At 30.6% G+C, this 72089-nt stretch overlaps 2 protein-coding genes across 5 annotated transcripts; both read left to right on the forward strand.

The window, feature by feature from the left end:
- Positions 1–587: 587 nt before the first annotated feature.
- On the forward strand, positions 588–22007 carry LOC142331775 (transmembrane protein 218-like). Of its 4 annotated transcripts, none has more exons than XM_075377862.1 (4): positions 596–719; positions 10157–10421; positions 19766–19980; positions 21867–22007. In XM_075377862.1, exons 2-4 carry the CDS (start codon positions 10385–10387, stop codon positions 22005–22007), a joined length of 393 nt encoding a protein of 130 aa, XP_075233977.1. In that variant the 5' UTR covers positions 596–719; positions 10157–10384. The 4 variants fall into 4 exon arrangements, with proteins under 4 accessions (XP_075233979.1, XP_075233977.1, XP_075233978.1 ...); XM_075377863.1 differs by having other exon boundaries at positions 19811–19980; XM_075377864.1 differs by lacking the exon at positions 10157–10421 and having other exon boundaries at positions 588–719.
- A 76-nt stretch (positions 22008–22083) lies between these two features.
- LOC142331774 (thioredoxin, mitochondrial) lies at positions 22084–32061 on the forward strand. The gene has a single exon (XM_075377861.1). The coding sequence runs from the start codon at positions 22084–22086 to the stop codon at positions 22477–22479; it is 396 nt and encodes a 131-aa protein (XP_075233976.1). The 3' UTR covers positions 22480–32061.
- Positions 32062–72089: the final 40028 nt, after the last annotated feature.

Here is a 72089-nt window from a genome sequence, read left to right on the forward strand (position 1 = left end):
AACTTATGAAAGGGTAAAAACATGAGTATATGAGATATTTGTTCTTCACAGAACATGTCATTTACCTTTTTTTTGGCTCTCAGTATTTTTCTTTATCTTCCTATTCACCTCTTTTATTTAGCAAAGACTCAATCATATAATAATTTCATCATATTACACTGGATGACTTGCTTTTGACTTCTGTTTTAGGAAGAGCACTTTTAGAGGTGGCATTTGAGTCAAATTCTGCTCTCTAAGCTACCATATCAAGAACCAAATTAAGGGTTATTAAGTTTATTTATTTATATTGGTACATTTGTTACAGGATGACAAACAATTACAATAGTAATGTTTACTTTTTTAAATAAGAAATGAAGTTGCTTGTTTTTAATCTGAAGCTTCAAAAAGCCATAATTTAAAGTAGAATTGAAAAGCAAAGTGAATTTTTAATGTTTTTCTGACGTCAGTTTTATTAATCTTTGAAGGGGGTCCTTATTAATCTGCTTAAAATAAACAGAAGAACAGCTGTTCAAAAGCCAGGTGATGGCGGGGACGTAACATAATAGTACAGCCAGTTTCCGCTAGATTGAGCAGAAGGACGTTCGGAAATTTTCACGGTAGGAATAATTTACGGTCGTTTGCGGATCGGTTTCTGTACATAGTCACGCACAATAATTTTATTATGTGTTCTCGTTCAGTATTGTGTACATCGTCCGTGAGCTTTTTTCTTGTTACATGAGGTATTATTTTTTCTTTCAATATAATAATATTTTTTATTATATCTATTTTATAATATTTAACTAGGATGTTATCCTTATGCATAAAAAAATTATAGTGCAATGACCTTTCCGTTAAGCATATTTTGAAATGTTATATTTTTGAAACGGGCTAAATTGATATCGTGATTTAATTCTATTCTGACTCTGTTATTAATTCTATGCACTGAGGTAAATGCATTTTACCTTTTATTGTAAACTTCAGTTGAAAAAATTGTACAATTCAAGTTTGTTGTGGTCGGTGTATGAAACCGTGAGATAATATCTATAAATAACAGGTATGTATTTAAATGCCGTTATTTTGGTTTACAGCGGCAACACCATTTCACGATTTTAAGGAAAAAAATTCTAATTTAGTACTTTTTTTTATATTTGTTCAATTATTACGTATTCTATGTAAAGTAGATTATGATTAACTGATTGATTGATGGGCAAGTAGTATATTTTTAGGTTATGATTATTGATTTTTTTTTTAATATTATTTATTAGTAATCATAAATACAGGATTTGTAACTTCTTTTTGTCTTTCCCTTGAGTATAGACTTCATAATTTTTATATTATTTTTTCTTTTAAGGGTCATTTTATTGTTAGACTGTTATAATAAAAAAAGAATAAATAAATATGACTCATTCCCTAAGTGTATGGAAATATGGTATCAAATTATCTTTTCACAACAACTATGATGCAATTTCCTCATCCGTGGTGTTAGTGCTGTTTCTGATTTTTGTCGTCTTGAAATCTTAGCAGTTCTACTTTAGTAAATTATTGTTTTTGTCAAATTCATTATGTTTATAAATTTTATAACCATTACTTTGGCGAGTTCATGATGTTATCTGTGAGTAAGATTTTTTATGCTGTTATTAATATTTATATTTCTACGAGAGATTTGAAAAAGTTAGTTTCTGTTATTTTCTTTGGTTATCACTATTCTTTCTATTTGTGGGTTAATATTTGATCGTCCTGACCAGTATTATTGTACATCGCTATAATCTTACATCTATAAGGTAGTTTATTTATCTTTGCATGCTTTGTTGTATTTTGTGGGGTTTTGTTTTCTAGTATTTTTAATGTTTTGATTCTTTGGTCATTACCATCTAAAAAATAGTCATGACAAGCAGTAAGTGCATCCCCATCTTAACTTCTGTGATCTACAGGAACTGGTTCATGAATTTGGTTTTTTTCATTGGAAGTTTTACTTATTTAACAGCCCTTTCTTCTAGTATACTTTTCCCTTAGAATTTGCAGATGTTACAGAACCAGGAAATTAAAAGGGATGTGACGTAACATTCTAACTAGGATCCTTGTGAGTCCTTTGTAGTTTTGAAAGCAACTTGGTAACCTTCTTTGAAAGTATTAGCAATTTTATATAAATGTTATTTGATGTTGATCAGCAGTATGAATTGTGTCAAATTTCAAAGTGATTCAGGAAAAGTTAAAAATGGTTTCCTGTACATTTTGTAGCAAATTTAAGATGTTTCATTGATTTTTTAAAATAATAATATGTTCACCACTTTTTTCAGGTTATTAATGTATATCCCCTAATATTAAATTCAAAATACCGGAATGTGCATGATGCTTTAGAATGTGACTGGGAATAGATTCCCCTTCCACTTCTGCGATCTAGAGAAGGCATTTGTTAGGAGTGAATGCCACATACAACAGCCTAAATAAATAGCTCTTCAATCATAAATGAGGTGATCATTTTTCACAAAAATCCTTGTACTCCATTGACATCCCCGTATTAATTAATTTACAAAATAAATTATTTTGTAAATTAATAGATTGTAATTTGTCATATTGATCAGCATTTTTAATTGATGTTGATAGTTTTATTGACTGCCCATCTGACGATAGAATTTCTATTCTGTATAGTCAAAATGGAAATTTTGCTGATCAATATTCTGCCGGTTGCATTAAAAGAAGATAACATTAAGTCTAGCAGAGAATATTTAAAAAAGTTGATGAGAAAGGTTGGATTAAGATGGAAAAAATGTCAGTTTAAAAATTGACTTCTTATTGAACAGGCAAACATTGAAGTGTAGTTTAGAGAATGCACTATTTGTAGAATATTTTGAAAATTCAGACAAAAGAAGTGTATTTAGTTGTATTATATATATTTAAGAGGGGTATGGCTAAGTGCTGGTGTGGTGCGAGTGGTAGCATCTCATCTCGGCCTTTCATCCGGAGCTCCCGGGTTCGAATCCTGGACAGGCATGGCATTTTCACACATGCTACAAATAATTCATCCTCATCCTCTGAAGCAATACTTAAGGGTGATCCTGTAGCTGAAGAAAAAACTGGTTGACAGAAAAAAATCAAATGGGAAAGAAATTACACATAGAGGGTGTAATTGAAGATGCATTATTCATTTTTAGAGCAGTTGGAAACTACTTTGATTCCCTACTACTTTGACTACTATGATTCAATGAACTTCCATAATTCTTGTGTCTGGAAAATCCATGTGGTTGTATTGAACAATGCCAAATATAATTTTATAATAAAATACTAATCTGCTATTCTTAAAGGGATATAATAAAGTGGCTGGATGTCCATAAAGTTATGTATTATGTATCAAAGTCATAACTTCTGGAACTTGTTATAAAATTCAGAACAGAAAGAAAAAGGTTATTGTGGACAAAATTACAATGGAGCACAGTCACATTCCTTTATGGCTTTCTCTTTATCACTTTGATCTTATAGAGTTGGTTTAGGTTGAAATATAAATCAAGGTAATTAGAAAATAGTCTCAAGAAAGTATTCAGCTTTAGAAGAAGAAAGGCATTTTGAAAAATGAAAGAAACGTTGCCAATACAAAAAAAAATTAAACAAAAATAATGATAGTGTCTTTTTATCATAGATAGTGAAAATGTCAAATTAATTATAACAGATGAGAGCAAATGCTTAAATGATGGATCCCAATCATAGTTGATAGCTGACTATATGAGTTAGAAGAGGGGGACTTGACTAAGTAGGGTAAGAGCTACATATTAATTTCTTGACAAGTATAATTTAAAATGTTATTATTTAATTTATTTTTAATAATATTTTACATTGTAAATTGTAAAAAAATTGTATATTAGAATATTATTAAAAACTGGTTGTTTAAAAATTGCATTTTGAACAATTACAAAATCATACAAATAACTTCTTTTTTGTTACTTCAAAGGATGTTGTATTGGCACGTATCAAAATGTTTGAAGATAAGTAGATATTTTAACAATAATGTAGTTTGTATGGTAATTTTGGACAGTTAGTCATAAATTAAGTTACATTTACCACGTTCAAAATTTGAAGTACATTAGTTTTATTCACAATAATTTATGAAATATAAAAAAAAGTGCTTGTAACTCATGTATTTCTTTTTAAAAATAAATGAAGTTTTTTCTGTAGTTTCATCCTGATGTTTCTTAGTTGTGCTTAATGTGCACTGTTTCTTTGAGATACCTTAGTTAGTTCAATGCTATACATTTGAAGGATTATTAGAATAAACAGCATTTAGTGATTACCAGTAAATAAGATTTATTGGTAAACTGTACATATACAGTGGTGTCCCACTGCATAATATAGCGGTGACCCACTGTCTCCATTTCTTCGTGGTGTCCCACGAAAAAACTTTTTCTTTGGAATATCGCTGAACCTTTTTTCTTTATTAAAAACAATGAAAAAAGTTCAGGGATATTCTATTTTAATTCAACAAATTATCAGTGCGTCACTATTTTTGATTTTTATGGTATTTGGTACATGATAACTACCCACCTTGTAGTGGCCAAAAAATATTTTTTTATATTATAAAAAAAGGTTTTTCTTGAGTAGTAGACTATTTTATAACTTGCCAACAGGTGAAAACAGCCATTTTTGCCACTTTTTCCATGAGCTGAAGCTTTCTTATTTTACCTCATACAGAAATCAAAAAGGGCGTTTTTTGAAAGAGTAAAGATGGAATTTCATCGTAGTGTACTCAAAATTCATTTTGTTACATAACTAAATCACAGGATTTATTAATTAGTAACATTAAATATGATTTTACCATATATGGTAAGAACTGGATTAGTTAGATGTCTGCAAGTTAATGAATGGATTATATGTAATTGCATTAAAAATGTAAGAAAATAGGCAGGTTGCTTTTTCATGTAGTTTTCATTATATTTGAAATGTTTAGCATAAATGGTTTCAAAAAGTAAGTAATTCTGAACCAGATGTGTGAATTTAATGACACACACTATTTTGAGTGCATCTAAAGTATATTAGCTGTTTGGATGCCAAGTTTGATTGTTATTATATGACTGCCCAAAAAGGAGTGTAATGTATTTAGGATGTATGTTTGCTCCACCATAGCAGTTAAATGACTGAACCGATTTAGATATATGACTATCCTATATTGGAATTCTTACATTACCAGGAGTGTCGTAGGCCATATAAATATGTATGTATATATATGTTAAATAAATTTAAAAAATTAGAAAAAAAATTATACTACAAAGGCTGTCCAGAAAGTAACTTACATTTTGAAATAAAAAACCAACGAAATAAAAAAAAGAAATTTTATTATATATATATTTGAAAGGGACACTCTTAAACAACTTTTCTTTTCACTCTTAATCACCATTTAAATTGAGGCACATATCATAACGATGAACAAGTTTTTCAATTCCTTCTTTGTAGAAATGTGTCGCCTTAGATTTTTTACACCCATCTTGCACAAAACTTGGGATAACTAAGCTTCCCCAATACAGTTATGTGCAGTAAACTTCATGAAATTTGGGGGAAATGAAGCAAGAGTTCTGTAATCATAATGCGGCAATTTTTATGAATTTTATCGTTGATTTTCATCGTCAGTTCATCAGTCACAAGGCAATGCCGACCACTGTGGCCCTCATCATGAACATTGGTGCGGCCATTTTTAAACTGAATTAACCACTGGCTCAGTCCAGCTTCATTCATTATTCCGTCTCCATACACCTCACAAAGTTGCCAATGAATTTCAGTAGGTTTGAGGTTTTTTACTAATAAAAACCTAATCGCTGAATGCACTTCACAACTCATGGGATTTTCTATTGAAGCACATATTTCAATAATTCACAATGTACAAAGTAGAAAAATCACAGTCCACACGCTATGACAGCTTTATCCCCACCCATCTCCACGCTAGGCACAAACGTAAGCTACTTTCCTTACTGCCCTCGTATATGCAAATTACACTGCAAAATCAGTACATCTAATGAAATGAACAATTCCATTTCTAATTATAGGCAATGAGTATGTAGAGTACATGGATATTATAACGAAGTCATACTGGCATAAAGCCTTCGCAGATCTAATAACAATTTAGGAGCTCTGCACTTCTACATTATACTGCATATAATGATATGCACTGGCTGGTGGTTATCTTTTTTTCTTTTTTTTGTCAGTTTTGTTTTTTAATTTTTAACAGATTTAAAACTTGTTTTGTTGATTATTATGTGATTATTTTTAGTAGATTTCATTTATAAACAATGAAATTAGAGTTATATATATTCATTTAGCTTTCAGTGATTCATGAATCCTTTGTTACATACATATTATTTTTATTTCCGAGATATAAATGTGACAAGTAAATTTCAGATTGAACTAATACTTAAGTTACTTGTAACACTTACGTTGAATAATAATTTGGAAATTAATTTGTATTTTTGTGATTCTGTTTAAGAAAAAAAAAAGGTAAATTTTAGACATCCTTAATACATCTAATTTAGATACTTTTCAGCGAAGAAGTGTGAAAATTTACCCTTTTGTGTTTTCACCTTTCATAGCTGTTTAACATAAAAGTAAATTATATTTTAATAATAATTTGAAAAAAAATGTAAATTTTCCAAAGGAATTTGAAGTGGAGGGTCCTGCAGTATTATTCGTTTATTCTTGTGTTTGATGAATAAAGAGAATTCTTCGCTTTGGTTATTGTTATTAGTATGCTGATTAAACTGATATTGAAGAATAATAATAAAACAACTCATTTATTATATAAAATGTTTAGTTATTCATCTAATGACCGTTTAGAACAAATTTATAGCCAGTAGACCATATGGTATAGAAAGATAAAAATATTAATAAGAATAAAATTGCAAAAGAAAGTAAAATGAGTTAATATATTATATATAAAGAAAATAATATATGTATCGTAAAACTTCTTCCTGAAGATCTTTTGCTTAACTCCATGTATCTAGATAGTATATTTTATTTTTAAAAAATAATGTAGTCCACGAACAAAGCAATACTTTTAAATGGAACATTGCCACTTAATGTAAATGAGGTAGGGGTTAGAATAGGTCATTGGCTGTCTACTAATGATAGATCAATTAGGTAGGTAGTTCTTTAGTTAAAGGTTTGCATTGTTTTAGTTTTTACTAATGGGTTGTTTTATATATACATATGTACATATTATTAATTTATTTAAATTAATTTTTTTGTATTCTATATTTCCTCCGTAAGTTCTAGCTACTTATATTTATAAACTTATTCAGCCACACCACAAAGTACAGAATTAAAGGACATTCTTACCTTACTTTTTTTTTCTCCATTAAAGCGCTTTTGGGCATAAGCCCACTTCAGTAATGTTTTTTAAATTTGTTCATTTATATATATATATAATTATATATATACTATATAATATATATATGTATACTATATATATATATATATATATATATATACATATACATATACACACGAAGGTAAGTCAATTATTATCCGCAATGTAGTTATAAATTTTATTGCAATACAAATAAAAAACTTACATGTACATCATTTTTAAACATAATCCCCATGCATTTCAACGCTCTTTATCCATCGTTGCGCAAGTTTCCTGATGCCGTCATAAAAGTAGGTTTTCGGTTGAGCTGCGAGCCAGGAATGCACCGCTTCTTTCACTGTTTCGTCCGAGGTAAATCGACAGCCCCTTAATGCCTCTTTGAGTGGACCAAACAAGTGGTAGTCAGAAGGGGCAAGATCAGGATTATACGGAGGATGAGCTAGTACTTCAAAGTTGAGTTTCTGCAGCGTTTCGGCAGTATGTGGACGGGCATTGTCGTGCAACAACACAACACCACATTTCGACAGCAGTCCTCGGCGTTAGCTTCGAATGGCAGGCTTCAGCTTGGCAGTAAGCATCTCACTGAAACGCGCACCGTTTATTGTCGTGCCCCTTTCCTCATAATATTCCAGTACTGCGCCGTGTGAGTCCAAAAATCTGTCCATCTGCGGATGGTTGGATCTTGAACGTTTTTTTGCAGGGCGAATTTGGATGTTTCCATTACAAACTCTGTCGTTTGCTCTCCGGCTCGTAATGTTGGATCCATGTTTTGTCACCAGTAATGATTCTGTCTAAGAATATGTCCCGTTCGTTACCATAGCGATCCAAATGTTTTTGGCAGATATCCAAGCGCGTTTGTTTATGCGACTGTGTGAGTTGTTTTGGGACCCATCTTGCACAGACTTTATGAAACCCAAGTCTGTTGTGGATGATTCCGTATGCAGAACCGTGACTGATTTGCAGACGATGTGCCACTTCATCAATAATTACTCGTCTGTCTAAGAAAACCATGTCACGTGCACGCTCAATGTTTTCCTCATTTGTGGCAGTAAACGGTCGTCCGGCTCCTTTGTCGTGCGTAATACTTGTGGGACCATTTTTGAATGTTTCAATCCATTCGTAGACAGTCCGCTGCGGCAACACACTGTTCTCGTACTGTACCGAAAGTCTTCGATGAATTTCGGTCCCTGATACACCTTCCGACCACAAAGAACGGATCACTGAACGTTGCTCTTCTTTGGTACAAACAGAAAGCGGAGCAGCCATGGTTAACGGCAGGTCAGCGATAAATGGAACTAACCTAGCAGCATCAAACCTGTACCGGAGTTTGTTTCCTGTGATAGTAGTTTTAAGTTTTAATTTTATCTAACAACTTTAATTACTTTTATTTATTTATCGGGCGATGATAACGTCCAACCGTTTTTCGCCCTAAAAAAAAAAAAAAAATCAAACTTGTACAGACATAACAATAATTAAACCACGCATGCGACATCTACGCAACACGACAGTACTACCAACATAAACAAAAATATAACTAAATTACGGATAATAATTGAGTCAGATAATAATCGGATAATAATTCAATACGAGGGTAATTCATACCCTCGTATGAATTACGAGGGTAATCTTTTTTATAAAAAATATTTTTATGAAAATTACAATTCATCATTATCTTATTATTTTGTTGATTTTTGTTGTTCGTGATGTTCAGAAGCTGATCACTGAACATCAGAAATAAAAGAATGCTTCAGTTTATGTTAACTAAGACAGTTATTTAATTTTGAAAAAAAAAACAAAATAAACAGCTATAAAAATTTTCAAGCAGTAGCTTTCATATCGAACAAAGAAATGCAGATGGGTTAAAAAGAGGCTTTCTCTCCTTAAACAAAAACTTGAACAAATGAAGATAAGTGAAAAAATCGATCGCTATTAAAATTAAGTTAAAATAAAAATACAGTTGTGGTACCAAAGTTAAGAACAAAGAGCATTTTTAAAGTAAATAACTAAGTAAATAATTTTTGTGTACTGTGTATGTACTAAAAATTTTTTTGGTTAAGACTGTAATGCCTTAAAAATATATATATTATTGTTCAAATGTTACAGTGTTTCTTTCCTTTGGTTACACTTTCATGGACCCATTCTGATGTAATATGTATTATATCTGATCTGACTTAATTATATATAAATATATATTAAAAATCTAAAAAAATAAAAATACATAAATAACACACATATAACAGTAATAGAAATAGGAAATTATTTTGTTACGTTTCACTGGAATTTTTTTAATTATCTGTCGTTTGAATCTAAATTTTTTTTAACTCTTTTTAAGAAAGTAAATGTCATAATAAAATGATGTCATTATTTCAAAACAGTGATGTCATCATTTTGTATCGTATTTAAGAAAATGTCATATATTCCTGATATGTTTGTTGTACTTTATTATGTATTGATATGAATTTAAGGAGTAGTTGGTTTTTCTTTTATATAATATGTGTTATACTACATAAACAGTGTTTACATATTATTACTTATCTGGTTATAGCCAGATCTACTTGGTATATAGCCAGATATTTATTTGCCAGGTATGTTGTGTTAGAACAAAAGAACATTTTTTTTTATGTTTCAAATTAACTTGTTATATTTATTAGAATAAAAATGTGTTTAGGTTAAAGTACAATTTGATTATTCAGTACTTAGATTTAAAAAAAAAAATTGAAAATAATGAACTTCTTTATTCATGTACTTTTTTTATTTAAGTTTTATTGTTTCTTGAATAAAACAATTTTGGCTTAGGTTGTAATATTAAATTAGAGTTCTGATTTTATTTGATAGCCACTGGTTTGATCTTTTTCATCTGAGTACTGAGTACTTTGAGTTTTTCATCATCGAGTACTTTTATCTACTTGGTGGAGAAAGGCTGTCACTCCACAATTCTAGCAGCTGCTTTCTCTTTACCGCACTCCAAGAGTATGGTACTAAATGGGCAAATGGGTTACACCGTTTTATTCTACCTCTTTAAGGAAGGGAGGAAAAAATGAAATTATCATGGAGTTGTAAAGAATGATTTACCCACAGATAAACTACCTTAAATGGAAAGGTTAGTTGATAGTGTAGTTCAAGACTGTAACTGATGTTATAAGTTATAGTTTTTAGGTACAGATATCATATTTATAAAATTAGTTTTACTTTGAATAATTGTTGTATTCTCTTAATGACTATTATCGTATGATTTTTGGCTCATATTTATTTCTTGGGTGTTAGAGCTAGTACTGGATTAAGCCCCTACTGAGCCCTAGAAAAAAATTTAATTTAGGGTCCCATTATATAAGTTGGGGACAACTTCAAACAAAAATTGAAGGTTAGTGGGAAATTCCCTTTTCAACATCAGAAAAAGACCAAGAAAATCAGTCGCCTTCTCGTATTTTTATTTGATTTTGTTTTCTCCAACCAGTTTTCCAGCTACTGCTGGATATGAGTATGTGTGTATAGGCAAATGCAATTATCGCTATTGGCTTACCAGGCCTGATGTAGCTGCAGATGTAGTGCAATGCAAGTGTAATTGTACCAGTAAAACATATAGTCTGGAACAGACTCAGCTCGACCACTACTGAAATGTGTGGTTACCAATAAAGAACACCAGTATCCACAGTCTATTATTCAATTCCATATAAAAGCAATTGCCTTTATAAGGACTCAAACCTTAGAACTCATAATTACAAAAATCAGCCGATTTTGTGATTTTAAAGGTATTAAATATTTTTTATTTTTTAAAAAATACACCATGTTAACTTCCAACGGGGGTTGTAGCCCCATGGCCTTCTTGGATCTGACAGTGACACTAATCCAATTTTATTACTTTGTCAATTATTATGATGTCATTATTTATATTATTTAAAAATAATAACATAAGTATTCTATATTATTAAAGATAAAAGAATTTTTTTTTAAATTCATTATTATTTATTTTTATTTTTCTCCTCAAAATTATGGGCTCTAGAATTTGGTTTATTTGTCTATTGGTTAATCCCAATTTCACCTTGGTTCTAGTTCATCTTGGGAAAGGATTGCTATGCAAAAATAATTATTTGGCTGCTATTAGATTTGGACGTGCATCCGCCTCAGACGGGACTCTTCAAAACTAACTGTTCAGGTTTTGAAGAGCATGTGGAGAAGGAGTGGCAACAACTATTGGTTGTTGCCACTCTGTACCCGGCATAAGCAAGGATTTTGCCTAGTTAACTCTAGCTGAAATTATAGTCCTGCTTACACCCTAGGGGTGCGGGCTGCAATCTATGGTTGCGTGACTGATTGCTGCACATGTATTAACGTAACCAACCCAACAGCGGCTAAGAGGTGCGAGTACAGGATGATTTATGGGACTCTGGCTGTCCCTAGCTTGCTGTGGAAAGTTGTCACGTATGTGGGCTTGCTCATATCAGTTTGTAGAAGATACAGCGAGAATTTAGTTCAGTTTTTTCGACGGTATATAGGGTATTTCTACCGGAAGTGGCCTAGTCTGAAACCAGGAAACAGCCTAAGTCCAAACGGGGTAGGGCTAAAGTAACAGAGATGAGATTATCGGATTCGCCTACTTCTTCCGGTGAGGATGAGCAGGCTGCAGCCAGTGTATCCACCCGGGTTTATCGGGAAAGTATTCTTGAGGAATTTACTGAAGCCAGTGGTAGGGCTGGCAGTTCTGTTCCGTTGGTGCGATTTTTTGAGGGCCAGTATGAACAGCTGATGACTTGAGAATCCCCGCAGTGCCTCCGCGTCAGTGGGAAGTAGGGTTATCCCTAAACTACAGGATTTTAAGGCAACATTTTTTGCCTTGGCCAAAGGTTTTCTAGGCTTTGGCCTCTAAACCGTTTGAGATTAAGGAAGTCGTCGTGAGGGAAACAATTACTGCTTCGGCAATTTCGGTTAAGCCTGTAGAACCTCAAAGCAAGCGGTATGCTGAGGTGTAGAGGAGTAAGCGTGAAGCTAGTCTTTCGCAAAAGCAGCCTGAGGTTCTGTTTTTGAATAAACCTGAGGGTTCGAAAAAACAGTGAAAGAGATAAAGGATGAGTTTCAGGTAGCTCTTCGGAAGAAGAGGTTCACCATGAAAATACGGAATATCTGTGAAGCTCAGAGTGGTTTGGTCGTTGTTGCAAGCAACAAGGAGACTTAAAAGTCCGACTTAATAGAGACTTAAATATCCGAGTCACTTAAGGCTGAAAAAGTCGATGTGAAGGTGGATCCCAAACGGAATCGGCGGCCCAGGGTCATTGTATATGTTGTAGACCGCGATCTCTGATGACGAGTGTCAGAGAACAAAATGACATGCATGAGGCGACCTTTCGGGGGCAATGTAGATTTTTGTTTAAAATAGGTAAACGAGAGGCTATTTCACGGTTTTGGTATTGAGAGGTTTATTTCACGCTATTTCACGGTTTTGGAGGTGGGACTTGTCTCCCCCAGGGGTTTTTTAAGGAGGGTAGATTATTTGCGGATTTTTCCTCCTGCAGAATCAAAGAGTAGATGGATGTACAACGTTGCTTTAAGTGCTGTCATTATGGGCACAGAGCGAAGTTTTGCCAGTTCCCGTAGTTGTGTGGTGCTCATTGTGTTGAAGAAGGCCACATGTGAGGATTGCCCTAAGAAAGCTGATAGACCAATTTGTGTTAATTGAAAAAGCTGCGAAAAGAACACAAGCACCCTCGGGATAGTTCTATCTAGTTGCCGTCATGTTCTAGGGCTGCCGAAATTTATTTCTGTTCTTTGATGTTTTATTTTGGGCAGTTATATATGCCCGGAGTGCTTAAATTGCGCAGATCGAATTAGGTGAGGTTGTTGACCGGAGGAATTTAGATGTTGTTCTTCTGTAGCATCCTTATGTTGTGGATGGATAACTGCCAGGATTTAGTGGCTGGCAGAAGTTGTTGTGTGATCTTGTTAGTATTTTCGCTATTCTGTGTAGGAGGCATTTGAATTGTGTCTTTGTTAGACAGCACTCCGATATTCCCCGACAGGGAGTTGGAACCATTCAAAATGATTGTCTGCTACTTATATCTTCCCCCACATTTCGATATCAGTTAGATATCTGTCCAATCTCTTTTCCCAGATTCCTATACCATCCCTAAAAAATTGGCAATTTCAACGCCCATCACCATTCTTGGGGCTCATCATCATATTCTCTCGGAGGCAGTATAGTTGATCGGCTGAGGCAGAACCTAGATTTCTGCTTGTTGAACGATGGATCGTGCACGTTTATGTCATCTTCATCAGGTACATCTTCGTGCAGCGATCTGTTGTTTCTTACCTGGTGCGTTTCCAAAAACTTCTTTGGAAGCGATCATAGACCGGTTGAAATCTTAGTTGGTAAATGTTATTTGCCTCAGAGTTAAGCATGAAGATGGGTGGTTCATAAAGCGCACGGGATCAGATACATGGATTCCTTTGGCGATTATAACAAGAACGATAGCGCCATCCACCGACTTGTTAAGTTTACACATCGGATTTTCGATAACGCGAATGTATTCGTCTCCTTAACATCTGGATAGCCAAGGCAGCCTGCTGTTTCGAGATGGGATGAAAACTGTAAGCGAGTACTAAGAGATCAGCGTAGGGCTTTACGTAATTTCAATCTAAGTCCGATGACTGAAATCCTCTACGCCTTCCACAACGCGAGGGCTGTTTGCCATCGAGTTTTCCGATGTGCTAAGCGCAAATCTTGGTTGAAATTACATGAAATCCATTTACAACACCATCATCTGTTGTACAGAAAAAGTTTGAACCATGTGTGGATCGGTACATTCACGCAGCCGATTAGACTGCAAATCGGCGGAGACCACGTTACCGCGACAGTTGATGAGTGACCACATTTGGAAGGTCGTTCAGGCCAGTTTCACTTACATCATCGTACTACCCTGAGTTTGTGAGATATAAGTTGCAGGTAGAAAATATCCCTTTGGCAATTGGAGGCTTGATGAATGAATTAAATATTCCATTTTCTTATATTGAGGTAAGATATGCCTTGAATAATTCTCATGACACTTCCTCCAGAAATGGTAATAGTATAGTAAAATTCACACTTAAAATATTAAAATGATTAGTAATAATAATATATTGTTATCCTTAACCTTGAGGATGTAGGTGATAGGTAAACTTACTGAAAGGAACAATCTAAATTGTACCCAACCACTCCTACTATATTTGGCCTATTATCCATAACAGATTTCTTTCTTCTGGGAAAATGTTTTCCTTTCAATTTTAAGCCGTACAGGTTGGTTACAAATAAGATTGGTCAGCCACAACCAGATTTTTCATCCATTTAAATTAATTGCCGTAGTACATGAAGGAAGGAATGGATGCAGTAAGATTGCAATGGGGGTTTCTAATTTGTACTTGCTGTAGTAGAAATAAAACAGTAAATTCATTACCTCCCTTTCAACAGTTTTGTTATGTTGAAAGGGAGATACTTAATCCTTATGTTATGTTGTCATGTACTACTTTATGGTTAGATTTCATCTGACTACAGTCGTCAAATAATTCTGCAGCAAATGTCAGTTAAGCTACAAACCCTCAGAAAATGCCCCTTATTTCAATACTAAATTTCTGAAACCTCACAAAATAAAAATTTTTCTTTCCATTGAACAATTGTTTCTGGTTGCATGGATTTTCCTGTGGGCATGTTTTTCCTGTGTTTCCATGTGAGTCCTGTGGGCACTCGTACAATCTTTTTCCACAAATTCGCTACCTGTAAGCAAATTAAAACAGCTAATCAATTCTTATGATGCTCATATAAACTACATGAAGTATCATAAAAATTTCATTTTTCTAACTAGTAATTGAACTGACCACAACATGTCAATATTTACATCAACAAAATGTCCGTGGCCATCTTTTTAATAACTTTTGAATCAAAATTAGCATTTGCATATGAAGAGAAATCCTACTGCAATTAATGAAATTTAGCCTATTAACTTAGATGAATCTACTGAACAGCAGTCACTAATGCATTAAGAAATTCAATCTTAATACTTATATTGAAACAACATTCATAAATGAATTAAGCATCTTTGTGAAAATCATCTGCAAATGAAATTTAATTACCAATTTTTCATTCAATTTATTCATCTATATGTACAATAAAAAAAAAATATATGAAAATTCAGTGCTATTTCCATATATCATGTGCAATTATTTGTGAAATTATTAAAAAGATAACTGTAAAGGTTGTTTAATTATGATCTCACACTTATAATACTTATTTGCTAATTTTATTTGTTTATAATTGTTTACATTAAAATTAACGTGAAGTTATTTGAATAGTCTTATCATATATCTTTTGTTTTATTATTATTATAGTATGGAATTTTTTCTTAGTCAAGGTTTTACGTATGCTGTAATATTTTTGCAATTAGTGTGGTTGTCTCTATGGAAACAGTCAAGTGATACTGCAACTTATATTTCACATGTACATTTAATGATACTTCTTCTAGTGAGAGTTAGTTACAGTAAAACTGAAGTACAGTGTTATTTATATATCTTTGTTTGCTAGTTTAGTTTAAAGTATGCGGTGTATTATTTAGTTAATTCTATGAGATGTGATGTATCTTATTGTCCTAATTTTCATATTTCAATATCTAATTTACAGTGAGGTATTAAAATACGAAAAACAAATTTAAAAATTTTCTTTCTGTAATTATTATTATTTTGTCATTCTTTTCCATTTATAAGTGATAAAATTGTAATAAACTTTCCAACTTAAGTAAATTGTTTTTAATGATGATATATTGTGTATTGTGCAGAGTATGGTTTATGTAACTTACTTTGCTCAGTGTGCAGTGGAATGAAAAATATAACATAATATATTATTATTATTTGCAGAAGTAGATGAAAATACAAAATAGATAAATTCTTTTCAGTCTATTAAATGCACACACACACACACACACACACACACACACACACACACACACACACACACACACGCGCACACACACACACACACACACACACACACACACACACACACAGAGAGAGAGAGAGAGAGAGAGAGAGAGAGAGAGAGAGAGAGAGAGAGAGAGAGAGCGAGTACATTACATTGATAATTTTTTTCTTGAATGTCAAAAACATTCAAGAAAAAAACACCTCACCTCGTGTATATATATACACGAGGTGCTACCCAAAAGTTCGGGGAATTTGAATTTCGCGCGCGAACCATTGCTGGTACGACCTGCTGCCACTAGATGTAGCTAACAGTACTCTTTGTGAATCAGTGTTCCAACAGCTGCGACGGTGAGAGGCTGCATTGTGACTTTTGTGCGGTTTTGTAATGTTGTGTTTTACTGCTTCGACGAAGTTCTAAATGGCAGATTTTAAAGAGCAAAGAACCTGCATAAAATTTTGCTTCATGCTTAAAAAACTGGTGCAGAAACCCATCGCATGCTTGTGGAAGCATTTGGTGACAATGTTATGAGTAAAAGTAAAACTTTTTTGTGGTACAAACGATTCAAAGATGGACGAACGACAGTCCATGACGATGAGCGTTCAGGAAGACAACAAGCGCAACACCAAAACTCGCGAAAGTGCGAGAGGCTATTGTTGCAGATCGTAGACAAACAATCCATGATGTTTGTGCAATCGTACAAATGTCATATAGGTCATTGCAACGCATCTTGACGGACAATTTAAACATGAGACGCATTGCTGCAAAATTCGTACCGAGACTGTTGAACAGCGACCAGAAACAAAATCGCGTAGCTGTCCGTAGTGAATTGAAAAATTCATCAAGAGATGACCCTAACTTCATCTCCAACATCATAACCGGTGATAAGACATGAGTGTATGGGCATGATCCTGAAATTATGCAGCAGTCGTCGCAGTGGAAGTCGTCAAGTTCACCGTGGCCAAAAAAAGCACGCCAAGTTCGCAGTAACGTGAAGCCGATGATGATTGTGTGTTTCCACATCAAAGGCATTATCCATAAGGAATTTGATCCTCTTGGTCAAACTGTCAATGGGATGTTCTATTATGAAGTTTTGAAGCGGTTATGTGAAAGCATTAGGCGCAAACGTTCAGATCTGTGGGGTAACAACAGCTGGGTTCTGCACCATGACAACGCGCCCGCGCACACATCGCTAGCCATTCGGAATATCTTGGCTTCCAAAAAGACGGTAGTGATTCCCCACCCACCCTATTCGCCTAACCTTGCCCTGTGCGACGTTTTTCTCTTTCCGAAAATAAAATTTCAATTGAAAGGCTATCGTTTTAACACAATTGAGGAGATTCAGGAAGAAACGCAGAATGTGCTTCAACACTTACATCTGCAGACTTCCAGGGATGCATGGAATCATGGGAAAAACGCTGGGATCACTGTATCAATGCCCAAGGCGATTACTTTGAAGGAGTCAGTGGAAATTATATGTAATGGTAAGCTATTTTCTTTTTATGGTAAAATTCCCTGAACTTTTGGGTAGCACATTGTGTTTATATATATATATATATATATATAAACTATTTTAATTATATGTACACTGAACATATAATTAAAATAAATTTTCTGCCTGATAACTATAATTAGTATAACGAACGTTAAGAGGTAATCACTGTTGACTAATAACTGTACATAAATTATTAAAAACTTATAAATTATGTTTATACTAAATATTAAAAATTTATAAACATTTAAACATGGTTTTTAAATCATGTTTAAGAAACTATATGATAGGAATCCTAGACATTTTATTTTAATAATGTATACTTACTGTAACAGTAAATGTAAATTTGTAAGGTTTTTGTTGTTTAATTGCATGAACATGCTCTGAAATAGTGCAGAAGTAATTGTTGAAAAAACTAAGTGATTTTTTTTATAATTGCTGATTATTTTAATCATATTTAATAACTCACTAGGTTAGTCTAGTCATAAAGTTGTCACAAATCAGCTGTTTAACAGCTGATTTTGAAGTCAAAGGTTCTGAGGTTCAGATGCTATTAAATGTAAGTTACATTTAAATGGATTTGACTAATAGACAGTATTACCAGTGTACTTTAGTGGTTGGGTTTCAGTTAGCCAACAGCACATCTTAGAAATGATTGACCTGAGTCTGTACAAGACTGTACACCTCATACATAAGTCTTACATATTATTCTCATCTCATTGGGCCGTGGGGGGAGGTTGCTTATTGTTCACTAATTGTACAGATTGTTAGATACGAGTTAGGAATAGAAAAAAACAATTTTAATATTATGAAATCTGGTTATTGACATAACACATAATAAATATATTAAAAGAGTTTTAGATTGGGAGTAAATTACTTGTAATTTACGATTAACATAAAATATTTGTGATACGTATAAAATATTCTCTCTGTAGTTAATATTTATATTTTAACTTTATTTTGCATGTTTGTTAAATTTATTTGGTGATTTGCATCACATCTTGGGTCTGTTCAGAATTATAATTTTTTGTGTATACATTATTAGTAAAATTTATTAATATCTGTGAATTATTTGATGGTACATTACCCCAGCATCATATTCTTATCTGCCTGCACTCATTTATTAGTCCATATCAGTTCTTAACTGAATAAAATTCAATTTTATTTTTATTTATACTGTTCCAGGAGATTATGTCACTAAATGTGAAGTGAAATATTACTAGTAAGTATATGTTTTTCAGTTGTATGTCAATTAACTGCCACTGAAATACATAAAGTAATAAAAAATGAAGATATAAATTTAATTTTTTTCATTTTCCGCTTTAGATTTAATCGATAAACTTATATCCACATTTTACTCAATGATTCATATTAAAATAATTTTATTATTTGTTTTAATAAAACAAATTCGTTCATTATAAGCATCCTGTGTTCATAAAAAAGAATTAAAAAAATTGTTTTTCACTATTTTTATTGTTTGAAAAGCATTAACATTTTTTGAAAAATAAATTATCCACAATGTTTATTTAACTTAGGAAGCCAATAATACAACCTTTTTCATTATATAAATGGCAGAAAAAACTACTATATCTAATGGCGCTGGTGTTAGGTTTATTTAAATACAATATGAAAACTCAACAAAATTAGCAGTAAAATTTTAATCCTGATGAAAGTAAAACATATTACACTACTAAGCAAGTAAATATTACATTACTGCTGAAAAGTAAAATTTTATTAAAATTGCTCTCAGAAGCAAAAGAGGTGTTATTATTCAATTAATAATCATATCTATTAGTATTATATTCCCAACAAGGATAACAGTGATGAAGTATGATTTCTAAAGAAAACGTTTTTTAGGTTGATAGAGCAAAGACATTTGAACCAATGAAAAGCAAATAGCACAATTATATGCTTCATAGTCACCTGGTACACAGTATAGATTAATGCAGTAGATGTTTGTTAAGATAAATTTATAAGTATTTTATATCGGACTTAATATATTATTTTGATTGATTTCCAGTTCGTTTGCAGATTATGACTACTCTAATATTTGGTGTTGGTGTAGGTACATTCATCTTAGTCATTGTTTGGGCATTTGCATTCTTGCTTTGCTGCATCTCATTAAGAACTCAGCGTAATATTGGACCGGTTGCTGTATCGTTTGCTCTTCTGGTTATGCTGATTCTTCTTTTACTTCCTAGAGGTCCACAAAGTGAAGTAACATCAGTGCATAAGGTATTTTTTTCAATATTATTTTTAGAAATTAATTATGTGAAGAATAAACAGTCATTTTAATAAGTTTTCTTTTTTTTTATCAAAATAAAAATAATTAAAAAAATCAGTATAAAAAATCTTTAAAAAATATTACAAATTTCTTGAACAAGGAGTCTGTCCTTTCCTGTTTTATATTTTTTTTTGTAATAGATTCTCATTAATCCAAACAACAGTAATCTGAATTTCACATGATGCACAAAACAGGTTGAAAAAATTGTATAGAATTTTCACATTCGGACTTAAAATGTTTTAAAAATAAAAATTAATTTATTTTTTCAAATTGTGTTAATTAATGATGTTAAATGGATCTGTTTTAGTTGATTTTAATTAATGAAATGGTACTGGCAAGTGTGACTGCTATCTGTTTTATTTACTATAATTTCTCCCATTTTGATTTTGTGATATCTTATGTTCTAAGTAGATTTCTATTGAGCTAGTATTATCCACCATCCGATGAATTTATGAGGTTCTGCTGTATTTTCTTACCGAGTTGAAGCTTTGAATAATACTATGAATTGTTTGAAGTGTTGTGAGGCTTCCCAATGGAACTATTTTTAAAGTGATAGAGTTCATGTATAATTGGATTGTAAATAAAAAGTTTTTCTGAAGCAGTCTCATTACTTTATTTACAGACCTCATATATTCAATTTTGAAATAATAATGCAGTTGATTAAATTTCAGCCATAAACAGTACTGGAAAATAAGTAAAAATCACCTTACCCAGCCAGAAAGGAAATTAGTTTTTTTACTATTTAACTTAATCTCTTTCAAAACATTATTTACATTTTTTTAAATTTGGAAATTTGTATTCAGAACCATTAGTAGGAGGTTGAAAGTAAGTAAATAGATTTACATTTTTGTCTAAGACCGACCTCATTAATAAAATAAATAATAATAATAAAAATCTTTATTTCACAAAATAAACAGATTACAAATGTTAATCCATAAAATATTTCTAATTTTTCATTACATCAAAACATAATTTTCATAGCTCTTAAGCTCTACGTGTGAGCTGATTAGAAACTGAATGTAGCCAGAATTAGATATAACTTATATAATTTATGATTTTAGATCATGTGCTGTCTAATTTTAACTTGTAACATCTCTTCTATACCCTGAACTTATTTGCCATTGCACATGTTTTTTTTTTTTTTTTTAGGAGAGAAAAACTCCCAATTTTTGTTTAAAAATCTGTTGTAATTTGGATTTTTGGTTATTCTAGAAGGCAAAATTTTAAAATAATAAGCTTTATATGAATAAGTTTAATTAATAAGTTTTTTATTTGATAAATAAAAAACATCATGCAAATTATCTCATTTGGTACATAGGTCCAGATATTTCAATTTTTACCTTTTATATATTATTTAATATATAAAAGTATATAGAAGTATTTGGTTATAATATTTTGTATATAATTTTATATATTTATGGCTAAAATTAAACAATTATGCACTAATTGTATTCAGTTACTTAACAAAAATGTACTTTATGTAATTATCTTCTGGAATAATGATTTCACACTTGTGGAACTTTCTCTATATTTGTCATTGAAATGTGAATTTCAGTCAAGTGTGAACAGTAAAGCTAATTAATGATGGAAATTACAAAAGGGGGAAAATTTGTGTGAGTACACATTGTAAAAGAAAATAACTAGTAAGTACAAAGCTGCAGTACCCCATGCAGGAGTAAGTATTGACAATGTAGCATGTAAATGAGTGATAATGACTAGGCAGTAAGTCATGCAGTTATGAGCACAACATTTATTATAATGTATCACAACTTATGTAAAATATACTAAAATATTGCTTATTGCCAATTAAATTAAATATATTTGGTTACTGTTTCAGGTCTATGATTATTTATTTCTGTGGCGTATCATTTTAGTAATTTTATTGATATTATCGGCTGTTGCTGGTTCTGTATTTCTACTCGTCGAACACATAATGGCACCAAAACACGCACGTAAAATGAAAGGTTGGGTTTTATAATTATTATCTTGTTTAAATTTCAAATAAAAATAAATTATTATTTTATTTTGAAAATATATTTTTAATAAATAAAAAAATGTTAGCCATGTGTCGATTAGCTATCGCTCGTGGTGTACGCACTGCAAGTATCGTCTATAAATCATTCGATGTTGTCGATAGTGATGATTTTGTTACTAATGTTATGAACAGTAATGTACCTGTTATAGTGAACTTTCATGCCGAATGGTGTGAACCTTGCCATATATTGACACCAAAACTTAAAGAACTTATTGGAACTCGTGATGATATAAATTTAGCTGTAGTCGACGTCGAAAAGAATGCTGAATTAGTTCATACCTTTGAAGTAAAAGCTGTTCCTGCTGTTATCGCTGTTAGGAACGGCTTAGTTGTTGATAAGTTTATTGGATTAGTCGATGGTGATATGATCGATAATCTTATTAATAAATTAGCTCCAAGTAAACCTAAAACCTAAATAGATGTATTATACCTTGTTATGTAGCTGCAACAAAATTTTTTTTTAATATTAAGAAAATGCATGTCTGTAATGTTATTGTATTATAATTTAAATTGAAATTGAATTTAACAATAGGTTAATAAAGATGTGCAATAAGTTATTTTCACGTTCACAGTATTTTTTTATTTTATAACTGATATGTAGGAAAGTACAGTGAAAATTAGTTTGAACGCTGTTTCACTATACATTTTATATATGAATAAGTTTTTTATTTAATTATAAAAATGTTTTTTAAAAAAAATTATATTTTTCTATTAATAAAAAAGGATTTGAAATATCATTAAAATTGATTTAAAAGAACCATACTTTGTTCTCTTTCTACTTGTTCAAGTTGTCATAACTGTAGGAATTGATTCAAGAGAAACATTTTTTGACTGACAGGCTCTGCTGAATGTAAATGTTAATTTGCACTTTTTGATTCTATATATTTTTTACATGATTGTTACTATTTAAGTGTACTATCTTAGAATATTTATATTTTAGAAATATATATTGTTCTTTAAATAAAAAATTAATATATAAATACATTAACCTTCATCAGTGGTCATCAATTTTCTCTCGAGTTGGTGATTGTGCAGCTATTTACCGCAAACCCAATTTTTTTTGTGTTCCATTTTTTTTAATATAATTTTAACACATGGCAGGGGTCTTTTTTCTTAGAATAAATGTTGGTATGCGATTTTAATTAAAAACTGTATTTCTCAGATTTTTAAACTTAAGGTAACACACTGTTTGACTTATCACATTTTTAGACTTAAAATAACTACTTTGACAAATCAGATTTTCAGACTTAGTGTAACTTTAGAAATGGCAATAAAAAAGAAAAAAAAAATGCTGGAATTTACTTTTGTAAGTTCACACTAAGTATGACCAGAATATTTAATTATAAAGTTCAAATTAATACTCTTCTCCTTCATCGAACTAAATGCTAAAGTGTTATAAAGCAGTAATTGTGAACAATACTTTATATAACATGAACAAAAATAATGTAAACATTATTTGCTTTAAAAGTTACTGCGGCAAGTTATTGTATATGACCACCAATGAGGTTAAATAATTTGAGTGTAGTATATTTATTTTCATCATTGTTGGTAGGTAGGTTATTTTTTAACGAATTGCTTGGTACATTTGCAATGTATTTTCATGTCCATTATTATGTAAATTTTATGTTAGTATGAGAACTAGTGTATTGCACATCTAAAATCCACAAACAATAATTTCATTTCATTCATTAGATCTGAATCCAGGTATTATAAATAACTCGATAGCCATTAATTTTTGTTAAAACAGTTGTACTGTATTTAAAAAAAATTCTTATTAGAATACTTTAATTATGTAATTTCACATGGCATACATTCATTAAATTTTGTAAATGTAATAAAACATACATTATATTATATTATTATAATACATTATATTAATACATACTACTTAATTTACATATTGCATATCTCTTTGTTGACAAATTATTTTGACTTGCTTACATCTTACTTACCTCTTTATATATGATAATTAAATAAAAAGGTTCATAATTGTTGTGTACAAGCAGTTTGTTATTTAGATATTGTGTAAATTAAGAATCATTGAAAAAAAATTGTTTACTGAAAATGATAAAAATTATATTAGAAGTAGTGTTATATATTTAGTATTTGTAAATTTATATCTTATATTGTTAATATACAATTTTTTAATTGATTCCATGGAATTGTTGATGTAAAGTGTAGTATGTGTATAAATGTTTGTGGTAAAGTAACGTTTCTGTTAGTGTTGTTCTTTACAGATTGAAGTCGATAAATAATTAAATGTTACCAATTAGTCATTCTATGTCTTTGTCGATGATTTTGAAGCCTTATAGCAAACTTCATAGCAATAGTAACAAATCAAGGATGATTATATATTGTATTCAGTTTTATTATTAATCTATGTAATTTTATTTCTTTATTGAAATTTGTCTTTAAAAAAAATTTAAGAAAAATTATAGGAAAGAACCATTTATTGTATTATGAATTTATGCTACATGAAATGTCCAACATTTTAAAAATATTCACTATTAATTGCTAAATAGCTAACCACTTTTAAAGACAGTTATTTTTAAATGATTACACATTCATTACAACCATTCCCAACTTTGACATAAATTGTTTATTTTTTAAAGTGTAGCATTCCTATTAAATAAATACTAATTGAAAACTTACCATTTATACAAAACTGTTGTGGAAAACATCCAAATTTGATGAAGGCAATGAAAAAGTTTATTTAATAAATGACTAATCAGATATACTTTAGAATTTGTTTGCACATCTTGCTTGATTATAAGGTTTAAAAAGTAGTATTTCTCTTTTGTTTCTTTTAATTTTTTAAAGATAAATTTCAGTAATGAAATTATGTAGATTAATAGAAAAATATCGAGAAGTGAGATTATCCACACTTTTTTATCATCATTATGAAAATATTTGTTAAGCTTTAAAATATTCGATAAAGAAATAGCATGCCTAGTCTAGTGTATAGATCCATTAATGGTCTAGTTTTAATGAATTAGTTTTTTAATTATTTGTATACTACTTTCTTTTCTAATAAATTTTAGAAATTGAAAAATAAAAAAAATAAATATTAATTTATTGTTATATCAAGGTAGTCTATATATGTTTAACCTTCTGTAATTGTTCATTTATTATAGAATATTATGATATGTAGAGGTAGAATAAATATAAGTTAAATCAGTCTTTATTTTGTAACTTTGAAGTTTGCATTATTTAAATTAAATTGAAAGAAATTTAGATGCCATTTTTTATTTAATTTGTTAAAGTAGCATCTGCTTTCAACACATTTGTGAATCTGTTTATACTGCCTCTATCATTTTTTAAAATTGATAAATCATTATTTATTAATGTGTAATTAAGCAATTTTTAAGTTATATTAGAATAACATTGTGTTGTATTATCATACTTTTTAGATATTATATCATACACTCCTAGGAAAAGTAATTAATTCAAAATACACAAATTTTACAGTAATGCGAATTGAAAAATCATATCCGCTGTAAAGTTAATAAATGTCCTGTAAGCGTTATTATGTTACCTATTTATTTCTGTATCAAAATTTATTTCTAGTCGTCTGCTTCACATTTACTATCAGGAGAATCCACCTTTTAAAAATTACTATGAAGTAGATTCAGAGAGGGTTAAACCAACCCCTTTTGACTTACAACACTTTTCTTAGAAAGAAATTACATACATTCCTTAGTTACATTTTAATATTTCCATTTTTAGCCAAGTTTTTTTAAATTTTTAACAATTAAATCCTGAACTAAAATTAGCTAACATAACTTTTCTTCACTTACTGTACATATGAGGTCATTTCTGACTAAAAAACATTTGTGGTAAGTTCATAAATTTTAAAGAGTTTAAAATGTCTTTTAGCAAGTAACTGTGTGTAAACTAACAAAAATAAAGATGTGTAAATAGAAAAATACAAAATTGCTAATAAAAAAATAAAAATTTCATTAAAATACAAAAAAAATAAAAAAGTTGAAATCTTAATTAAAATAATGAATTATAAAATGAATGATAAGGTTCAAAATGTAACCATTTTGACATAAACATTTTAAGTCTTTGATTTTGTTTTCACTTACTTGTAATTTAGTTTTGTAAGCTGGTTTTAAGTTGGGCAGCTTTTTATTAATGAAGACCTTTCGTGGTTTCTGTCCTAAATTTTTTTTAACTTGCTGTCATTCACTTTTTGGAAACCAATCATTACTCCTGACATCACTAGTTTTAAAAACGGTATCAGAATATTTGGTTTTGTAGAAACATTTTGTCGGTTGATCTTTTTTAAACTTAAGTATCCTGAAATCATTTATAAGTACTTTTTCTCAATTAATGTTATACTTGAAGTTATGACTGAAGTGACTCAGTAACAGTTTCACGTTAAGGAAATCATCAATGGAGATATGCAATTGTTTTCCCTCAATCGATGAACTCTTTACTTGTCTGTTTATATAAGTAGTGGCTTGCCATTTGAGGGATTGTTTTAATATGAGTCCTGATGCTATTTTTAATTTCATCACTAACTTTAGGATGGGAATTATGTTTCCCAAGTCTATCCAAATCGACCACTCCAGTTTCTGTTTGTTTTTTTTTTTAATCACAGTACTAATCACTCTATCATTTGTATCTAATGTTGATTTGAAGAAATGTTTGCTGACATGAAATTTTGTTTCAACTAATGTTAAATAAAAAGCACTATTAAGATGTCTACATTTATCCTTGCTTATCTGTATTTTGGACTAATAGTTTGCATATGGCAAGCAATAAATTCTCTTTGATGTTCGACGTTACCAAGTGTATAAAATTCATCAAAAATTGCTTGTCTTTGGATTTCACTTACATTAATATTATATTTCAATTTAAGTCATTCATTACAAGGTTCCTGTACCTCTCTAGCCCTTACATTTTTTCTAGACTTTGCAGTTGATGTGTACACCATTCCTGAACAACAAAGGATTTTTGCTTTCTTCTTTATCCAGAAACTTTGTTGGTGTAACTTTTTATGAGTAATCTTTTCTGCACTTTTATTGACAACTTTCCTTTTTCTACTAGTTGAAATACCAGCTACCACCTCATCAGTATGATCTGAGTTTCTGGCAACTCATTTACATTAGAAGTGGATTCCTGTAGCATAGCATTATATGATTTTGTCAATTGAACTGTCTATACTAGCTGAAATATCAGCATCCTCTTCAGTGGCGTCTGTATTTTCAATAAATGAATTTCATCATAATTTTCCTTAAAAGTAGATGCCTGTGGCGAAGCATTATACTATTCTGATGACATAGTGTACTGCTTGAGCTATTTACTACATTGACTATATATATATATATATATATATATATTATATATATTTATAGACTATATTGACTACATATTGAGCTTGATGATGATAATGATGAAGGTGAATAATGACGGTCAGTATCGGTGTCATCCTTAGCAGAATCAGAAATTTTTTGCTAGGTTTATTTTCCAACAACAATGGGTAATTTTTTCAACAGAACTTTGTACAGGTTGATCCTGTATTGATTGAGGAAGCACATTACATTCGATATATTTTCTTCATCATGTTTGCTAGATAGAGTGGCATAAATTCTTTTTAGACTGTGAAATTCTTGGCCAATAATGATTTTTACCAACTCTTTTCCTTGACTGTTCAAGTCTGTCAAAGAAAATAAAATCTAATTAAAATATTGAAAGAAAATGCAATAAGATTACGTGATGACATTTGAAATATATGATGAGATTACATTTGAAATTAAATTTTTTAAATCATTTTTAACTTAGTACCCTTGATGTAACAATATGCATCAAAAAGTAGATCATCATTCTTTTATACTGATTCTGACTTAATTCATTCATTCTGAGTCGAATTAGCTCATTATTAATAAGAGCTGTATTAACAACATTGACATGTTAACCAAAATTTTAACTACCAACTAACCATGCAAGTATTAATTTTATTATTATTTGTTGAGAAAGAATTTCTACCAGTGCCAATTTGGGTCAACCTCACTTAGAACTCTAGAAAATTATTACAATTTAGAATTTATATCAAAATTATTCATTAGTTAATACAATTGTTTTTCCTAGAAAAAAGTATTAACTGTAAGTAATACTAATTGTCAGGAATATTGTGAAAAAGTTTCATTTCATTATCCTACAAAAACTGTATTAACCAAAAATAATACTTTCTTAGTTAAATATTAACTTAACTTTCTGGAGAAAATTGTAGTAACGTTAAATGCTTCTGTGAATAATAGACACAATTCTATATGTAATTTCCAGAAAACTAACTTAATAATACACTTTCTTTTAGAATAATTAAAATCATTTTCATTTGAAACTTCCAAACAAAACTACTACAACATGAAATATTACACTGTACAGTGGAGAATGCGCATGTACACTTGTCTAAGTGCTAAATAATACTGTCTTCTTCCAACCAACAGCAGCCAACTGGTTCCGAAGAAAATAAAAGTTACTGCTATCTAGCAATGAATAAGAGAAATACAGAAATACTGTTTTCTGTGGATAAATTATACCTTATTTTGAACTTATTTTTGTAATAACCTAAAAGTTACAAATTTTTGAGTTATGACACTTTTCTTTGGACTGTACGATGTTACCTTCATTGAATTATTTAACTGCAAAAATTTTATATTTTTATTTTAATTCATATGTACTGTATGACTTTTTCTTAGATGATTATAATAGTTTTACCAAAATCAATTATAATCATTTGTTTTAATCTTGTGACTTAAAAGATCATCCATTTCTGTTGTTAAATTTGTTTTGTATAATCTAGATTGTTCATATTTCAGATAAATCTATTTTAATATTCCAATAATTGTAAATTAATAACTCATTAGATTTATAATTTTTTATTAAAATATTAGATTTTTTTTTAAGTATGATTAATTCTTTCTGTATATTATGCATTTATTCTTATAATTTTTATGTATAATCTATAATGCATTACATAATTGCAACATGGACCTCTGTATAGGTATTTCAATGTTTTTTCAAATGTAATGCAATTAAAAAAAAAAAAAACAATTTTAAGAGCTTCGAAGAAAGAATACTCATATAGTGATAGATACTGGATGAATGTAGTTTCATTATTTTGTGTAGTACTCTAATTTAACTTGGTTCATAATATTTTTTTTTATTGATTTTTACTCATTGTTCTATCAAATTCATATGTAACCTTTATATTCTTGGGAAAACACCACAGTTTGTAATGTTAATATAAGCATTTTCCATTACTAACATAAGATTATCGATAAAAGTTTCTTGATGTTAAAGTTGTCTTTATGTTCCTGTATTTTTTCTTTTAAAGACACAGGATCTCAACCACCAATTTCTGTTCATATTTTATCATTTAAACCAATAAAGTAAAGCCTTTTACTGATTATAACATAACTATTTATATGCACCATAGATTTTATAATGTAACTTTCTTTTCGCCTTTAACTCCTGACTAAAATACATCTAAATAAGGAAAATGATGACATCTTTCATTGTTTGATTTCAATTAATTCCAATAATAATAAACTGCGAAAAATAAATTTTGTCTACATATGATGAAACAATTTTATCCATATTAATCATGAAACTTCAAAAACATAATTATTTAATCAAAGTGGTTGCTATGGTATATCATCTAGGACACATTTAGAGCATCCTCCAAATGTTTATTCTAAGTCAAGTTTATTCGTATTAATTCTTTTTCTTATTCTTAATTCTTATTCTAAGTCATATTTATTCTAAGTCTGTTTTAAATTATTGTATCATCTCTCATCTCATTTTCATAATGAAACTTTAGGAGATTGTTTAAATCATATACTAATTCTTTAGGGTTTTTTTCCCATATTTTCCTAAAACAATTTAAATAAATATTTTCCACTTTTTATGCAATGTCAGATGCTACAAGTTATTTTGATAAAATGATTAATGAAGTTTTTCAAAAACAATATTTTAATTAAATAATTTTTTTTGAAATAGCCTAAAAATTATTTATTAAATATTTCTATATGTGTGCTGTTAGATTTTAGTAAATAATTATGTTAGAGTGTTGTATTATACATATCATTTTATTCTCTGTGTGTGATAAAATACATTATACACATGCAGTTTAATGTAAAACTGATTGTATAACAGTTATTGCAATTTTGCCATTGTGACGAGACACTTAGGTTATTTTTATACATTTTCACTGTGTAATTAATTAATTAATTCTGCTTTTTATAAGTTTTTGCAATTTTTATACATAAATGAAATTAATTAGAATTTTGGAATTTTCATAAGTTATTCATTACTACAAAAGGTATAAAGAAGAGTAATTAAAAGTTACTAAACTTCCTCATTTATCCAGCTTAGGCTAAAGTTTATGTAAATATATTATTTTTAATTTGTAGATCTTACAAGTGATAATTACATTTAAACAATAAATATATATTAAAAAAAAATTGTGAAATATATGAAATATCATCCTCTGTTAAACATATATAAAAATGATTAAAACTCATTTTCCTGCATTACTGATATTTAAAAATAATTATAAGTTTGCTGAGTAAACTGTTATACTTCAGAGGTTATGTCTAACAATAGTAAAATACAGCCCAACCTGTAAATTTAAAAAAAATACATCTTATTCAAAATAATCAACAAGTAACTATAGATAACCTATTTACAGACCTGAAATGATCATATAATGTTAGATGAATCTTTGTAGCATATGAAAAATGCCAAGCTTGATCAAGATGTTTCCATTCTGTTGTGGAGCTCAACAGTAAATAAAAATAGTTCATGTTCTGAACTCAAAACATTATAAATTTGAAAATTCATCAAACAACTAAAACAATTAAAATTTTTGTTTAGTTTAACTGAGATTACAGTTTTAATTACACTGTATAAAGTATGGTTTTCACCGAACTAACTATTCATTATTGAATACAGTATGTGACTTTTCATGTGAATACTTTTTATCTCTGATTTTGATTTTGAATTAAGCATTGTTAACAGGATTAAAAAATATTTGAATGGCTGTGATCAGCCATCGGGTTTACCTCAGAATGACCACCAAAGTTAAAATTTTGTGATAATTATTACCCTATAATGATGTAAGCTATCAAGTTGGTTCAAACGCACAAATATAAGATTTACTAAAATGCATAAAATATTTAAATATTAATTTTTTAAGTCAAGTTTAAAACCCCAAAATGGTAGAAAAACTAACTTCTTAATAATTGAAAAAATAAAAAATATCATATAACTGCCAAAACACAAGATAAATAAGTTATATTAACTTAGCATATGTAGCATAAGTATTTAAGTTAGAGATAATAACTTTATTAGATATGAATTAATAATTTAATGAACTGAAATAATAAAAGTAATAAGATTATTTCTTTTGGAAAGTCTTAGAATTTTCATTGAAAACTGATGTAGTAACAAGAATAATATTGAATTATTCATGAAAAGAATGGACGAACCATTCAATTGAAATCAAATTATAGAGCAGAAAGGTTAAGTAAATAAATTGAAAAAATGTTAAATTTTTATCATAATGTATGTTTTTTTGCTTTTATTAAATATTACTTTAAGGAATTACATATTTATAAACATTGTTGTTGTACAGCTTAATCTAATATAAATTAAAATAATTTTGCCTTTCAATAACAACAATAAAATAATCATAAAATTTTGAAGCTTTTTTTATATATTAATTGTAAATTTTTAATACCGGTATTTATGCATCTTAAAGTAAGTTATAAATTTTAATAAATATGTAATGATGTGTAATTGTTATGCAATAACATATTTAATGTATATTAATATAATAATGTTTATCTTATTTATAAATACATATTGTACTTACTATATTTATTCGCATTATATTTATGCATTATATTTAATGCCACTTTTAATATCTTATATTGTAAAAATACCATTGTTATATAATTAATACATTTTCTTATCTATAATCTAATTTATTTGTTTTTAATTTCTCTTCTTTTCCTTCTCATTATGGTTCAGTTTCTTCATGGTGATTATTTTTAATTTACCTTTTGCAAATTAAAGTAAATGTTAAAACAGTTATTTAATAATTATTTTATTACATGAAAAAACTGTGTTTTATCTAACAAGTTATAACATATTTTTATATTTAAAAATATGAACATTTAAAAATATATAAATAACAGTGAAAGTGAAATCCCATCACAATAAACCACCTATTATTTAACCCATCATTTTAACCTTTGTAAAATTATTTTTTACAGCTTCTTGTCAAATTTTGTCAAAATTTAAGGACTGGTACGACTGCTGCTTCCAACCAGATGAGAGGGAAGACTTGTGTGGGAAACAAACCATTATAAATACTCAGTAGGTGATGAAGGGCCGAATTGGGAAGGTTTGAAAGCATACATATGAAAGGATGTTATCAGGTCCAGGGGTCCATCACTTACATGATGTTATCATGTAAGTTTTTTAGTGCATGCGACAACTCGTTGAATGTAAAGGGAGAATTTAATTCGCCGAATGAATTGGTGAGCATAAGGAGAGGTCAGTGTTGGATAAAGTGCCAGTTGATGACGACATAAACATGCATGATCCATCATTCAGTAGACAGAAGTCTAAGTCCTGTCTCACTCTGTTTATGATATTTCCTCGAGGGAAACAGATTGTTGAGTTGCATGAAATATGGTGGACATTAAAGTCTGTTACTATTTAGCAATGGAGATGGTATTTGGACGAGGAGATTTTGCATATTTAATATATCAAACTCTGAGTTTGGTGAGAGGTATAGGTTGCAGATGTGTAATTTTAACGGGACAGAGATCCTTATGGCGACTGTGGGGATGTGGGTAGCTAATGGTATCCTTGTAGCCAATGCCCCATCCTGCATGAAGATAGCAACTCCGCCACTTTCTCTACCATCAATGAGACAGTTGTATCTCTCACAGAAATGGCCTCTGAGAGTCACTGCATCATGTAGAAGATGCATTTCTTGGAAGCACATTACTACAGGTTCTGCACGTATCAATACCTTATTATCTTCAATTCAGGAACAAAGACATCAGATTTTCCACTGGATAATTTTTATAGGTGGAAGTAACTATAGATATATACAGATGTACAATTACAGATTTATAAAATTTATAGGTGATTCTGACTTCCTGTTGTAAATAACACTGTGCAGATTATTTGCCAAATATTATTCGGTTTTTCTTTTTTGTGTTAATAACTTACAAAGTGCTTGGCTTCTTTGGGCACTTCATTCCCTACCATATCCTCGAGGAGACCTCGAGATGATGGTCGGGATTTGGAAGCCTGGAAAGCTGTGGAAATTGTCCAGGTGTTGATTTTTTGATAGATCTCTTTAAAGGGATCTTTTTAGTTCTCTGCATAGGTGGTGAACAGGGGATTTTATTTGGCGGTGTAGCCATTAAAGTGATTTTTGGTAAACCACTGTCGGTCTTTCCACTAATAATTTTTTTTTTGCCTGTACTCTTACTTAGCTCTGAATTAGTTGCTGTGAGCAAGGCAACTTGATCAGAAAAAAATCTGAATGAGCTGTTTTAATTCACTGCACTGTTTATTACCTGCATTTCCAGAGGCTTGGCTTGATGTAGCGGTAGCAAAAAAGACGTCTGATTGCAAATGCTCTGGTTTGGAAAAATGTTTCCCTTGACATGATTTGAGCTAATAATGAGATTTTTCCATCTGGTGAATAGGGAATGTGTTCCCCCACTTGGGCATCAAAATTATGATCCATGTTTCAGATATCAGCCCTTAGTTGACCGTGCCAATTCTGTTTTTCAATACCATTATACACCCCATGAACAGATCTGTTTAGATGGAAGCTTTGTAGAAACAGTGTCAAATAAGCAGAATCATTACTGGGGCATAAAATTTTGGATGTTGTGTGATGCAGTGTCCAGTTACTGCTTGGGATTTTATACATATAAGGGAGCAAAAAATCAAGATAAGGAAATGTTAAAGGAGCTTGGACTACGGTAACTTGTTATTACAAAACTTTTAAGTTTTGGTAATTAATGAACAAAGGTTTCCATATTTTTATGGACAATTTTTTTATGTCCGTGCCAATATCTAGATATTTGTACAATGTTTGTACCTAAATTACTGGTACGATACCGAGGAACAGAAAATATTAGCCAAAACAGTTTAATAAGAAATTTGCTGTAGGTGAAAAAATGTATTGTCAGTCTGGATCTGTGCTTGTGTGTACATATTGGGAAAAAAATCACAGAGAGCTCCAGTATTATTTCTTTCAAGTAAGTTGTTGGCTGCAGATGTGGAAGTGGCTCCCTGACTCAGACAAGAAGAAACAGTAAACACACCTGAAATGATCCACAAATATAATCAATTTATGGGTGGAATTGACATAGCTGCTATGATGTTATATACGAGATGAATGGAACACTATGCTTTCTTATGGAGAACACTATGCAATGAATGGTAAAAAATTGCTTTCAATAACATGGGAAGAATGGTCATTAATTCTTAAATTTTATATAAGGAACACAATAAGTCTGCAAAGGGGCAACAAATAAAATCCATTATACCAATGGTTTGTGTACTCTGTAGACATTGTTGAAGGGATATCGAAGGAATGGTTCTAGTTGAAAGATATTAAAGATGAACCACAAGAGTCTCCTGGTTTGCAAAAACTTCTTGAAAGAAAGGAATCAGGAAGATGCTGTGTATGCACTGTGTAAGGGAAAAAAGATCTCAGATACTGCACTAGATGCAACAAAGGGCTCCATGCAGATTGTTTTGTTAAACAGAAATGTTGAATAGTTGACTTTTGTAAAATAAATTATATAGATCTATAAATAATGCAAATAAATTATTATTTTTTTATTTTATTCACAAATAGTGGGTGGTACTAAATAATGTGTTTTCATCAAATTTAAATTGGGGAAATTTTAATAAATTTGTTCTAAAATGAAAATTTTTTTGTTAAGCATTAAAAAATTTTAATTTATAATTTTTTTTTTAATTTTAAAATCTGTATGCATCAAACTTAAATAGACCACAAGAATCTCCAAGATTTTTTTGCTAAGTATGATTTTATTCATACTGTTACTTAAAAATTGTGTATAGTGTTATTTTCAAAAACTGTTTACATGTTTATGAAAAATACCTTGTGCATTTTAGCATAACCCAGTCCCAGCAGCCTACACTTCAAAGGTTCAAAGGGTTAATATATTTATTTAATCCCTTTATTTATTTATGATGATAACTTTACTTCTTTAATTTATTCAATTATTTTTGTAAACTTACTCAATTCTCTTAATTATTTAATTACTTTATTTACTGTATATGTTTTGAGAATTAACATATGAAGACCTCAGGGAAAGAACAATCTAAGTGACATTTGACTCTTTTCTAGAAAACAGTGATTTTAGTAGAACAATATAATTGATACTTCTCTGAATGCATAATATTCAAATGTGAATATCATGGACATGGACTGTTTTTTCGTCAAAATTACTAGTTTAGCTTGTAAAACCATTAAAATTTAATATATGGCAGCACTAATCCAATTTTTAAAAAAAATGGACTTAGATTGTTCTTTGCCTAATCTTCATATATAAAAAACATTAAAAATTGGTAGTACAATTACCTGAATGCTAATCTCTCTTTTTTTGTTTAGCCTCTGGAAACACTATAATGTATTACGTCAGAGGATGAATGAAGATGATATCTATGAGTGTAATGAAGTATAGGAGTAGACTTGTATAGTCTCAGGTCGACCATTCCTGAGATGTGTGGTTAATTGAAACCCAACCACCAAAGAACTCTGGTATCCATGATCTAGTACTCAAATTTGTATAAAAGTAACTGCCTATAAAAATAATCTAAGATTTGAACCTTAGAACTCTCAACTTCAAAATCAGCTGATTTGCGATGACGAGTTAACTAGCAGACCAGTCCGGTAGGCTGTTATTATAGACCTGCTTCATGTTTGGAATACAGGTATACTTAAGAATAGTACACAAAAATATATTTCATTATTTTAGGACAAACAATAATTACAAATTTTTTGTTTAAACGCTTAAATGTCAACAACTCAATAAATAAAACTAAAAGTAAGAGAATAAATTAAAAAGTATTGATATAATATATAATTATCACTATACTCTAAACTATATTTATACATTAAAATATCTACCCATTTTCATTTATTTATTTAGCCAACCCCTGTGCTGAGTAGTTAGCATCTGGGCATTTCATGTGAAGATCCCAGGATCGAATACCAGTCAGGCATAGCATCTTTTCACATGACTGTTCCCTTTAACTTCCATATTTATTTGTATCAATACGTTTCTTAGATTGGGAGATGCAGCATTAAAAACAAAAATGGCCTTTTCTCTTTAAAGTGGAATATTTTGGTTCAGAAAAATCATAGACATACAAAAAAAATAAATTAAAGCTAAAGTCTTATGCTTTTAAACGATTTTAATGCATTTTACTGGAAAAATTTCCCCCATGCGCCCAATCACATGTGAAAAACTTTCAAATTTTTAAAACTTTTCTTCTCAGTGATTTTTTTCTAATTTAATGGTTTTTAAAATCTGAAATGTACTGTCAAAAATTAGTATTCATTTTTTTTAATATTTGTCTCTAAGCCTCTAGGTTGCAAAGTTAAAGTAGTTTGAATACAATCATTTTTATCATAAAATATAGGTGTCCCTTTAATTTTTTGTACTAGTGTAGTAGGTATCAGTGGCAGCCCATAGCTAAAATTAGTGGGGGTGTTGCTGCAGGAAATTTTTTTCTGGGCCTTTTCATGGTTAAAATTTTCTGTAAAATAAAAGAACCGAAAAAAAAATGAATCAAATAGAATAGCTGGAAGCAGGATAATAATCTAATTTACACTTTATCACATTCAAGGTTATGGTACACGGTTTTTATTTGGTTTAACCGAATAAATAATAAAATGTCAATACAGATAATATTTTTTAATACTATTAGATAATAACTTAATAAAATATCCGTTTAAAAATACTATAGTCCAATGGTGATTAATTAAAATTTCTATGTAAACAGAAACTAATATATAATTAGTTTTTACTAATTACCTTCTCTTCTGACCTTCCATTGTGTTTTTGGACAGATTTTGCAATCAAAGAGCCCTTTCTTTCTGCCATCTTCTGATCATTACAGAAAAAACAACTAAACTGCTTTCATATTCCTTCGACTAATTAAGCTAGAAAAGGGAACAAACAAGGAACGTTCCATACACAGGCGAAGTAAAAAACAACTACCTTCTACAAGCACACCAGACTTTTGGCACTACGGCACCAACAGTGCTGTTTCTCCCTCGCAACCTCACGTGCAGCTTCCTACATGCACATGCAAACTATGCCGTGGGAACTATGAAGCACACAATTCCATACAAAGATTTTTGTATCATTTTCATAAACTGGGGGACGACCACTGACATTAAGCTTAAGGGTTATATGTTGTACAAGTATAAAGAAAAAATTAAAGAAAAAATTACTCATTGTATTAAATGTTATTGATAATATTAAGCAGAAATAGGAGGTGCTGCAATTCCACAGTGTTATATGCGAACCACCCATATTATGGAAAACATAATTGTTTTACCTTTTTTTTTAATGAGCCATTGCCTTTCTAGACCACCTGATCACCCCCAATTTTTTGTGGGTCTTCTACCACCCCCTACTGAAGACCACCAGCACCCACAACCCCGACGGGGAGTCTTATTCTTTAAGACTTTGGGGGTTGGCATCCCCACGGGCCTAGCCTCTGCAGCTTTTCTTCCCACTACACACTGAGCTGCAGAATACTTTACACTATACACATATACTACCCCAAGAACACTACACAAGTTACAACACATACCCTTACACAACTACACAACAACATCCAACACAATTTTCTCTTACATTTACTCTCGGTGGTGTTGCAACATCTTACGAAACGCAACCGTAACCCAAGGTAGGAGCTATCGTGCCGATGGGTGAATGGCTCTATGTAGTGAGTCTCGAACGATGTTTTCTGGGCACCAGGGCAAATCCAGTAGTGTTTAGCTCTAGCTCCAGTACGTGTGTGCTCTGCTGGAGTGGTCCATTATATCGCCGGTAACTGTGGGACCAAAATTTCAGTTCCAACAATAAATCCTATGATGGTTGGTGGTCCATCTAAAAAAAAACCCCAATTTTAGTATAGTGAAAAGGCCTCGGTCAACTTTGTCTGACGAGGATAATGTTACTGCAGAAGAGAATATAATAAATTCTAATGTCAATTATAAGAATGTTCGTTTTGTTGTTCTTCGGAATAATCAGGAGGGTGGCTCCCTTCAAAAGGTCTCCCCTTTCCTGATTAACAAATGTGTCACCGGTTCTATTGGTTCTCCGAAGAACATCAGAAAACTACGAGATGGAACAATTCTGATAGAAACATTTAATGATGGGCAGAGTCGCTCCCTGTTACATCTCAGCATAAACATAAGTGCGACATGCCACAAGACCCTAAATACCAGCCAGGGAGTAATTTTTTGCCGCGACCTTCTGGAAATGGATATAAACGAAATTGCTGATGAACTTTGTGCTCAAGATGTTGTAGTTGTTAATCATATAATGAAAAGCAGAACGGAATAGAAGAACCAACACCTTCTCTTATACTGATGTTCAACCTTCCAGTCCCCCCGGAAAAAAATAAAAATTGGTTATCTTTCAGTCTGAGTACGACCTTTCATTCCCAACCCTTGACGATGTTTCAAATGCCAAGTGTATGGTCACACGACAATATCTTGCTCAAAAACAGAGGTATGTGTTAAATGTGCTAAAGAAGGACACAATGATACTTACTGCCAAGAAGATCAGTCTTGCATCAGCTAATGTTATTTTATTTTTGGTCAGGCATGAATAAAAAATGTGTTGGATTAGAATTATCCTTACTCAATTAAACCATTACTATAGATGTTGTTTTTTGTGACTTTATCTATTTTGTAACTTATAAGTATCTTCATACATAATTCATTTTAGTGTAGCTGTAGAACATAGCCTTTAAATTCTTCTATAAATACCCTAGTACATATACACCATAGTTAGACAATATCTAGCTGTCCTCTTGAGGGCGTGTTTATTATTGACAATTATGTTTATTTTTTTCTATGTATTATATGTTTTCTGCTGAGGTCTGAAGGTAGGAGAATCCAAGGAAGGCCATCATCACCTTATGTGTAATATTTGTTAGAAGTCTTATGAATTTTGTTTAATAATACTTGTTTATTTAATATTTTCTATGTTCTTATGGTACTTTATTTAATTTAAGTTTGTTTTTAAGAATGCACAATGTCTCTGTAACTTGTATAGGCCTGTTTTGTCAAATTATGCTTATGTTGAAGTATGTATATTGTTTTTTATTTTGTTTGTGAGATATATGTTGTTATTTATATGAGTTCATTTTTAAGATTTTGTATTTTTTTGTTAATTTTGTTCATTACCAGACAAGTTTGGGGGTCACATAAATAACACTGCAAATTAAAAAGTTAACCAATCAATAAATTTTACATCACAACTCGAGGATTAACAAATCTAAACACACTATACCTAACATTAAAAAACTTTCCAAAAAACAAATTTAACCTGAAGCTTCACTCTTGAAACCTTTCAAAAAACTAAACCTGATATTACTGTATGTGTTTATTATTGACAATTATGTTTATTTTTTTCTATGTATTATATGTTTTCTGCTGAGGTCTGAAGGTAGGAGAATCCAAGGAAGGCCATCATCACCTATATTTACTAATATAGATGATGATATTTATATTCTGAATATAGATGATATTTATATCATCAATATATTTACTAAATATATTTTCTTCTTTATACGGATAGGTCTAAAAGACCACTCAAATTGTACAGTTTTTCCTCCACTTCTTTCTATTCAGGACCTTTTCTTTCCAGTTTTCCTCCAGCAGAACTTCTAAGATAAAATTAGTCTAACCCACCCACCTTGATCTTGATCTTCATGTGGATCTTTGTCAAAATGGATTAGCTGAGAAGATCTTCTTAATCTGTATTGTCATGTCGATGCAGATGTCATAACCATTGCAATTGCTTCTGTTTGAAATCACTAATTACCAGTTTTTCAATGCCATGCTGCCGGTTTTTTTCTTTGCTTCTATTCACCTGATGAGAATGTAATCTTTTACGTATGATCTTTGTCTTTTATGATCAAATGTATGATCTTTTATCAGTCTGTAACTCTTTGTCAATATTCAGTTGATTAATAAATATGTTATATTTGGCTCAGTTTATAATTTTAAAAGTTTACTTTTAAATAATTTCCATTGTTAACAAACATAAAGGAAAAAAATATTTTCTTCTTTTAACCGTTACATAACCAATTAAGCTAATTCTTCTTACAAGATTGTATCTGCTTCTCTTTTATAATTTCTGAGATCTCTTTATTTGTTAATCAGACTATCTAATCATTTACGTTTTTTGTAGTGCTACATATTCGAAGCCTTTATTTTCTTACATTTTTGCTTTCTGATTTTTTAGAGTTTTACTGTGATAAAGACTAGTGTAAAAAAAATTCTTTATAACTCCTAGACCTGTATTTTTTACTTACAGACTTCTTTTTTCTTTACTAGCTGTCCTTCTCATGATAACCCACTTTTTATGCCCAACTTACTTACAAAGTTAAATAAAGAAGCTTGTTGGTTAACATTTTAAACAATGATTTACACAGTATTCCATTGTTACTTTTTCTCGTGTTAATATTTGATTTTTTTTATTTGTTTTAACTTTTAACACTGAATATTTAACTGCCTTTAAGTTTTTCATGAGTTTTTTTCCGTTACAAAGATTAAACAAGAGTTAAGTTGGCTTTATTTAGGCTATTAACTTAAAATATATTTGAAAAGTTTTCAAAGTTTAAAACTTTAAGACAACAGGGTAGATACTTTTTTACAGATTAAGTAAGTCCTTTCTTGGCCACATGTCCAGTAAGCATGATTCTTCAGAAACTACTTTTTATCTAAAAATCTGATAAGTAGGTAACTTTAAACTTTAAATGTACAAGTTGCAATTTATTCTTTTGAAGAATAGAATTGTTAACTTTCACATTTGTAAAATCGGATATACTTTATGACCTGCTTTTTTTTTAAATGTAAAAAGTCATGATAAGTTAGCTTTGATTTAGAACAATCTGACTTATTATTTCATACATTAACATAAAAAATGAGGTTTTTAATGATTTATTTGAAAAAAATTACAATGTGTTATTATTAAAGTGCATTGAATCTAGGTGTTCAATGAATTTACTATTTTTGGTATTCATTTGTCTTATAACTTTGTTATGTAATTCTTAATAAGCTGGGTGTGATAATTAATTTTTGGAATGTACCTTTAAAAAATATACATTTAGAATTGTTTGTTAGAAGCCATTGTTATCTTTTAAGTACTTCCTTTAAGCATTTATATATGTGTGTGTGTGTATACTAACTTAAATGATTTTCTCATTGATAGAAATAGAATATGGAACTATTTTTCCACATTACCTTTCCTTTATGATATTTGGATTGGCTTGCTGGATGCCCAAAAACTATAATCAAAGTGCAGCCTTTAATTTTGGGAGTGACTAGAAATCACTGGGAGCTAAGTCTGAGAGAATCAGTTGGGTGAACAAATTCAGTAATTCATTTTTTTGCTAGAAACTCTCTTAGGGTGATTTGTATCACGTGTTAGGGGTCACTAACAGTTTTTGTATTAATGATTTAATATCTTAAATAATATTTGGATTGTAGCAATTCTGACTTTTTCCTGTTGTTTGTTCTTGTTGGTTATCTAAAACTCAAGAAAATAAATACGAGGTTGTGGATAACTCACATGACATTACTAATGATGTAGGAATTGTATAGATAATCAACACTGAACCCGTGTTTTTATACATCAAAACAAATGTGCTGACAAAGGAATATAATTTAATCACTTAATATTATGGAAAAAAATCATGTTGGTGTATAAATAAACATTTTTTTCTAATCAATTCTTTTTCTCTCATTTTATTAATAGATTACAATTCTTTAACTTGATTGAAAGACAGCAAACTTAAATGAGAGATGAGCTAAGCCAGTAAAAATACTAAATGTTAAACAAAATTTATTTTGATAAATTAATTTTAAAATTAAATGGTAATGTAATAAAGAAACAAATAGTCTTGTCATTTGCAGATTATTAATTTGTTAGTTTGGAGAGAGAGAGAGAGAGAGACTAAAATAGAGTGAGAGAGAGAGAGAGAAAATGACTGAGCAAGTGAGTGAGTAACTGGGTAAAATGGAGGTTGGGAACGAGGTAATAATTTTGGTAGGACAGACTTAGTAGGTTTTGTAGATGAGGGGTGTACTGTGATGGTTCAAAAGGGGTATGGAAAGTGTCCGCACCAGATGGCGTCCTTTACTTGACTTCCTGTTATAATAATTAGTTGTTCTTGTCGGATTATTTTCATCTAAAGATCTGTCCACTAATTTCCCATTCCTATATTTGTTTATTATTACTGCTATAGAATGACTGGTATCAGTAACACAAATTTATTATTAATATATTTTTTAAAGGAATTTTTTTTGTTTTTGATGATATAATTATTTTATTTTGTAAGTGAATATATTGTTAAAATTATGTTTTTTTAATTTGATTGAAATTATAAAATAACTAAGTGTCATGTAGTAAAATTTGGTTTAATTTGTCAATCTATATTTATGATATAACAAGTTAATTAATTCAAAAAAGGTTACTGTTAATAAAATTAGCTTAAAGTGTCTTGCAAATAATTGCATATGCTGCATTTATTTTAAATTAAAATTTAATATAATCTAGTGGTTATATATTGTTAAATTATAATATAATAATTGACTGTCACTGGATGAAGTAGCGTAGAAGTTATCTGATAAAATTGCGAATATTGACTTAAATTTGCCATTTTTTAGGGAAAATTCCACTTCATGTGTTATAAGCATAACACAATTTAAATACCAAACAATAATTAAATTATGTTGCTAGCAAGTATTAAATTTAAAAAAAATAATTTTGTATTTTGTAGAAACCTACAACGTAAAAATATAATTTTTACGTTGTTTTCTGCATTTGATTCCAGTTGTAATAAATTGTATTGACCTTTTTTTCACTGATATTTCATATTTTTTAATTGTTTTATTTGCATTTGTTATTATTTGTTACTTAAAAAAGTAGTAATTTATAAATTGTATATGTTTAAAAAATCAACATAAATACGAAGGTTATTTTATTTCCAAGGTCCGATCGGTCACGAAATTAAAACCACAGTGAAAATAAAAAATTTTTTATTTGTAACAAGTACTTACATAGTTACGCTGTTTCTCTACATAGTCGCCACTCCGATTTAGACATTTGTCGTAGCGTGGTACCAACTTTCCAATACCCTCGTCATAGAACGGAGCCGTCTGTGTTTTCAGCCATGTTTCTACGTTGGTCTGCAGCTCGATTTCTGTGCCAAAATGTTGTCCTCCTAGCCGACGTTTGATGTGAGCAAAGAGGTGAAAATCGGATGGAGCCAAGTCCGCGTAGTATGGTGGGTGATCAAACACTTCCCAACGAAAACGCTGCAGGAGCTTTGTTACAGCTGCAGTGTGCGGCCGAGCATTGTCATGGAGAAAGACAATGTCTGATGACAACATTCCTCTCCGCTTATTCTGAATTGCCCTTCGTAGGCGTTGAAGAGTCACGCAATATGAGGCTGCAGTGATGGTCGTGCCACGTTCCATGAATTCCACCAAGAGAAGTCCATTCCGGTTCCAGAATACAGTACTCTCTGTTGGAGAAGGTTAGCTTGAACTTCTTTGGTTTACTGGGAGAATGAGAATGCATCCACTGTTTGGATTGTTCTTTTGTTTCTTCAGTTTCGAAATGGACCCATGTCTCGTCCCCTGTGACAATTTTGTTCAAAAAACCTTCTCCTTCATTGTGGTAGCGCTGAAGAAACGTTAGGGAGGCGTCCATTCTCATTGTTTTGTGGTGGTCGGACAGCATCTTGGGAACCCATCTCGCACACAGTTTGCGGTACTGAAGTCTCTCACTCACAATGGTGTAGAGAGCTGATCTTGAAATTTCAGGAAACGAATCACTCAATACAGAAATTGTGAACCGACGATTTTCTCGAATTGCCTCATGCATTCGCTCAACGAGATCATCGGTTGACACTCGCTTCCTTCCCTGACTGCCTGCATCATGAACATCTGTACGTCCTGCTTTAAAATTCCTGCACCATTGTCGCACTTTGCTGTCACTCATTTCACTCATTTTTCACCGTACACATTACTTATTCGTCGATGAATTCCAGCTATATTACACCCCTCAGCCTGAAGAGATCGAATTACCGCACGCACTTCACACTTGGCGGGAGATCCTATTGTTGTAGACATGTTTCCGTGCTAGCTGCGTGTTCAGAACTAAACGAAGTGACGCGGCGCAACACATATGCGCAAAGGTTCATCCGAATTTTGCGCGGGTTTTTATTTCGCGACCGATCGGACGTTGAAAAAAATAACCCTCGTATGTTTGTGAAGTGATATTGATGGAGGTTTGAACAGTTCTGTTCTGTTAAAAAATTTTCATTCAAAATGATTTAAAGCACCATCACAATCTGTGTTGAAAATAAAAAATGAAGAAGAGAAGTTTTTATTTTTAATTATAAAAAGGTTTTACCAACACAATTTTTAATTCTGGAAAGATGAAATTTCAAGCAAGTAATAACAAGACTGTCATTCTGTTGATTAGAGTATTTAATTTCTTTTAAGCAAACTTTAAATGATCTTTTCTTGTACTAATTATACATATGAGTATTTACTTCAAGTGAAATAAAAGCTACATATTCATGTGATGCTCATAAATGTACTGTTGTATTATACAGTTATAGTACTTGTTTTAATAATTTTTCTTCTGTATATAAAATATCTGTTATTGCACATTACAATTTTGTCTACACCTGATTGGAATAAACAGGTAAATTTTTGAAGAAATCTATTCCTTTAAATTCTTCAGCAGTGTAGATCGAAACCTCATTTTACACAATTTTCCCTTTAAGTTTGAGACATAAAGTCAGTACTTCTCTCATCACATGTACATCGTAGCCCAGTTTTTTTCTAAAAATAAACTAATTACCTCTGTGCTAGTATTCAGTCTTGTATACATCCTTATTATGAAACTTACATTTACTAATAATATGAAGCAGGGGAATTCCATTATAATTCAACTAATGATCAGTACATCAGTACTTTTTATTTTGATGATATATGATAAGTACACAACTTCTAGTAGTCAAAAAAAATTTTTTCTTGAGCAATACTGTAAAGTATCTGGGCGTCTGGCTAGACAAGAGACTGACGTATCAGGTACACATCAGGGAAATCGCCGGCAAGGGTGAAAGAACAGCTACGGCATTGTGCCGCATTATGGCAAACGTCGGAGGGCCACGTCATTCGAAGACACGTCTGCTGGCATCGGTGGTAGATTCTATAATGCTGTACGGCGTTGCGGTGTGGGAGGCGGGGCTGTGCATTGCCAGAGGCCGGGATATCCTGGAGCGGATACGAAGAAGAATGGCGATGCGTGTGGTCTCAGCCTACCGTACCGTTTTCGTTTGAGGCAGCTATGGTCTTTGCCAGGCTTCCTCCTCTCGACCTGCTAGCCAAGGAGAGAAAGGAGGGCAAGAACAGAAACGAAACTAGGCGAGAGATCTGTTGGCTTGCTGGCAGAGTAGATGGGAGGGTTCCCAAAAAAGGCGATAGACAAGAAGACTACTGCGTAGCATCCAAAACTGGTTGGATAGAGGGTTGGGGGAGTTGAACTTCTATCTCACCCAGTTCTTTAGTGGACACGGGTGTTTTAACTCCCATCTGTTTGAGAGGGGGAGGAGAGAAACCTGTGAGTGCAGCAGTCGATTCTGCCGAGCACACATTTTTTGTGTGCCCTAGATGGGAGCTTTTGAGAATACAGGTATCCAAGAAGTGGCCCCGATCTCCCCGGACAGTATCGGAGAGACAGTGCTAAGAAGTGAGACGTCCTGGGCTGTCGTGGCCACGTTTACCAGGGCAGTCGTGAAAAAGAAAAACAAGGAGGAGGCAACGTTTTATCCATAATTACCAATAAGGTTGACGGTAATAGAAATATGTTGAGTCGCAGACTGCTATTGAAGCATCGACGTGTTACTAGTTTTGTGATTTCACTTTTATGACTGAGAATTCGAGACGTTCTTGGTACGAGTGAGTTCGTAAGGGGGCCTACACATCTCGAAGCAATGCCTCGGGGTGATTCCGGGATGCGTAGGGTTACTCCAAAGGGGGGTGGTTTTAGTCGGTAGTCTGTTGATAGCGGTTGGTTTGGACCACGAAGAGTCCAACACTTCGTGCGTAAATGCATTTCCACCTCCGTCCCCCCACCCCCAAAAAAGAAAAAAGAGTTATGTACAAAATAACATCAAAATCAGAAATAGTGAAGCAATATAGCTCTCTCAATATCGATATACCAAAATGCTTTGTATAGTACGCCTAAATTATCTGAAAAATTACATGCTGTGATTTATTTGAATACATTGTTCACGGTTAGAAGGAATGGTATTATTAGCGATTTGATGGCTCATTTACTCGTCAACCCATTTAAGTAACAAATTTTATACGGGATTAAAGTAGATAAAAAGTATATTTACTGCTGTGAAAGTTTCAGAATTTTGCCAATTATACCATATGTGGTTTTTGGGCCACAAACATGAGACATTTTCAAAATCTTACGAATTTTGGCCATTTTTTTAATGAAGGACTCCCGTTAACATTCAAATCTTTTTTATAAGTACTGCTAGTACCTCAGAGTTAAAACGTAAAGAAGACGCTTGACAATTTAGGTCTTCATTATTAATTTGGGTGTAATATATGAAATACAACAATTTATAAACGTAATTTCAGTAAACATTGCACGATTTTGTTATGCAACAAAATGAAATTTGAGTACACTAAGATGAAGTTTCATTTTTTTTTTATCTTTCTTTCATTTTTCATGCTACGAAAATGGCTGTTTTTACCTTTTGGCAAGTAAGAAAATATTCTATTACTCAAGAAAAAAAATCTTTTAAGTATAAAAAATATTTTTTGGCCACTACAAAATAAGTAGTATCATATGCAAAATAGGATCAAAATCAAAATTTGTTAGGCAATAAATTTTTTTTTTATAATTTTTGAATTCTAATGGAATACCGCTTACCGCCATCACAGATTACTTCCGTAACTATCTAATCAGAATAGGAAAATAAGCCAATGACAACACAATCGCTCTTCAATACTGCAGATTTCTCTTTACATTCACCCCTCTCAAAGATTCCTTCCATAACGATCTAATTACAACAGAAAATCTAATCAATGACAACACGGGTTGTTTCATTTTAATTCAACAAACGATCGATGCAACACTATTTTTGATTTTAATAATATTTGTAATATGTTAAGTACCCTACCCTGTATTGCCCTAAAAATATTGTTTTATATTTTATACAATTTATATTTATGTAATTTATAACTTGCCAAAAAGTAAAAAGCCATTTTCGTCACTTTTTCCATGAGCTGCCGCATTTACATTTTACATCGTACAGAGGGTCATAAAAGGTTTGTTGGAAAGAGTAAAGATGCAATTTCATCATAGTGTACTCAAAATTCAGTTTGTTACATAACAATATTTCTTAATAAAATGATATTACGTTTATATATTGTTGGTTTTTCGGCCCAAAATAATGTAACAGGCCTATTTTTTACCTTTTAACTCTTAGGTATTAGTAGTACATAGAAAAACAAATTTGTGTGTTACCAGGTTTCCTTTATTAAAAAAATGGCCGCCAAATCGTAAGATTTTGAAAATGTTTTGTTTTTGGGTTCCAAATACCACATGTGGGACAGGTGGCAAAATGTGAAATTTTTACAGCAGTTCTTTTTTTTATCATTTAAAAACATATAAAATTTATTTTGTTACTCAGAGGCCTTGACGGGTAATGAAGCCAATAAAATCGCTAAAAACACCGTTCCTTTTGACCGTAAACAACATATCCGAAAATAATGATGTTATGCATTTTTTTTCAGATATATAAATTACAATTAAGTTCATTAGAAAGAATAAATTGGTATTTAATAAATATTCAGTTACAGAATGATAAAAAAATTCAAATACATTAACAAGTTTTTCAATTTACTTTTACCTTATTTTACCCCTGCTAATGGAAGTTATGAATAAATCTTGCACTTTTTGACAACAAACTACCAATTACGCGATTATTCATGATTACGCAGACATTCATGTCCATGCATTTCACCTTCGTGTTTAAACATGAGTTTGTGTATACGATCCATATTTTAAGTAACAAACTATCTAGAATGTAAGGTATCTCATTATAAACAAATAAAAATGTTTTGTGTAGTAGGCCTACATTATTATCTGAAAAAATACGTGCTGTGAATTTTTGGATACATTGTTGACAGTTATATGGAACGGTGTTTTTAGCGGTTTTGATCGCTTCATTACTCATTAACGCCTTTAAGTAACAAAATAAATTCTACCATGTGGTTTTAAGATACATAAAAAGTACTAACCGCTGTAAAAATTTCAGATTTTTGCCACCTTAGCCGCATTTGGTTTTTGGGCCCCAAACATGAAACTTTTCAATATCTTACGAATTTGCGGTCATTTTTTAAAAAATGATCGCATTAATGATCATTTCAAAAAAAATGACCACAAATTCGTAAGACACTTAAGACATTCAGTAACAGTTCAATTTTTTTTTATTTTTATAAGTACTGCTAGAACCTCGGAGTTAAAAGGTAAAAAAGAGGCCTGTTACTTAAAGCTTTCCATTATTTATTTTGGGTTCAAAATATGTAGAAACAACAATTTGTAAATGTAACTTCATTAAAGATTACACGATTTAGTTATGTAACAAAATTATATTTGAGTGCACTTAGATGAACTTCCATTTTTCCTTTTTCTAGATACCCTTTTTTGTCTTTTGTATGATGTAAACTAAGAATGCTACGGATCAAGGAAAAAGTGATGAAATTGGTAGTTTTTAGTTGTTGGGGAAAGTATGAAAATAGACTTATTTAAGACCCCACCGGGTTGGTCTAGTGGTGAACGCATCTTCCCAAATCAGCTGATTTGGAAGTCGAAAGTTCCAGCGTTCAAGTCCTAGTAAAGCCAGATATTTTTACACGGATTTGAATACTAGATCGTGGATACCGGTGTTCTTTGATGGTTGGGTTTAGATTAACCACACATCTCAGCAATGGTCGAACTGAGAATGTACAAGACTACACTTCATTTACACTCATACATATCATCTTCATTCATCCTCTGAAGAATTATCTTAACGGTAGTTACCGGAGGCTAAACAGGAAAAAAAAGACTTACTTAAGAATATGATTTTTTTTAAATATTAAAAAAAAACTTTTTGCCACTACAAGGCGAGTAGTTATATACCACAAATCATCAAAATCAAAAATAGTGATACAATAACATTTTTCAAAATTTGATGAATTAAAATGGAATACCCCAGCAATAATTGATTGATCTACAGCTCAATGGCCTCAGTTTTTAACTATTTTTGTAATTCTAAGAATTGAATACCATATAGCAATGCAGAGAAAATATAGTAATTAATAATTTTTTTCTTAACTTCAACTTAAATTACAACTCTAGAGATTATTCCTCACATAGGAAAACTAATCTGCCTTTTTCCATTTTATTTTTTATTTCATGAAAGTATTCCTAATTATCATACGAGCAGCATCCCAAGATTATTAATTATCAAAAGAGAAATATTACCAATGAAAAGAAAATAATTCTTTTAATGGTTAACAAACTAAAGTTAATATTTTATCAATTTGTAAACCTGATAAAAGGAATTTTATAAAATTTTTTATTTTATAAATTTTTCCATGGAGTGGTCAATAAAATAAGAAAAAATGAAAATAGTTAGAATACTTAATATATAAACTGAATTCATGTATTGCCTATAAAAGATTAGGTTATATACTCGTATTTATTTTTACATATGAAAATAAGTTAACCCACACAGTTGGTTAATGGAAAAAAAAAAGCTGTCAACATTGTTGTAGGACTTTCTCATCATGCACATTCATATATTTTTCTGATGCATGGCTTACACGCATGTACACATTCAACTTAATTTAAAATATTTATAATTTTATTTAAATATAATATATTTTATTTATTCAATTCAATGATTCTAACTAAAGAAAAGATCGATCCAGTAGTTCTGGAGATATAAGGAGTATGACACCAACCACACCCATATACATACGAACAACTGGAAAATTTCCATCTGTTCTTTTTGGTTCCTTAGGTATAAAAATGTCAATATCCAGTGAAAACCATATATGGCTAAAGTGGACCAATTACAATACTTTCCCTTCCAAAGCTTTAGCTCTGCTATATTGTTAAACAGGAAAGTAAAAATCAAAATATACTTCAAAACAAAAAGAAAAAAACAACAAATATGTTTAATTATTCATAACTCATTCCTTATTATTCTTAATGAATTACATAAAATTGTGATATCACTAGTACATAGGAACTGACCATTATTCTAAATAAAAACAATTAGTTTTATAAGAAACCAATGTTAACCTCAATAAGTAAAATATTTTACACAGCTGATGTATATAACCTTAATTCGACTTTATATAGTAGTGGAATACTTGACGAAAGTATCAGATTTTCTGCATATGACAAGTATTTAACCAAAAGTACTACTAAGTGTTACTATATGGAAATTAATCCAACTTATAAAAATCTTAAAGTAACGATTTTAAATTTTATTTACCAGTGTATTGGAAACATTTTTCAATGGCCAAGAAAATTTAGAAATAAAAAAGGATTTCACAAAAATATAATTAATATGTGTTTCAACAATATTTTTGTATTCTTTTATACACATGTTATGTTTGCAATCATAATTGTGCAACAGTTTCTGATGTGTGAAACTAAGTAAATATATTAAATCTTCAAGATATTGAACATTGTCTGTTTTATGTTTAAACTTTATGAAGCAATTATAACTATTTGTGTGTTGAATTTTATAAAAAAAAATAGTATTTTTGTACAGGGTGTGTATCTTACCTAAAAACTTAATATTAACAGTGAAACTGGTAAATAAAAATTATCATTTTTTTTAATTTAATTTTTTATTACATTACATTTTTTTTCTTTTCTTTTAAATTTAATTTTATGTGAGACATTTACAGATATATCAGAGTATTTTGGTGTGATTCTGTTAGATTCAATAATATGAAATAAAACTTCTAAGTAATTGTTCCAATATTCAGAGATTTGCAGAAATCATCCAACCTTCACCAACTTAAATTTAAAAAAAATTACACAAATTTATAGCAATGACAGTTACTGTATTAGAAAACTGATAGAAGTTGATGAAATACATACTTATCCTCTAGTTATATATTATAAAATAATATTTTGTGATTTTAATTGAACAAACAAAGCAAGTTTTGTTTTAAACTCAACCTTTTTTGCATTTTTTCTAGTTATGTGTTTATGATGCAATCATCACCAGATGTGTTTTCCAGTTCTTGTGAAATTTTACATTAAAGTTTGTTGGTATTTGAGTTTGAACAAAATAGCTTTAATGCATTTTTTCATATGGAATTTACTGTTTAAAATTTGTGTTTGGTATTTTCCTTTGTTAGAAGGATGGTGGAGGTAAGGTTTCAGTTACCAAGTTACCAAAGTGTGATCTCTCCACTCTTGACATGACCTATTCTTCACATTAACCGCCATTTCCAGTTTGTCATTCAATGGCTACACATTAGATATCATTCTTTATGTTTTATTCCACCTTTAAGCTTAACGTTTATTTCTTAGACTGCTCTATTACTGCTGCATAGCATCATACTGTATTAATTTTAAATTAAATCTGAAAGTTGAATTTCATTTCAGTATGAAGTAAGGTGAGCTGAATTATTTCTGCATAACTCCATCCAATTTTGTGTGTTTCATGAAACATCATTGAAGGTAGTAATTATGGCAGAGTGAGTAGTTGTATGTCAGTGTAAGAGAGTTGTTTTGAAATATTTTTTTGACATTTCATCTTTCTAAGACATGAATTTGGTAAACATGAATTTCTCATGTTATGATAATATCTGATATCTTTCATATATTCTAGTTTTTTTGTTTATTCATGCTCAAAACTAAAGGTTTATAATCTGTGTCTTCAACTGTAGAAAATTTTATGGGTACTGAGCAGACTCTAAAGATGTACTTTCGTAATTTTTTCCAACTTTCCTTGTTGAAATATTACCTTCAGCTAATTAATTTTGTATATCGAGCTTCGTAGCAGTTTATAAAGCTATTAGATGATCTCTAATTAGACAACTGTTGTCTTTATTTTTAGTAAGTGGGATACTGCAGTAATCTTACCTTGCATGAGACCAAAATTAATGATTATGATATAAATCAATAAATTTGTCACTTGGACTTGGTTCAAGTGATAAATTCATTCATTGTTTATTACAATAGTTTCTTTACTTCGATTCTTTGAATTCAACCTCATTCCAGATTGAAATATACTGTATGATCTCAAACCAAATAATGTTCTAATACAGTCAAAAATGTTTTGACTGCAGGAAAACAATTCAGTTTTTGTAAAAACATATGTTAGTATAAAAAAAAATAGATTAATAAAAAATTACTGATTGATAAAAAATGTAAGGATTGATTTGAAAAAAAATTAATTTAATTAAATAATCTACTCAAACATAAGAAAAATATTTCATAAATATATAACTGGTTCTAACATCACACAGTGTGATGTAAGATCTTTTGGGTGATCATTGCTAGACATAGTAGCTCAACCAACCTACTAAAGGAGGTCAAAGGGACCTTCTTTCATCCAGAGGTCCCGGGTTCGAATCTCGGTCAGGCATAGCATTTTCACACACTACAAAAATTGTCATTCATCTTATCCTCTGAAGTAATGTCTAACAGTGGTCCTGGAGTTAAAAAAAACAAAAAACAACCAACATTATTTTTTTATTATTATGTGAGATTTGGTACATCTTGCTGTAAAAATCCAGACTCTTGCTGAGTACTGAAATCAAGACCTTTAGGTCAGCATTCATTGTTGATACTGACTGACCCACAATGCAGACAAATCACAAAGACCAAATACTGCAAATGTAGAAAAAGCAACATCTTTGATTTTTTTTTTTTTAGTGCTCATGAAAACAATAAAACATTTAATATTTTTAGATTATATAATTAATTTTTCTAATATATTAATTGCTAATAATGGATTCTAAAAACACATTACATTTCATAGAAACTTTATACATCATATTTTTCCTTAATTTTTACAGTTTCTATTGCTTACAACTCCATATTCCATTGTCAATTTCAGAGAGCAGCATAATGTAAATGTGTGGTATTGGCGTATTGGATGACATAAAATTTTATGATTATTGTTCTCTTTTCTTATAAAGTTATTTTATTTTTAATTTAGTTTTGTTTTCATATTTTTCTAAGCATCTCACTTTTTTTAATAATCAATCATTTGACTGTTTTTAGATGTAACTTATTCTGCATTTTGTTTTGTTCTGTGCTAATCTTAGAGGCAATACATTTACTGCATCCTCTATTCTCAGTTTTCTGTTTTATATGTTCAGAATCTTTGTCTTCCCCTAGAGATTTTACTCTGCACTCATCTTAATTTTTAAAATTAATTAAATTTGAGTGTCGTAATAAAGGGTCATCAAAATTTATACATTTCTTTATGAGATTCTGCTATAAATTTTTCTCCTCATGAAAATAAGGAGTAATGAGATTTTTTTATTTTAAATTTGTTAAACCAGCCTTATTACTGTAGCTCTACATTCTGTAGTTTCATTTTATTTCAAAATTTCTATTCATCTTTTATCTGTTTTTAATTTTTGTTGCCAGTGTTTCAATACTATAAAACATTACATTCCACACAAAAAATTTCTTGATCTATATTTGTTACTGGAAGACTTCTTTTTTTACGAAAGCTTTTCTTTCTCTTGTCAATCTGTTTTTGATGTATATTTATCTTACTTCTATCCTTTGTAATTTTATTACCTAAATAACAAAGTTCTGCAATTTCTGATAAATTGCAAATTTCTTTCCCTGCAATAATAATGCTGATTTACATAGTGGATTGGTAGTGTTCTCAGCGTTTCATCTGGAGGTTCCGGGTTCAAATTCAAGTCGGGCAGGATATTTTTTATATTTTTAAACAAATTTTTCACAAAATTTCCATTTCCATATTCTTATGTACAACCTTTGAGCTTTTGTGTGATGATCTATTCATCAAGCAAAAAAAAAAAAAAACCTATTCAGCATTTTTTCTAACTCATTTTTGATTTTTAACAGTTTTTTCCTAGGATAGTTACTCTGCTCTTAAATTTTCCTTCAATTCCTACCTTGATTGCTTCTTCTACTCCAACCTAAAGGTTAAGGGTACTGAATAAATTCTTCTTTTACTTCTTCCTGAAACAGATACAGTTTTTTATGTTATTTATTTTTAAGCCGAAGTAATTTTTTGGTTATTTAAATCGATTTAAAAAAAGAGTTTGTATTGCTATTTACAGTGATCATTTTTCAATTTCATTCAGCTGGCAGTAGAGGATTTTTTATTCATGTAGTTATCAGTCAGACATTTACTTATAAATACAATATATTTAAAATATCAAAGGTCAATCGTCTTAGATAATTAAAATTTCTACGTGGTGTATTCTTAAAAACTTGGACAAGAATCAATTGAGTGAATGATTTGCATTATTGGAGTCAGCATCAGTATTGTCTGACCTATGGCAATCAGATCCTTAATTTAGATCTAGTATACATTAATTTATTTTATTATTCATATAATAGTTTATAACTACTATATGGTAATTTAGCAAATACTTTGCAGAATTTGAATGTCCTTCTGTTATGTAATAGAATTTTTTAAATTTTAATTGGTGTTACTTAATTTAGTCTTTAACCATAAATAAATGTTTACATTAAACCACAAGCAGTGAAACTGCACTCAAGTGTTGTCTAATTAAGGTTGTCTGCAGAACTGGTTTATTGAAATTGGTTTTTATCATTTACACCTAAAATTTACACACTTTATACATTTTTTTTAAGCTAGTTGATGAATTCTTTTACTGGTGTTGAATTTTATGCTTTTTTCAAATAAGTTTTGAAGTTAAACGAAACATTTGTAAAACCTTTTAAAGTACATGTAATACTAATTTAATTTTTGTTAATATGCACAAAATTATGATTTTTGTATTAGAGTGTAACCTTTATTAATGTTATTACTTTTTTCATTATGATCTCTAAAATCCATAATAAATACATTTTATTTTCATTACGCTTTGTCTGGTAGTGCTTCAGATGTTATGAAATCATAATATATTAAAGAAATGCTGTTTACTGGTTTACTTAGTAATTTATCTAATTCTGTTATTCTAATTAGTTTGTTAAATCTCTGTGATGGAGTATGTCTTTGTTTTTCACCTGGAAGGTTCTGGATTTGAATCCAGGACAGATGTGGTATTTTTCATATGATACAAATATTTGATATCTTATTTCCATGCATAAGCTTCAAGTTTATGAGGTGAATTGATCGACTAATAACAAAAGAAAAAATACTAATAATTAAAGATTAACACATACCAGGAGAATGAATAGTAAAATGTGAGAACTGATCATCCGTTTTTTTTTTTTTTTATTTCGGAATGAAAAATGGCATAATATTATTTTTTCTAAATTGTCTTTCTTTGGAATTTAGATGTTTGGTTACTCTGATGTTTTTAAAACTTTTATTTCACAAAAAAAAAATAAATAAAAAAAAAACAGTTACTAAGTATGTATGATTTATAAATTAATATGGCCTTCATTTTGATTTATGATGTTAAAAACTTTCTATTTTTTTCATAGAATATATAGCTTTAAAGTATGCAGACTAACCTTTGTTAAAATGTTTCAGTCTGTTCTTGATATATGAATTTGTATTTGAAAAATACAAGAAGACAGATAAATGGACTGACTGCTTCTAAACATACTCTTTATTTGAAATTTTTATTTATTCATATGCAATGGAGACATTCCTAAAGTTCCTTTATTTATTTCAAGGATGAACTATGTAATTTAATATATATATGTATCTGCCTATTTTTTTATATCTAATTATATGACTTCAGTAAAAATATATGAATATATAAATTATTTATTTTTCTTCAAAACAAAATATTCAAAATATATCTCCAACCTTATGACAGTGCTTTTGCAGTTAACTGTAGTATCATTAATCAGTCTTCTTATTAAAATACATAAATTCGGCAAAAACTTTCTCAATTTACCAACTTTCCTCATCCTTTTTTATGTATGTAAAAACATCATCATAAGGTGAGTGTCATCTCACCATTTATATATTTATTGTTTTGATAGGAAATGAATTTTATATATATATTAGTAAATTTAAAAAAAAATTGTTAGTAAATAAAAAAAATTGTAATTCAAGTTTTTGTATGGTATATAGTTTTTTTTACATAAATTTCTCTTAAGTACCAAAACACACAGGAGAGTGCTGGCTTTTAAATTAATGCAAAAATTGGCTATTGGAACAAGTTTCACAACTGATTTACTCTCCCTTTTTCTTTTTCTCTCTCTGTGCATGTATTTATGTATATATGTGTGTACGCTTGTGGTAGGACATGTACATGGCATTGAAGTTTACTTCAATTGAGCATGTGTTTAAAGGTTCTTACGTAGGATAATTTGTTTAGAAATATTATTTATACATTATTCATACATACAGTATTAATGTTGTTAGGCAGTTACTTTTTGCTGTTTCCATTTGTTATCTGACAACAGAAAATGAAGCTCTACAATGGAGATTGTCTATCAGAAATTCGTAGAAAGAGAAAAATAAAATTTTTGTTCATAATTTTGTCGATACCAGTTGCAAAAACCTTGAATTCAGAAAATCTTTATTTGTCAACTTAATTTGTTCTAAAAAATGTTTGTAGATATTGTCTTAGGTTGTTGAGTTTTCAAATGCTCTACACGATTTGTTAGTTTCGAGTATTTTCCGTTTATCTTTTCTTAAAAAAATATTGTTACAAAATTCATATGATGAGAATACATTAAATTTAATTATTTTTTATGAAATTTGATGCAAACTTTTTTAGTTAATTCATCCTAAATTCCATCTGGAATACTTAACTGTCTAATTTTCAACATTTTTCTCTATCGCACATCTTAAGTGACTGATTGTGGTTTCAATGATTTTATGATCATGTTATTTGTTTAGTCTCCAAATATTATTATCTTTAAAAATTTATCCTTCAGAGATTTAATTTTAAAAAAATCTCTTAGTTTGTATTTTGGACAATCTAAAAATCTAACAATCTAAAAAAAATTCTTGATCTAAGGAAATATTAATTTTTAAATATTAAAGTGGTCAAATATTAATGAAATATTTGGATCAATGGGAAGACACATCGGTTTGAATCAGAACTTCATCTCCTTTTTTTTTACTTTTTTATTTATTTAAATATATTGATTTTATTAATAACTAGCTGACAACGAATGGCAAATAATTGAGAGTTAAGATCGATTTTCTTTACGAAATTAACAATTTTTGTCTATTCCAACGGAACATCGTTTTAATTCAGATGACATATTTCTGGCTGCTGTAGTGTGTTAGTAACATGTCAGGAGAAGTGATTTCTTAAATCCTTTTTCTTACTACGCAATGTTTCCCCGTCATATTTGCTGCTTCGTCGGTACACAGAACGATACAGTTTTTCCAGTTTAAGAAATGTTTATTAATATACGAAATCAAAAAATCAAAAATTTCGGAACTTGTCGAATGAAATCTAAATTTTTACAAAATAATGATTCTTTAATTTCTTCAGAAGAATAGTCAATATACCGTACGTAGCTGAGCAAAATAACTTTTTTTTTTAGAAATAACACAGGATTCGTCGATCTGGAAGGCAAACATTGGTGATTCTTTAATACTTTTTATTAACTGGTATTCAATATTTTCAGATAAGAGTTTCAGTTCGACAATCGTATCATTTGAAATAGAAATTGATCTGCAGCTGAGAGTCCAAACATTTCATTGCAAATATCAATTGACACCGGTTTAATTAAATTTTCTCCAGTTATGAACGATTTTTTTTGTTGTTTTGACTATACGTAATGCAACTAAATATGAACATTTCAATTGCGATTTATTTTAAATAAAAGTTTTTTTAAAATCTTCTTTTGGAGATTAAATTCTTGTTTTTGTCTTTCAAAATATTCCAGTGGTTTCGGTTCTAGTTCAGGATGTTTTGATTTTAAAACAAAACAAAACACGATTTCATGGTATCATCATTATTAACTTCCTTACATGTTATACACATTGGACGTACATCGTCTTCCGTAGAATCCGGCCAAAGTATAAAACCATTCTTCAAGTACTAATTATTGTAGAGTCTTGTAAAAGCAGATTTATTTTTCTTGTTTGGTGGACATTCATTTTCTTTTTCGCTCTATTTTTCCATATTTCCATTTCCCGCAGGGAGGAAAAATTATGTAAAGCTCCTGGTCTTTTTTTAATAATTTTAAGAGGAATAAAAATATTTATTTTTATAATAATTAAAATTAAACCACTTCACTATAACACTAGTAATCGACTGCGTAAAGTAAAAAAATGTTGTAAATTTAGTGTTTTCAATAAATTGAACATAAGCTAGCTGTCATAAAACAAGGTACCGCCAAAGCTGCACTCTTTAGTGTGGCGTTTTTTTATAGCTCCTCTATTAAACTTCATGCGTCGCGGAATAGTTTATCTGCTGATTTTGAAAGAATACAATGTATTCAATAAATTAAACATGCACCTGTGTTCGCCAGTGTATACGTATAGAACATTATTAAATAATTTTACTCGAAATATATAAATTTTATATTGCCATTATATGAATTTTTTTAATCTTAATTTTTTCCCATACTTTTAAAGTTTAATATTTTTTGAGGGCCAATTTGTTCAGGGGCTGGTAGCAATTTGTTCAGGGTAGCTGGTATTTGTTTCGCGGACCGGCAGTGGTCGGTCCTACGAGAAACACTGCCTAGGACGCCTTCTCCTTTTTCAGTCGACTTTCATGTCGGTTTTCCGACTTCGAGGGAGTCTGAAATGACCTTAATAATCTGCTTGTTATCTGCAATGACGGCCAGCCCTTGTTTGTTATGAATTTTCAGGCTCGACCACTTTTCACAAAGGAAGACCTGAAATTCATCTTTTATCTTCTTAGTTGTCACTTCCTCGTTTAAATTTACGAAAACGATCTCCGGTTGCGTGCGGGCCAAACTGGTCTCCCGTTTTTCTCTCAATACCTCAGCGTAAGGCTCATGCTGAGGCACAATCACTGTAACTAAAACGTTTTCCTTAACCACAATCTCTCTCACTTCTGTAAGCCTAGCAGCTAAAACCTCATACCCCTCAACTAGGGATACGAAAAATGATTTAAAATCACTCAATCTAGAGGAAACCGTCTTTCGTGAAACCATTGAACCACTTTTAGAATTATAAAAATTGCATAACCTTATACGTTCGTTAAACTCTTGCAAATGTGTAGCTGAACTTTCTGCAGATCCAAGAACCTTACGAAACTCATGATTTCAGAGACCAAAGCCGATATTCAAAGAAAAATTTCAGCAAAGAAAAAATTTACATTTAAGTAATCTCAACGAAGTAATGTAAAAATATATATCTTGCAATAAGATTCTTCATGGTTTAAATCTTAAACTATGTTGTGTAAAAATTGTGCAACAACTTAAGAGAAAAGACAAGCCAAAATTTCTTAATTATTGTGACTGGCTGCTGAAAAATATTGTTTGTTGTTGGGTCGATAGACCCGATGATCTATTTCATGTCAGACGGATTCATTTATTTGGGCATGTTATTTTGCTCAGTACCATATAATGAATGAATGAAAATCCTCACTGGATGTTTGTTTAGTAATGTTTAGATTACATAATTGCATTAAGCTTGTTGTCGGCGGCTGGGTTGTCTGGAACCCACCGGGTTGATCTAGTGGTTAACGCGTCTTCCCAAATCAGCTGATTTGGAAGTCGAGAGTTACAGAGTTCAAGTCCTAGTAAAGCCAGATATTTTTACATGGATTTGAATACTAGATCGTGGATACCGGTGTTCTTTGGTGGTTGGGTTTCAATTAACCACACACCTCAGGAATGGTCGAACTGAGAATGTACAAGACTACACTTCATTTACACACATATATATCATCCTCATTCATCCTCTGAAGAATTATCTAAACGGTAGTTACCGGAGGCTAAACAAGAAAAAGAAAAGGCTGGGTTGTCTGGACCAACGCATTTTTTGTGTGTGAGTCACTGCTGTGGCTTTGGCAATGCAGCTGCTGATAAGCAACTCTCTAATTACCATTCTCGAGTGCGAGTTAATGTTTCACAGAGATCAGATGTATGCACTCCACAACAGAGTTTTTTCATTGTTCAATAAGTTAAGTTGTTTTCTTTCTTTGTATAATTAAACATTGTGAATTTCTCATTCTCTTTTCATTATGTACCAATATCTTACCCCGTAGATTCAGTGATTTACAGTCCACTTAATTATTTAATTTACTATTTTTAAACATTCTTACCTTAACAATGTTTGAGCATTCACTTCATGATCAGAAAATCTATACATTATATTCTGTTTCAGGTGATCGTATATAGTGGTGCTAATATTTTTTTGTGTATAACTAAGCAGGTTTCTCACAACATCTTTAATAAAAATGTGGCAAATATGTAAAATTTTGCTAATTTAAATACAGAATTTCATTTAATGTGTGTTTTCATTTTTGCATTTCATTCACAAACTCATACTTGTCGCAACTGTGATTAGTTTGAAGAGATCCAGTTTATATTGCTCTCTCTGCATAAAAAATTCATATTATCTGATTATGCTATTGTATTATTTTTTATTAACTCTAAACCAGATTTATTATCAATATTTTACCTGTAAATCATTCAAATTTGTTGATGTCTCCCAGCAATGTTATAATATTTAAAGAGATTAATTGTGATACATTTCATACAAATAATCTACTTAAATTATACATTTGTATACATTATTTACATTTGCTTAATCGCATGATTTCTAATAATTTTAACTTGTCAAAGTTATAAAATGATTCTATAATTCAGGGATTTATGTATGGTCTATGACAACTAAAAACATTAGCTTTTATAATTATACTGAAAATATAGGTCATTGTGTTTTCTGTTTAGGATGTGTTCAGTATTCAGTAACAAAGAAGTTTCTTTATATCCATATAAAGCATGGCTTTGTCGCTCTTTAGAATAATATTCAATAAGCTGGAGACTATATGTATTGTTAATATCAGCAGGATAGAGCAGAAGTGGCCAACCCTTTTTTAAGCTAAGGCCAATAAATTTTAAAAATCAGTATATAACATTTTACTGCATATTGCAGCAAGTGCTCTGCAGTCCCTTTCTAGCAAACACATTTTTTTTAAACATAACACATTTGATATTGAGCTGAGAATTTATCATATTTATTTTTTTCTTTAATGAAAAATTATTATAAAGCATTAGTTATTTTACGAGCTATTCTAAAAGTAATAAATCTGTCATTTTATTAAAGTCTATTCATTCTTGTGGTTTTATGGATGCAATGGAAGAGAAGAATAATAATATAGTTGCATAAAAAACTAGTTAACTAAAATTTAAAATTAAATTAAAAAGTTTTCAATTATATTCTATAGTTAGGCAATATGATTTTTAACCCTTTTTTCACTCAACAATTTCCTGATGTTCTATTTAATTTTTTTATGTCCATAATATAAGGATATTAGCAAAACATGCATCTGTGTCATAGCTGCATAAAATTGGTTTTTTCTAGCATTCATGTATTTATCTGATAAACAGTCAAAATAAAAATGAGGTCATGAACCTCTTCCTCAGGTAAATATCTCCAAGATTTAATAATGCTTGGAACACTTTCTTTCCTTTTTTTTAAGCCTCTGGGACGGTATTGTTTCAAAGGATGAGATGAAATGGGAATGTTTATAGAGTGTGAAATGCTATACCTGACTGGGATTCAGTCACTTTAATATTGGAGGGACAGGTAGAAGGAAAAAATTGTGTAGGCAGGCAACGCTTAGAATATGTAAAACAAATTGTTAGGGATGTAGGATGTAGAGGATATACCAAAATGAAATGACTAGCACTAGATAAGGAATCTTGGAGAGCTGCATCAAACCAGTCAAATGACTGAAGACAAAAAAAAATTGAATTATTTATTGTAAAAACTTTTTTACAATCAAAGGTTAATAATTATTAATAAACCAATATGTTTAAATTAAAATAAAAAGTTAAAAAAATAGGAGATAACGTTTGATTTGAATCGACGTGTCTTTCCCTTTTAAGATCCAAATATTTCATTAATTAGAATTTCATTTGGCTATAACTCTGGAAACAATGAAAATAAGTACCACTTATAATGTATATTGAAAAGCTCTCAATGAGGGCTTAATACTGCTGTTAAGAAAAAGTCTAAAATCAAGTTTGTTTTTGGATTTTGGGCTTTTCTGGAGACTTCTGTCCAAAAATGTCCATTGCAATCAAAAAGGGAGGTGCACAACTAGATAGTACAACTACAGCTAATCGTTTTCGAGTTATGCGAGATACATACGTATGTACAGATCGTCACGCTGAAACTAGTCAAAATGGATTCAGGGGTGTTCAAAATGGATATTTCCATTGAAATCTGAAAACCTAAATTTTTCACGATCACGATACTTCCTTTACTTCATACAAGGAAATATGAAGGGACTGCCCCAGAATTTGTCTGGATGGAACAAGGAAAACCATAGTAAAATCTTGATCAGAGCAGCATCACAAATTACATAACTTTCTTCAGTTGAGTGTTTATTGGTGCAATATATGACAGGATGAATGTCATGTTACTGTCTGTTTTATGTAACTTTCATCAAAATGTCTCTAGCACACAGAACCTCTGTGAGGGGCTGCCTGGTGTAAAAATAGCTTATGATCTGAAGCTGTTGAAGAAAAGAGATGCGATGATTTTTTTCTTCACATCATGGCAGAAGTACCATATATTTTAAATTATCATATTTTCAGTAATTTTAATTTCATTAATGTCTAATCTCATCTATATCACATTTTTATACACAATTCCCCACTCCTTCAAAAATATTCTTTCAGTTGTGGTCGGTAATTTGCCACAGTCCTAAATTTTAAACATTTAAAGTTGTTTATTAATCTTACCAAGACCGGCATTATTACAAGTAGAAACATCACACATCAGCAATGTCTTTAACAAGCCTGGTTTGGTTTCCTGTAATAATTTCTCTTTCTAGGAAAGATTGTTTTTTTGAAATAACATAGAAATTTAATAAGATGTTTGAGCATATTAATTTTTTTCTAACAAATAAGGTTTGGTTATAATTGAAGTTTTTTTTAATGCATTAATGCAAAATTAAAAAGGTAAAACTTATAAAAAAATTGATATTTTTATTACAACTGCTTTTCAAGTTTGTATCTTTATATACTTTGGTATATTTATAATATAGGTTTCATTGTCTTTTCCATTGTAAACTAAAACTATTCCTGTAGTCTTCATCCCTGTCAAATTTTTTCTTCTACTTTTCACTTCATGAGAACACTATGTAGCCTGTTTAGGCTTCTATCTAGTGTACATTTTAGAATTTTACCTGGCAGGTGTTCTGATATTTTTCAATGCAGGCATACTAGTTGGATTTACACCACTTAATGATCTCCAATACAGGAGCTATTCCTAACTAATTCCTCACTTCATCATTCCTCTTTCTGTCCAACATAATGAATCCAGCTCTTGTTCCCAAGAACCTTATTCAGCTGACTGTGTTAAAGAAATTTCTTTCTTCGTTGTGATCCTACAATTTAAAAATACAGGTATGGCAAGTGTTTTACAGAATTTCATCCTTGTTTTATTCTTAAAAATTGTATAAATAGTTTCACACATTTCTATAAACTAATTGAGCTTGTTTAAAACATTTTTGTCTTTGAAAAACGACACATCATTAAAATGTGAATATTCCAATAGAGGATTATTTATGATGATCTTTATCCTATTGGATCCTTCCTTATAAAAGTCATTGTCTTCGATTTCAGTGCTGATAATTTCATCTTATATTAACAGCAGAACTTTTGTAAGGTAAAAATTGTTCTCTGGAGATCTTCGTCGTTTTCCCCAATTACTTCTTTGTCATCAACATAACCTGTAATCTACCACCAAATTTAGAGTGGAAAAAAAAATTTTGGTTTGATAATTGGGCCATGTTTTGTTCATGTTCTATTACATACAATGTAGCTACCGAAGATTACATGCTTAGACCTATAATTCCATTCATAAAATTATAATATATATGATGAAAAAAGTTAATACATACCACAGATGCTGATAAAATTTAACCAAAAAATAAAATTTGAAGTATTTCGTACTGTTAATGTAATATTATGTTGTTCGGGAACATACAAAGGCAAAATAAATATTTAATAAGTAATTTTTGCTCGTGTGTATTTTGGATATGTGTAGAATAAGTTTTCAAAGAAATATAAAATTAAAAAAAAATATACAGTAATTTAACGGCCGATGTTTTATTGAGCATATTAGTAAACTGGTTTATTAACGTTGGCGAGGATTTTGGTTTTGCCAAATTGTTTGTAGTTTTTCGCTTTATTCTGGAAATATTCGTACCTCGCAGAATTTTTGACCAGCGATTTTTACCGTTCTGGGACGATGTGTATTTTTTGGGCTAGTAGAAATTTCTACAAAAAAAAAACTTCTGAGAAATTAACGGAGATATTATTATTTTATTTTTATCATTATCATTATTTTCCAGTTTCAATTTTATCCGTTCATAACGACATAGATGTTTGCCCGTTTGGGTAGTGCGGTCTGTGACATTAACGTCATGAATTTTCGATAGCTTCCTTCTTTTTTTTATTCTTTCATGGAGTATAAGTTCTGTGTATCCAAAATATTAATTACTTTTAACAAAAAATTAATCAAATGTAAAATGTGTAATAATAACTACACAAAATTATTACAAATTATCCTTTTATCGTATGACTTATAGTTTTTGAATTCGTCAACAGATGTCACAGCATGTAACGTATCGAATATGGTTTTTTTTTTTTTGTTACCGATTTCTACGTAACTGGATAGGGGAGGATCCTTATGACGTAAAATACAATTAAGTGTTCAGTATTGGAGCATACTCCAGCGCTGCAGAATGAGTGGCTAGGAACTAAATAAAACCATTATACGCTTGCGCGGCTCTAATCTTAATAGTAGGGATGTTTATTTTACTCAAGTCAGATAACCCACTTGGTTGGTCTAGTGGTTAACGCGTCTTCCCAAATCAGCTGATTTGGAAGTCGAGAGTTACAGCGTTCAAATCCTAGTAAAACCATTCACTTTTATACGGATTGGAATACTAGATCATGGATACCGGTGTTCTTTGGTGGTTGGGTTTCAATTAACCAAAAAACTCAGGAATGGTCGAACTGAGATTGTGCAAGACTACACTTCATTTACACTCATACATATCATCCTCATTCATTCTCTGTAGAATTATCTAAACGCTAGTTACCGGAGGCTAAACAGGAAAAAAAGAGATAACCGAATTGGACAATAGTTTTACGACTGCTGTATATATTTAATCAATATTTTTTATTATTTATGAAAAAGAACTTATTATGAATTCATAATAATTACACTAGTTTTGCAACAATATTGTTATAACCTCAAATCTTAAGTTGTACCTAAAGAAAGATACTTTGTCCAATTTCGTATCTTTAGTTTTACAAAACACACACTTCTGCATGATTATTATTCAGAAATTTATTTTCAAATTCCAAGTATTCACAATCATAATCAATTGTTTTTTAATGCAAAACAACAGGACACTTAATTAAAAATACAAAATCAGAACACTTCTGCTGCATCGGTTTAAAACGTGGTTTTATCCCTATTCTTACATTTACCTCAGCGCATGCGCCGCTTCATTTTATTTAGTTTTCAGTACTGTAACACCTTTAGTTTCTGAAATATAGAATTTTTATTAAAAAAATTTGCACCTTTTCATTTTGCATATTTCAAATTATTTCCTTAGTGGTGCTGTAACCTCCATTTCATCAATAAACAGCATAAATAGCTAATTGAAACGCATAGTGATATTTGAATTTGGAGATATTTCTTTTTAAAGTGAAACTTTCGTCGAAACAATTATTGTAACGTTTAGCTATTTTAATAGGATTAAGATTATATCTAATTTTAATATATTTTACAGAATTGGATTGCCAAATTTTCGAAGTTACAGAGTTCGGAAATTGTATGTTTTAATCTTCAAAGTATAGAAAATTTATGTTCGGGGCGAGGTTTGATTGCTGGACCGACAGCTGGCTTCTTGCTAGCTATGACGTCACTGTACAATATACTCCTCCATTCTACTATTAGCAATAGTAACATTACTACAGTTAATTACTGTGCATATATGTGTAAGTCTGGGGTTTATTTAAAGCGCAAGCTGAGTTCACTAAGGGAACTAGGACTAAATTTCGTTGTTGCGATCAACATGTTTGGTGGAATGTCGTGTTATTTTATCTCGAATTACAAGACACTCACGAAATTGGCTCATAACAAGTAGAACTAGGCGCGGGGTTCGCGCTTCCGCGAGCTCGGTTAGCTAGTTCAGAGGGAGACGATGTAGGACATTCAAGATGTCCGGACGAGGTCAACAGCGAAGGCAATAAACTGAGTTATTAAATCGGTGGCATCCCAACGAGGCCACGCTTATTACTATGAAATGTAAAAAGTCAGAGGGCGATAGACGACTCCCGTTAAAGCCCAACAGGACATGAAACGCCGGGGGGGGGGGGGGGGTGGCGGCGACCGGAACGTCACTAGGCGGTTGTCTTCTCCTACGGGGTTGGGATGTGCATATATATGTGTGTAGGTATAAATTTCTAAACGCACCGGGTTGGTCTAGTGGTTAACGCGTCTTCTCAAATCAGCTGATTTGGAAGTCGAGAGATCTAGCGTTCAAGTCCTAGTGAAGCCAGATATTTTTACATGGATTTGAATACTAGATCGTGGATACCGGTGTTCTTTGGTGGTTGTGTTTTAATTAACCACACATCTCAGGAATGGTCGAACTGAGAATGTACAACACTACACTTCATTTACAGTCATACATATCATCCTCATTCATCCTCTGAAGAATTATCTAAACGGTAGTTACCGGAGGCTAAACAGGAAAAAAAAAGAAAAGGTATAAAGTTCTAAGTTGCGTTAGTCATAATTTTGATTGGTATGAATGTAGCACTGATTTAACTTTAAACTCGTTCGTTTGAGGCATTCACAGTCACGAACGGTGCTGTCAAATCTGGAACAGGCGCGGGGTTCGCGCTTCCGCAGTTTCAGTCAGTTAGTTTGAGGGAATCATGTTAGGTTGGATGTGCAGATGTCCGTTTGAGGCCTATGTGAAGGCGAAATTTGATATGTATTTTACTGATGCAAATGTTTGCCGAGGCATTTACATCTGTGGCATCCCGACCGAGGCGTGGCCGATGACTGTGAGATGTAATCAGTTAGAGGGTCTAAAGACGACCTTCGGTAAAGCCCCTCAGGGCTTGGAATGGTGGGGTGGTGAGGCAACCGGTAACGTCACAAGGTGACGTTACCATCCCAACCCCGTAGGGGTTGGGATGTGCATATATGTGTTTATGCTTTATAAACTTAGAAAACGCGCGTTTTCCCTCGCTTTTATTTAAATTTAATGTGGTCAGTTAGTCTTTCTTTCTGTTTTTAAAAGCATAAACTTGAAAAGAAAAGTTTTTATTTTTATAAATATATACATAATTTTTCATAAACTGTTGTAAGATAATAACAGCTAAAATAAAGATATCTTCTTTAATTGGTCTGACTATATCGAATTATTTCAAAGTCATAAGTGAGAAAATCAACGTTAAATAACTTTAGATATAATCGTTAAGGGATGTTGAGTGATTGCTATTTTATATTATTAATTTATAATCATTTGTACTTTGGTTGTTATCAAAAAGATTAGCCTGAGAAATTCTTCTAAACTTATCCGAGAAAACGCTTCGAATAATCTAAATGAAAAGAAAAGATAAAATAATCATTCTGTAATTTACGAATAAAAAAACAAGGAGGAATTGATACCTGGTTATTTTAACCTAATATGCTGATCACTTTAGAAGAATCTGTCTTGATAAATTAAACAAGGTTTGTGAAATTAATGGTTGTGCAATTAAATATTGCGCAATTATTACCAGTAATCTCTAGCATTCCTTCTGTTGTTGTTTAAAAGGCATCGGCCGTTACTGATCGATAATTATGAAAATAGGATGAATTAATTTTAAGTTGTAGTATTACTGCGCGTACCTCAGTAATCGGCTTAACATGTTGGTAGATAGCAACGGCTTGATATTGTTTACTATAAAACGATTATTGCTCGTGTTTATAGTTAAAATGACTGTTTGTGGTACTTTGTTTCTGTGTAATTATTGGATTGTCTGACTTTATTTCATTTGTTTGAACTTAACCTCAAATTATATGTTTTGTATTACGTCAGCATTAAGTTTACTTCATTAATGTAAACTTAGACTTGTAAATATATAGTTTTTAAACAAATATAATTTCATCTGTAATGTAATAATACAGTAAAATTAGTATAAAATAGTATTGTGATAAGGAAATAATTAGGAGAAAAATTAAAATCTGGGTAATTTTTATTCTATATGTAATTTAAGAAACTGAAGAGTCCTTATGCCATTTAGGGTATTTTTCTTAAATAAGGGTTGAAGGTTAAAAAATGGGGTTTCATTGAATAACTCAAAAATGATAAATCCCAGGTATTTTTTTTTCTCTGAAAAGTAGGTTAATTCCCGACAAAACTTTTTGTTGGAGAGACTTTCAACGATTAAAGCAGACTGAGTTCTTTGAACTATTAACAGTTTGAAAAATGTCCCATTATCGAGCTCATTTAACAAATCCTGGGATCAAAAATTGTTTTAAATAAAAGTTGTAAAATGTTTAATTCTTAAAAATTTCATTTTCCGTTTAATTCTATACGACTGAGAAATTAAGGAAATACGAAAAAAGTCTTGGAGAGCTGCATCAAGCCAGTTAAATGACTGAAGACAAAAAAAAATCAAGGTTAGCAAGCATAAGTTAAATTTGGTTGCCGGCCTCCGTGGCGCGAGTGGTAGCGTCTCGGACTTTCATCCAGAGGTGCCGGGTTCGAATCCCGGTCAGGAATAACATTTTAACATACGCTATAAATCATTCATCTCATCCTCTGAAGCAATACTTAACGGTGGTCCTGGAGGTTAAACAAAAAAAAAAAACAAGGTTAAGTTTGATTAGATTATATTTATAATTTCTCTGCAAATACCCACTGATTTGGAAGAATTATACTATCTTTTTGAAATTGAGGACTCGTCTATTTCTACCGTCACACCTGGACCACCTCCCTTTTTTGGGGGTTTTTAATAAATAATCAGCACACACACCTCTGTCAGGTACATTTTCCAATCCGTTATTGGATCACTTGACATTAACCTACGCTTACTTCGCTCGGTAACTTTGACTAATTAATCTTGATAATGTTAATATGTAAAATAGGTTAATATGTTTAAAATGACCGGTATAAAACAGCAAGTTAGTGTGTTTTCTCTAATGTTTTATTCTATTATAAAACGTGCTATATAAAGTAATTTTTATGCAAAAAAAGTGGAGGGTTGTAAAACTAAATATTTTGTTATAGCTCAATTTATAAATTTTTATTTAATTTTAATATTTTAATTCGGTTTAGGTGAGTTTGAAAAATATCTTTTGTTAGATGATCGATTTTAAAACCGATTGAAATGTCTTTCGAAGCATCTGCATCGGTGCCATCCTGATGACTGAAATATGTAATCAGGTATTGAGGGTCTAGAAGATGACCTCCGATAAAGTCCATCAGATCTAGGAAAAGAGGGGGTGTGTGGTGACCGGGATCGTCACAAGCTGGTCTTCACCTATGGGGTCAGGATGTGTGAGGCGGTACCCAAATTCCCATTTTACTAGTTTTCTTCTAATATCATTAAACTTTTTATTAAAGATTTTTTTATTAAAGCGAAACATTGTAATTAAATGTTTTCTATATAACGAATCACAGTGGGATATTAATTTTTATATGAGGTAATATTGCTAAAATCGGGGTTCTCTATATATTAGTGAAATATAGCTAGAACCTTTAGAAACCGATTTCCATTCTGTATTTTATTTAAAAAATTTCAAGTAATAATAATGAAGTCATTAATACTTAAAAATTCTTGCTCAGTTCTGCGCCAAGAAGACCAACTTTTCGTTATTTTATTTTGTATAATTTTTTGCCCAAAAAATATACAAAACTTAAATTAAATAAGAAAACTAAAAGAGGTATATACATTAATTTAATATAAGAATATATTTTCTTTTTATAAGAACTTTAAATTATTTTAACCATAATTTGAAAAAAAAAAAATGCGTAGACACTACATACAAGTATCAAGTTTAAACTTATTCATCAGTGTGACTAATTGCAGAAGCGCGAACACGCGAACATTTGAGGTCAACATAACCTGAACTTGAGGTTATGTTGACCTCAGGTTTAAATTGACTCCAAATTAAATTGAGGTTATGAGATAATGCACATCAGATACACTACTATAGCATATCTAAATTTAAATGGAATTGATCTAGTAGTTTTGAAAATTTTCTAGTCACAAAAGTTTCGAATTTTTAGGAACAATTGAACGTAACTGAAGAACAACTCATCCTTCATTAAATTTTCACACGCACAAGTCCAGATACACTACTACAACTTATAAAACTTTCAGTGAGATGGATGTAATAGTTTTTAGAGATTTTCGAGCCGTAATTTTTATACATAGACATATATATATATATACTAGCAGACCCGGCAATGCTCGTTATTGCTAGATTTGAGTATATATATATATATATATATATATATATATATATATAGATTAAATAAACACAATTGAAAGTTTGATGAAACATTAACAAAATGTTAATGTTAACAAATGTTAACAAAATGTTTTTACCTGTCACAGTTGTAACATCTTAGGTATATAAATAGTAGGTATATAAAAACATGCATGTATTCAAATGCAACGTTGTGTCAAAATTTCAAAGGTGAAGAACTTTCTGAGATTTAAGATTTTGAACAAACATTATAAATATATATATATATATAAGGAAATCACATTTTAAGTGAATGGTATTTTCTTACTCCTAATACTTTAAAACGTAAAGAAACTTTAACCTCATCCCCACTGTGACCGAAAGTAATGCCATACTTTTCTTTGATAAGTTAGTAAAAACCCTATGGGGTATTTGAAATAAAAATCTATCAAGGAGGAAACCGAAAAAATGATACAATTCTTAAACTTTAAGCACGTTATTACACTTCAAACGCATCGGTAAAAATATACTGCTATTATAGATCGGTGTATTTTATTTTATCTATTCCCTACATTGTTTTAGAGATGTAGAATAAATAAAATTCCGTAGTAACAAATTTTTTAATAATAAAAAAGAGTTTTTATGTCGATTATAAACTAAAAAGGTTTTAATATTTAATTATTTTTCTTCGTTAAGTACGTTGTTTAAAAAGTTATAATTTTAATATTTTATGTATTCGGTTTAAATATGGAATTCATGAAATTATTATAAAATTAACATAATTTAAGCTCTTTAAAAATCTATTTCCCTTTTTGTTGAGATCTT

Source organism: Lycorma delicatula, chromosome 10 (genome assembly GCF_047948215.1).
Source record: "Lycorma delicatula isolate Av1 chromosome 10, ASM4794821v1, whole genome shotgun sequence".
Lineage (NCBI taxonomy): Eukaryota > Metazoa > Arthropoda > Insecta > Hemiptera > Fulgoridae > Lycorma > Lycorma delicatula.

Bases quoted from the DNA above. Each gene is read 5' to 3' on its own strand.
- LOC142331775 (XM_075377862.1), top strand. From the start codon at position 10,385: ATGATTTACCCACAGATAAACTACCTTAAATGGAAAG. The intron at 10,422-19,765 runs GTTAGTTGATAG...ATTGATTTCCAG, and splicing joins AAACTACCTTAAATGGAAAG to TTCGTTTGCAGATTATGACT. The intron at 19,981-21,866 runs GTATTTTTTTCA...TTACTGTTTCAG, and splicing joins AAGTAACATCAGTGCATAAG to GTCTATGATTATTTATTTCT.
- LOC142331774 (XM_075377861.1), top strand. From the start codon at position 22,084: ATGTTAGCCATGTGTCGATTAGCTATCGCTCGTGGTGTACGCACTGCA.